The sequence below is a fragment of the Notolepis coatsorum genome (genome assembly GCF_963971535.1).
Source record: "Notolepis coatsorum genome assembly, chromosome: 1".
NCBI lineage: Eukaryota > Metazoa > Chordata > Actinopteri > Aulopiformes > Paralepididae > Notolepis > Notolepis coatsorum.
The window spans coordinates 309,274,740-309,346,828 of record NC_140165.1 but is presented as its reverse complement, the minus strand read 5'-3'; the positions used below and the strand labels follow the sequence as shown (position 1 = coordinate 309,346,828).

Here is a 72,089-nt window from a genome sequence, read left to right as displayed (position 1 = left end):
CTGGGGATCAAACCATATTGTCAATGGTCTTAATGTGAAAGCCTTAAAATATTGTAAAAAATCTGGAACTGCCATGCCACCGTCTGCTTTATTTCTCTGTGCGGTGGATCTTTTTATGCGAGGTGGTTTGTTATTCCAAATAAATTTGTATGTGGAGGAGTGTAATCTTTTCCAGTAGCCCTCTGGAGGGGGTAACGGTAGCATTGAGCTGATGAAGTTGATTCTTGGTAATACAGCCATCTTAACTATTGATACCCTTGCCTGTACTGAGTTTTTAAGTTTTGCCCACCTGTCCAGGTCGTCTTTGATTTTGTTCTGTATTTTTGTGTAATTGTGCTTCACCGTTTGTCTTATGGTGGGAAATATTTCCACACCCAAGCATCTAAAATGTTTTACCATGGGTATCGCACCTGGGAGGGTTGTGTCTTTTTTTGCATGGATGTTAAGTGGAAGGAAAGCCGACTTCGGCCAATTTATTTTAAATCCCGATAAATCACCAAAGTTCTCTATCAACTTGAGTAAATGCGGCAATGTGGTGTTGGGGTTTTGCATGAACAATATTACGTTGTCCGCATATAAACAAATTTTATGTTGTGTGCCCTTGATTACGATTGGTTCTATGTATTGGGATTGTCTTATATATTGTGCTAAAGGCTCTAATGATAGATCGAATAGTCCGGGACTAAGAGGGCAACCCTGTCTGGCTGAGCGTGATACCGGAAATATTTCGGAGATGAATGTGCCTGTTGTAATCATGGCCGATGGGTCCTTGTATAATACTTTAATCATATCAATGAATCCTTTTCCTAACCCCATCCTTTCTAATACTGTCCATAGAAACGACCATTCCAGCCTGTCAAATGCTTTCATAGCATCCAGGGATAGCATCGCCTTAGGTGTGGTGTCCTCTTTGTCTGCATCTAGTACGTGCAGTATTCGTCTTATGTTATCATTGATCAGGCGACCTCTTATGAAGCCAGTTTGGTCCGGATGAACTAAAGACGTCATATGCTTTTGCAATCTGATGGCTAATACCTTAGCAGAGTACAGTTTGACATCGGTTCCGAGGAGGCTTAAAGGTCTGTAACTACCGCACTCGGTGGGGTCTGTCTTTTTTGAGAAGGACTGAAATGAGTGCGATATTGTGGTGTTTATGGAAGCTCCCCTCCTTGACTGAGTATAAGATCATATTTAGTAATAAGGGTCCAAATATGTCCCAACAAGAAAGGTACATTTCTGATGGGATACCGTCTCTTCCCGGAGCCTTACCATTTTTCATTCCGGATATGGCCTTCTTGAGTTCTTCTAATGTGATCGGTGCTTCTAACTGTTTAGCGTAGTCCTCCGAAAGTTTAGGGAGAATAATTTGATTAAGATATGTGTCCAATTTGTTTTGATCAAAGGTTGTTTCTGAATTATACAAGTCGGAGTAGAATTCTTTGAATGTATCGTTTATTATTTTGGGGTCTGTTACAAGTACTTGTTGTTTTCTAATGGCAGTTATATCTGCAAATTTTGCATTAATTCTTAATCGCATGGCTAATAGGTGACTAGGTTTAGAACCTTGGAAATACTGCTGTTGTCTTGTGCTGCGTATTTGCATTTCCGATTTTTGTCTGTATATTGCATTGATCTCTGTTTTTAGAATGTTAACTTGATTTTCTAGTCTAGTTGAGTTGTTGTATTTTAAAGAATTAAATAACGTTGAGTAAAGCGTTTCCATTTCAGACAGTTTTGTGCATTGATTTTTGCGCAATATGGAGGAAAATCTATCCGTGAAATCCTTGATCATACCCTTTACCGACATCCATATTATTCTGGGGTCTTGCACCGCGTTTGCATTCTCCCGTAGGAATACTGTGAGAGCTTCTTTGAGTTGTGTAATGAATTCCTTGTTGTTAAGCAGCATAGTATTAAAACGCCATCTTGGGGCCCGGGAAGATAGTATACCAAATGTTGCTTTTAGGATTAAATAACAGTGATCTGAAAGCGCATTGGGTATCATTTCCACTTCATATTTATCAAATAGTCTCGGGGATGCAAAGACGTAATCAATTCTGGATAATGTGTTGTGTCTCGCCGATCAACAGGAGTACTTTCGGGTTGTGGGATTAAGTGAACGCCATAAATCAATTACCCCTGTAGTCTTTGACCAATCTTTTAATGCTTTAGATGAATTTTTTTGTTCGCTGGAAAAGGCAAGGTAAGATTTGTCCATCCTTGGATTCCAAATGGCATTAAAATCTGCACCTATTATAAATGAGTACTCGGGATGGTTTAACATTTCATCGGTTAGTGAAGTGAAGAAACCCAGTTCGTACAAATTTGGGGCATATACCGCTGCCAACGCTATTTTCCTGTTATTATGTACAATCCTAGCTATAGTTATACGCCCCTCAGCATCCGACCATACCCCTTTTAATTCGATATTTAATTTACGTCTGACGACTATGGCTACACCTCGAGTTCTTGTACCAAAAGAAGAGTGACTAATATTATGGTATATGTTATCCGCTAACGTATCTATGTCTTCCTCTAAAATGTGCGTTTCGAGCTTAAAAACATATATATATACAAATAAAAATCCCCTATTTTCCCCTCGCCCAGAGAGTCGTACAGGCCTGTGTTCCAAAAACACATCCTCCGCGTATGACTTTCTCCCTTAGTCCACCGGATTGCCCAAATTGAGCATTGTAATCCTAATCTTCCTATGCTGATTGCCATAGGATCTAACATTTTCATTCTAATACAATAGAATGTCGCTTTTGGTCTTGCACCTTCCCTTACTGTAATGAAATATTGTGAAAAATGAAAAAAAAAGAGAATAAACTTTCATCGACATATTCATTTGAACCCTCTACTAACATGTAGGAAAGTCAGGAAAAAGGAAAAGATTGTAGAGAAATATTGACACCTTAATGTGAAGAACAATGGAAAAGAACAATGTAAGTTAAAAGAAAGAGAGAAAAAATAGAATAATAAAAAAAAAAAAAAAAGATAAGGAGTGAGAGATAGAATAATACTCAACGTGGAGAAGCCACTAGAACCGAATTAAGTGATTAGATAAAATAGAAAAACAGAGCCTTTTAGAGCTTCAATGTGCCAGTCTCTTCATCAGTGGAGTGATTACTTAAATTGTTAGAATAACCTTGTTGTGTTCATACGTTTAGGTGTGGTTGATTTTTAAAGTATTATTAAGGACTGATTGAACTTCAGTCAATTGATTATATGCTATGTTTATACATACCGGATGTTTAATGTTAGAGTTGCAGGCCTTCGTTGTCATGGTGCATTATATTCTAGAAGGTTGTAGAATACACTAGTACTAATAGACTGTTGTTGTGTTCCAGAATGATCTAAGAGACCCAGGGCAGTCGAGCGATAAACCCAGAATATTCCAGATTGATCTTATTGCCAATGATATGTTCTTGTCTCCCCGGAGACCAGAGGTCTGAAATTATAATGTATTACGAATCGTATTATACACAATACGCATTGGTATAGACGGCCTGCATATCATCTGCTACTTTGATGAACACAATAAAAGTCATTCTAATACTGATATACACAGAGAAAGAGGGAGATGAATCGGCTTATCTGTTTTCAGACAATGTCGTTCTGCCTTGGGGTATCTGCTCCATATCGATTCCAATAATCCTCAGCCTCTTTAGGTGTGTGTAATCCAATCCTGCGGCCGTCCCTGCCCACGATCGATAACAGCGCCGGGTATGTTAGCCTTGGCCTGTGGCCAGACTTGAACAATTTTTGCATCACCTCCTTGTATGGTAGACGTCGAGCGATGGCGTCTTTGCTTAGATCTTCGTAGATAAATATTGAATGATCACCATGTTTCAGCTTCCCACGTTGGATGCGAGCAATTTTGATGATGTCATCTCTTATTGATGTCTTCCGCAGAGTAACAATGATGACTCTTGGCCCGTTGTTTCTTTGCTCCCGAGAACCGATTCTGTAAACTTGGTCCACTTTCGGCACTGTGTTTGGAAAGTTGTTACCCAAAATCACTGATAGCACTGTTGGAAAGTTGTCGTCTGTGCAATTGACTGCTTCATCAAGCCCTACAATGCGGATGTTATTTCGCCTGTGGTAGCGTTGGGATTCGAGTAGCCTCTCCATCGCTTCTTCTTTAACCTCTTGTATTTCCCTCCGGCATGCTTCTTTCACACTTTCTATCTCTTTTGCCATCTCTGTCATGCCAATGCAGATGGTGTTTTCGTTCACTTTGACTGCCTGTGTAATATCTGTCACCGTATTCTCCACTGTCGTGATTCGCTCGGACTGTGCAGCGACCGATTTCTTAACTTCTTCTAATTTAGCATCGATGTGATCGAATTTAGCATCGACGTGAGCTCCTCGATGTGTGTAATCTGTTCTTTCATCAGGTTAGTCAGTGAGTTGAAATCGGGTGGTATGGTTGTACTGCTTGTGTCAGTTGGTGGTATAGGTGCAGTGACGATGACGATGGATTTGTCTGCTATTATCTTCTCAAGATCAGCTGCTATATCTCTCACGGAGCTTGTTCCTGTCGCTCCTGTTATGTTGACAACTATTGTCTCTCTGTTGGGGACAATAGTCGATGGTCCCGGTGTATTTTCCTCTTTATTCTCCTCGTCGGGGCTTGTCGCCAACGGATCTGTACCCGCGTCGCCTTGAACGTTTCTTCTTGATCGTGTTTCGCTCTGCGCAGAGGGGTCGAATATCTTAGACTTTAGCTTATCGTTGTTTCCTTCTATATCCTCGAATCTATCAGTGAAATTAATCAAGCAGGCTTCCACTACTTCTAGACGTTCGGTCTGTGCACCAACTGTTTCCCATAGCTTCCCGATTTTGGGTTCGATAGATTCTTTGATAGCGTCAACATTGATGGTTAGGGAGCATAAATCTTCCGTTATGGTCTTCTCCATTATCTTAATGGTGCCTTCGAGCTTAAGCTGGGATTCTGTGAGCTTGACCCTGGATCCTTTGTTGAGGTCGAGGTCTGGTCCTATTGTCCTCAAGATCTCGGCGGGCCACTGTTGTTGTTTGGCGAGCTGATCCAGAGAGCAATCCAGTTGGTAAATTCCCCGTAATCCAATGTCTATGAGTGACTGACGGTCATACACATTAAATGCACCTACAGTTGGTACCACTGTGGGGAAGTCCTTGAGACTCTGTTGGGTTCGCTCCGTGCCGTAAGCGCCCACGGCTCCCTTGCCCTTACGAACCTTCACCTCAATGGGGTTAATAATACCTTGAGCATTCTTGCCCAGGCCTTTGCCTGGCTGGTAGCCCATCTTCTGTAGCAGCTTCTGTCCGATGCCCCTCGTGTGTTTCTCCCAGGTGCCTATGTCTTGTCCCGACCGGATACCAGCCGCAAACCTCATGGATTGACTGGGACGGAAATGTTCACCCTTTTGGAGTTTCTTGGATGAGGTGGCGCGCGGAGGAGGAGGCGGCAGGGGAGCGGGAGCTTCGTCTTCATCCGAGTCGTCAGAACTTCCCTCCCCTTTCTCCCCTTTCTGCTGCTGCTTCTCCTCCGCTGCCGTCTTACCGAAACCTGCACTAACGAATCTCACTGGAGCCATAGCCCTCTTCCCCTTGAAACTGGGCCTCTCATCTGTTCAGTACTGTTCAGTACTGTTTCAAGATGCAGACCGCTGCTCTGAGAGAATTGTTGACTACCGGTATATATAGATACCCAAATGTTCTAGAATGTTTGGTTATGACATCATACAGTGACATCACAAAGGTTCTAGTGTTTACTTGCTCATTATGCTTATATTCAGAGTTAATTATATGCTCATTTTTATCTTACGTGTCCACAAGACAGTCAATTACAAGGCTTGGCTAGATGTGGTTCAACCATAGCTGAACACATTGCTGTCCCTTCTCATTGAATGAATGAATGAAAACTTTATTTAAAAGATTGCAGAATGGGTACAACAATACAGTACGGCTCAATATACACAATTGTGTGAAGGCGATGCAGACCAGAGAAAGACGTTTGTCTTGTTTACATCAGGGTCCCCCATTTTCAATTCATAGTGAACTCATCTGCCAAGTCCAATGCTGTGGACTTGGCAGTCCAGGGCTGTTCTAGCAGGGGGCATATCAGGAGGCGCTGCAAGCTGCATGGTCTGTGTTTCAGTGCCACAATCACACACAACGTCCCCATCATTTGTGTGTATATATCATGTGTGTGATATAACATAAGTGTATGTGTGTGTGTGATGTTGTGTGATATAACGTTATAAGTGTCCAGTATGTGTGTACACGTGTGTGATGTGTGATATAACATTATAAGTGTATGTGTGTGTGATGTGTATAACGTTATCAGTGTATGTTTGTACATGTGTGTGATGTTGTGTGATATAATGTGATAAGAGTATGTGTGTACATGTGTGTGATATAACGTTATAAGTGTATACGTGTGTGTGATGTTGTGTGATATAATGTTATAACAAGGCTTCGTCCACATTGCAGCCGGCTTGTGGGAGGCATGGCCTAACAGCGTTCGAGACAGGGGATGGTAGAATTGGACAATACAAAATTGAGGAACGGGAGAAAAATAGAAAAATGGGGAGAAAAAGTAGATAAAAAAAAGGAATCTATTTGACCAGTCTTGGGGTAATCAGAGTTTTTTTCACAGATATATCAACGTGTCCCATATGTGTGTGTGTGTGTGTGTGTGTGTGTGTGTGTGTGTGTGTGTGTGTGTGTGTGTGTCTGTGTGTGCGCGCTGATCAGGAAATGAGAAAATCGATATTTCAGCCCGCTTCTATAGCGTGCATAAGTACACATATACTATCGATAATCTAGCGTTTATTTGAAAACGATTCATAAATAGGCCGAAAAATGACAACGTTTTTGTGTATGCCAGAATATTCCAGTAAATGCCGTTTATCACGGAATCTATATATTTTCCTGAAAAACGAGGGCTTTTCAAAATGCTATCAAACGGAAATTAACCGATTAAAAAAACAATCCGTTTCGACAATGTTGACTGCAAACAAGTCATTGATAAGCGACAGGCAGATTAGACACATAATTTAAGACAGAGATTATGCGTTCACAACGCTATCATTGAAGTGGGTGCTGGCATTTAACCACGTTTTACCATGTTCACCAGTGGTAATCAAAGTGTTAAGGGGATGCAGACCAGAGAAAGACTTTCGTCTTGTTTACATCAGGGTCCCCCATTTTCAATTCATCATAACATATATGACATACATGACATACAGATAGACAGTACTGCTACATCTTGTTTAAGAAGCACAGTGAAGTTACCTACTAAAATGTTCAATCAATCAATCAAACCGGTTGTTATTTGATTGATTGATTGATTGATTGATTGATTGATTGAACATTTTATTACCAGATTGCAGAATGGGTACAATACAGTACGGCTCAATGCACACAATTGTTAAAGGGATGCAGACCAGAGAAAGACTTGTCTTGTTTACATCAGGGTCCCCCATTTTCAATTCATCATAACATATATGACATACATGATGAGATACAGATAGACAGTACTGCTACATCTTGTTTAAGAAGCACAGTGAAGTTACCTAGTAACATTTTCAATCAATCAATCAATCAAACCGGTTGTTATGTGATTGATTGATTGATTGATTGATTGATTGATTGATTGATTGATTGATTGATTGATTGATTGATTGAAAATTGTATTACCAGATTGCAGAATGGGTACAATATGGCTCAATACACACAAGTGTTAAGGGGATGCAGACCAGAGAAAGACTTTTGTCTTGTTTACATCAGTGTCCCCCATTTTCAATTCATCATAACATATATGACATACATGACATACAGATAGACATTACTGCTACATCTTGTTTAAGAAGCACAGTGAAGTTACCTAGTAAAATGTTCAATCAATCAATCAATCAAACCGGTTGTTATTTGATTGATTGATTGATTGATTGATTGATTGATTGATTAATTGATTGATTGATTGAAAATTGTATTACCAGATTGCAGAATGGGTACAATACAGTACGGCTCAATACACACAATTGTTAAGGGGATGCAGACCAGAGAAAGACTTGTCTTGTTTACATCAGGGTCCCCCATTTTCAATGCATCATAACATATATGACATATAGATAGACAGTACTACATCTTGTTTAAGAAGCACAGTGAAGTTACCGGTTGTTATTTGATTGATTGATTAATTGATTGATTGATTGATTGATTGATTGATTGATTGATTGATTGATTGATTGATTGATTGAAAATTGTATTACCAGATTGCAGAATGGGTACAATACAGTACGGCTCAATACTTAAGGGGATGCAGACCAGTGAAAGACTTTCGTCTTGTTTACATCAGGGTCCCCCATTTTCAATTCATCATAACATATATGACATATAGATAGACAGTACTACATCTTGTTTAAGAAGCACAGTGAAGTTACCGGTTGTTATTTGATTGATTGATCGATTGATTGATTGATTGATTGATTGATTTATTGATTGATTGATTGATTGATTGATTGATTGATTGAAAATTGTATTACCAGATTGCAGAATGGGTACAATACAGTACGGCTCAATACTTAAGGGGATGCAGACCAGAGAAAGACTTTAGTCTTGTTTACATCAGGGTCCCTCATTTTCAATGCATCATAACATATATGACATATACATGACATACAGATAGACAGTACTGCTACACCAGAGGGAGCTCCACAAACCATGTTAAAACCAGATAGACAGTACTGCTACATCTATACATTTATGACATACCAGATTTACAAATACAGTACTGTTTTTGTAGGGTGATTATGGTTTATTTACATTGAGGTTCTGGGGTCACGTGGAGTGTGTTATACAAAATACCCCCTCCACCCCACCTACCAATCTCCTACCTACCAACCTCCTCCAATGTACAGTTTCTTCATCAAACGTATATACTCTCTTTTTTAGACTCTTCTTGTATCACAAACAGTACTCAAGTTCAAGTTCAAGTTCTTTAATAGTTGTCATACAGAAGTACAGAATACTTTCATACAAAATGCTTCTTACTGTTACGCTCCAGAGACTGTGCTAGACAAGATAGTATCAAATAACATAATAACATAATATAGCATGAATTTAGAAGAAGAGAATGAGGTCACAGTGTTCGGTATAGACATATGTACAATGTTCTGAGTTACCATATAATATACAATACACAATACTATGCAGTGTACTAATGTACAGTACTATCTAGTGCAAAGCAGAAATGGGATGAGGTACAATTTTAGGTACAATTTACAGTAAGGTGTACGAGTTGTAGTGCAATCCTTCGTCCATAAATATAAAGTGTGGGGAGTGGGTGCTACAGTGTGTTTGTTTAAAGTGGGTGTGTGCTATAAAGTGTGTGGAGTGGGTGCTACAGTGTGTTTGTTTAAAGTGAGTGTGTGCGTGTGGATGTGTGTGCTATGTGCGTTTGGTGGTTGTTGTTGTGTAGTGTTCATTCATTGTTCGTTTAGCAGCCTGATGGCCTGGGGATAGAAGCTACTTCTGAGTCTTTCTGTGCTCGCCTTGAGACTCCGGTATCGCTTGCCTGACCGCAGCAGTTCAAAGAGGCAGTTGTTCGGGTGACTGGAGTCTTTAATGATTCTCTTAGCCTTGCCCTTGCAACGCTTGTAGTAAATGTTCTGGAGGGTGGGGAGCCCCCCTCCAATTGTGCGTTCGGCTGCACGTGTCACTCTTTGTAGTCTGCTTCGGTCTTTTGCAGTGCTATTCCCAAACCAGGAGGTGATGTTGCCGGTCAAGATGCTCTCTATTGTACATGAGTAGAAGTTCTTAAGGATCTTCTGGCTGACTTGGAACTTCCTTAGGCGCCTGAGGAAGTAGAGGCGTTGTCGTGCCTTCTTCACCACACTGTTAATGTGTGTGGTCCATGTCAAGTCCTCGGATATGTAGGCTCCGAGGTACTTGAAGCTGTTGACTCTCTCAACCGGTGCCCCGTCGATGCTGAGGGGGCTGTAGTCCTTGACCCCCGACCTCCTGAAGTCCACAATCATCTCCTTTGTTTTGCTGACGTTCAGGGAGAGGCTGTTTTCCTGGCACCATCCCGCCAGGACCTTGACCTCTTCCAGGTAGGCCCTCTCGTCGTTGGCAGAGATCAGGCCCACCACCACTGTGTCGTCAGCAAATTTGACGATTGTATTGCTACTCCGCTGAGCCACACAGTCGTGTGTGTACAGGGAGTAGAGGAGGGGACTCAGAACACAGCCCTGGGGGGCCCCTATGTTGAGGGTGATGGATGAGGAGGTGCAGTTGCCTGCTCTCACCACCTGGGGTCTGCCAGTCAGGAAGTCCAAGACCCACTGGCAGAGGTCATAGCCCAAGCCCAGGTCCCTGAGCTTGGCTATGAGTATACTGTATTTGTAAACCTGGTATGTCATAAATGTATAGATGTAGCAGTACTGTCTATCTGGTTTTAACATGGTTTGTGGAGCTCCCTCTGGTGTCTAGTGGATCTACTATTGGATCTACTTTCTCTGTGGATGGTTTTGTGAATAAATCTCCATTATGCTTCAATTACTGTGTGTTTATTCTATAGCAATGAGGTTGGGTGAATTCGGCCATTGTATAAACGACATTACACCACTTGTAGTCGTGTGTTATAGGAATTAGATCATGCCTAGGGGGGTCTAATGACCCTCCACTGCGCGTCGGGCCTAACAACCACCCCTAGGCATGATCTAATTCCTATAACACACTCCTGCACGTGATGTAATGCTTAAGTATTTACTGCTGTCGAGCGACTCAAGTTTTTTTCTCTTTGTACTATAAGTAAAAATATATTATATAATGTATTATACTAAATTATGTTATATCAAGTTCAATTTAATGGAAGAATTTTTTTTAATGTAAGGGGGTAGGGATCAATAAGCTTAGCTTCCCTCTACTCCTTTTTTAAACATGTCAACTAACTAACTACATTGCTCTTGACTTTTTGTTTATAATTTCTTTTTCATTATGATTGTTCTGTATGACGGAGCTCGATATTTGTTTGGAGGAATATGGAGATATTCATTCATTCATTCATTCATTCATTCATTCATTCATTCATTCATTCAATCCACGTAAGGTGAAGCTTGTCTGAGGACAGTATGCATTCAGTAGTGTATGTGTGTGTGTGTGTGTGTGTGGGTGACTGGCAGTGTTGGCCTAGTTACTTTTAAAAAGTAACTAGTTACAGTTACTAAATTACTTACTCAGTTACAAATTATAAAAGTAACTAGTTACTTCAGAAAGTAACTATTGCGTTACTTTCAATATTATTTTTTTACATAAACAACATACACAAATCTAAACTATTTTAATGTTGCTGTGGGACAAAGTGAGACTAGCCTCCAATCAAATGCCATGTATGTAGATATTATAATTACTATGTTTATATAGTGGATCATACAAATACAATAGATGTTTTGGAACTTTTTATATGTATTGCCCCTCAACAGGCCACAACTGGGCAACATTAAATTATGCACTATACCAAAAATAAATAACAAATATATACTGATTGATTGAACATTTTAATTAAAAGATTGCAGAGTGGGTACAACAATACAGTACGGCTCAATACACACAATTGTTAAGGGGATGCAGATCAGAGAAAGACTTTCGTCTTGTTTACATCAGGGTCCCCCATTTTCAATTCATGACAATGACATACACAACATACAGATATAAGAATCTAATCGAATCATTCTAAACCAGGGGTCTCAAACTCAATTTACCTGGGGGCCGCTGGAGGTAGAGTCTGGGTGAGGCTGGGCCGCATCAAATATTCCACAAAAAAAGGGTTTAAAGTATTCCAAAAAAATGTACAACTGATCCAATCTTCTCACAAACAAACTCACTAAAACCTCACAAACACCAGCAACTGAGTATTCTCAGTGGTGTCAGTGGACTCATCCACAGCTATGGAAATGCATGTGCATTTTTTTAACAATAATTCTGCTTGCAGCTTGATATGATTTCATTCCATTTATTTTTGTGGTTCTTAGCACTGAATTCTGAGGAAAGGCTGCATCAAAATAACTGTGTTTTGTTTCATAGCAATTGCACTCTTCACAAGAGCTACCGTTTCTTGGTGCTGGGAGGATGCATGCACGCATGTTTTAGTCCATGCAGCTTTGAATTGCAGCGATTTTCACTGTCGACTTTTCTTTTACTTTCTTTGAACATGCCACATTTTTCTACTAACTGCATGCTGGCGAAACTAGGCTACTAGCTACATTTATCTCACGGGGATACAACTGGGAATGAGGTTACTAGCTACAGTACACGCAGATTAGACTACCTGTCGATGCCCTGTCAACTCGCTCTGACTCGGCCCCTCTGAAAGACAACATGCATTCCGTGAAGACCCGCCCTACTCTGCTCTGATTCGCAGAATGTGGGTGGGGGGGAGACACGCTGACGGGAAGCTGAATGTGATTGGACCAGAGTAGACAGACACACACAGTGGAGCAGTGCTTGCAGAGGAGATGAGTGGAGAATTTGCGCACTAAACAAGGAAGAACATATTGCCCCTCAGCGCAGATATCTGTCTAAAGAAACAGGTTCATTCATAGTAACGCGCCGCATTTATTTGCAGTAACGGTAATGGCGTTATTGAGATTGGAAGAGTAATCCGTTAGATTACTAGTTACTGAAAAAACTAATGCCGTTAGTAACGTCATTACTTATAGCGCCGTTATTCCCATCACTGGTGACTGGTAATGTGGGTGTGTGAATCCGTGCAATACTTCGCAAACTATATGGCCATTCAGCCTGCATGTGGGAATATGTTTTACATGTAGCAACAGGAAGTATTTTTGGGGAATTCATTTCCAGCATTCGCCAATGACTTTCATATAGTCCTTTGTGTAGTTGTGGTTGTGGTACACCTTTTTACCACCAGAGGGCAACAACAATGGCTTCAAATGCTGCCACTGAGACTACTGCAAGGTGCTGTAGATATTGTAGCGACAGTGAATGTAACAAATCTGCTCTACCCTGTTGTTTAAACTCTTAAGCATCGGTCACGCACTTTCGATCGTCACCTCACTCAACCTATTGCGTGATTCCATTCGATTCGATTCCATCGAGTTACAAGACGAAACATCCGGCGAGTGTCAGTTGACAAGCCGTTCTGATGAATGTCCACGTCCGGTTGTGAGTGGTCCTGAACTGACCAGTCACCGCTGATGGCGATGACCACCGTTGTAGCCAAGGAGCAACTGGCCCCAGTCTACATTGAGGAACTCAAGCGATACCGGAGTCTCATGGCCAGTACAGAGAGACTCAGAAGGAGCTTCTATCCCCAGGCCATCAGGATGCTCAATGCCAATAACACTATGTAACAAACCAATACACTCACAGCACACACATCCACACGTACACACTCACTTTAAATAAACAACTCACTGTAGCACCCACTTTACCCACTTTAGACACTTTAACACACTATATTTATTGGTAAAGAGATTTGCACTACAACTCATACCTCATTGCAACTTACCCTAAATTGTACCTCATCCCATTTCTGCATTGTACTGTATATTGTATTGTAACACAGTTACTAATTTTTTCTACTCTGTATTGTATATTGTATATATGTATATTGAACACTTTTGTGTACGTCTGACTTGTATCTATTTTTTATCTAGCACACTATCTAGCAAAACAGAAAAAAGCATTTCATATAAAGGTATTCTGTATTTTTGTATGACAACTAATAAAGAAACTTGAAACTTGAACTTGGTCCAACCCGTCAGCTCCAGGTCCGTCAGATCGAATGACCAACTGTGTCTGAGGGTCCCGTGGGTCAAACTGGTGACAAAGGGTTACCGGGCTTTTGCAGTTATGGTGCCGACACTGTGGAATAAGCTCCCTTTCAACATCAAGTCTGCCAACACCTAGAGACTTTTAAGGCCTTGCTTAAAACTAGGGATGCTCGATATTGGCTTTTTTACCGATTGCGATATACCGATATTGTCCAACTCTTAATTTCCGATACCTATATCAACCGATACCTATACATGCAGGGTCCCCCCCCCCCCCCCAAAAATGGAATAATTTCAGGTAATTAACATTACATATCTCTTGTTGTGGAATTAACACAACATTATGCATACTTTTGACAATAAATAAAATCTGAATTTGTTCTTACTCTTGCTTGCCTGGGTAAATAAAGTTTATAGAAATGTAATTTTTTTTTTTTTTTTTTATTATTTTTTTTTTGAAAACCGATACCGATATTTTCCGATATCCCATTTTAATGCCGATATCGGCCGATAATATCGGTAGGCCGATAATATCGGACATCCCTACTTAAAACCCACCTTTTCGCTCTAGAGGATCACTGAGTTACTTTGCTGTTGTGTTGTGTGTCTGAGGTGTACTTATGCTCTGTCTGTCCGTCTGCCTCGTTCCCTGTCTCCAATGTCCTGTCTATTAATTTCTTCTTTTTCCCCGGGCTGCGCCCCGTACCAATGTAAAAATTGCCTAGGGGGGGGGGCAATATAAATGAAAATATAATATCACATATCATCAGCAGCCATCAGCTCAGCCGATGACACTGCCATACTCTTCTTCTTCCAGGTGAAAGAGAGCACCCTCTGGCTCTCGTCCCTGAACTCTCTCCTCGACCCTCTCATCTACTTCTTCCTCTGCAAGTCCTTCAGGACCACCCTGTTCAGGACCTTACGGCTGCCCCCCGGCACCTGCAGCTGGCTGACGGGGAGAGCGTCCGGCCCGACCACGGGCAGCACTCCTCCGGGAGACTCCTCTGTCTGTAGGTAGAGAGCAACCGGATGTGATACAGTGTGGATACATGAAGCATGTGTGCTAATTCTCTTGCCAGTCATGGTGGAAATTAGGGGTGGGGGGAAAATCGATATGTAGTAGTATCGCAATACTTTGCGTGGCGATACTGTATCGATACAGGGACGCCAAGTATCGATATTTAATTATTACTAAAAAAGAAAATATATATATATATATATTTTTTTTTGTATAAGGAAGTTGCATTGTTCATTTCAATACCTGTAATAGTACAGTAGTCCACACACACACACACACACGCGTGCACGCGCACACACACACACGACTAATAGGGGTCAGCCCTACAGTGTTTACATCTGTCTGCTTGAGAAAATACCATGTTCTGCAATAAAAATGATTGAAGTGAGATGAACAGACTGAACTTTATTTTATTAGATAAAACATGTTGACAAAGTTTTACTTTGCAGTTGAAAAAAGGTAATAAATCGCAATATATCGCAATATTAATATCGCAATAGTCAGCATATCGCAATATATTTAGTATCGCAATACTATCGTATCGTGACTCAAGTATCGTGATAGTATCGTGAGGCCTCTGGTGATTCCCACCCCTAGTGGAAATGTTTCCCATGATTATACTGCCCATACTGTAGAGAATGAGCTGTGGCTTCAACCCTTAATTCCTTGGACTCTGTCTATCACTCTGCCCTCAGATTCATCATTAATGATGAATAAATAATAAAAAATAAATAAACAATGATAGATACGACACTCATCACTGTGTCTTTTATAGGAAGGTTGGTTCGTCCTCACTGATGGAGAGGCGCAACAAACACTGGAATATGTTCATTTTTAAGGCCCTTATTGGTAAGCTACGTCCTTATACTACATCATTATTGGAATGGAATTTTTGGACCCTATGGAACCTGTTCTAGTGACTGGCTGGTCCTTAAGGTCCCCTGAGTTTGCTCTGAACAGGGTAAATCTGCATTTTGCTATGATGCCCCTCTAGCTCATGGAATGAACTCCAACAGTCCTTAAAGCTTGAGATTCTCCCCTCTGTTGCAGAGTTTAAAACCTTGATCTCCAAAATGTCTCAATCAAGTTGTACATGTTTTAATTGATTCCTTACTTTTTTCTCGCCTTGTTGTTATGATTTTATATGCTGTGTGATTGTATATGCCTTTATTTTGCTTATTTCTGTATGTACACTCGACGTGACTGTAAATGAGGGAAACCTCAGTTGCCATTCGAGTTTAAATAAAGGTTTGAAATTAAATGAAAAAGTATGTTTAATTGTTATATCTACAGGACAACCTGAGAAACCACCCTATTGCCTGCTAAGTAGACCCTTACTTACTCGTACCTTTCTATACTTACAGACATTAGTACATGGTAGTCCATATCGCAATGCACTGCTCTGTTGTTCTATAAAGTCATTTAGAACTGAACTTTGTAAAGAAACTCAAAGTGTTAACTCTGTTGTGCCGCCTAGACTCATTCCATCAACACTGATTATTCTATTGTAAATGAGGGCTATTTTATTGAACTATTTTATTGCACTGCACTATTGCATAATTTTACTCTGTCTATTCTATTTTACTGTATTTTAAAATTGCCATAGAATCAAACCATAAACAAAGAGGCCTATTGGGATGTTAGATCCTAATGTGAAAAACTACATGATTTGCCTTACCTTGTCCATTTTGCTGCTATCTATTTTATGCTCCTTTTATGTCTAAACTGTATGCATTGATCTGCCAATTTGTGTAAAAAATTTGTACTGCTGTGAAGCACTTCAATTATTGTATGAAAGGTGCTATACAATTAACGTTTATTATAATTATTATAATTATTATTATTATTATACATTTTACAAGTACACACTCACTTTAATAAACAACTCACTGTAGCACCCACTTTACCCACTTTGGACACTTGACACACTTTATATTGATTGGTATACTGGTATATTATTTCCCCTCATTGCACCTCACCACCACAAGGTGGCGCCACAAGCTAAGCTAAGTTGTACCTCATCACATTCCTGCATTGTACTGTATGGGAACTCAGTTACCTTTCTCTACTCTGCACTGTATATTGTATATTGTATTATGTATATTGAACATTTTTGTTTTGTTTACACTTGTTTACGTACTTGACTTTCTATTGATCTATTCTATACTTATATTATACTTTTTATACTCATCCTTTTATATAGCACACTCTCAGGAGCAAAACGGAAAGAAGCATTTCATAAAAGTATTCTGTATTTCTATATGACAACTAATAAAGAAACTTGAACTTGAACTTGAACAAGAGCGGCAAAGTGCCATGCAGGCTGTGTAGCAGTGCATGACATCCAGGAGACTGTCTGGAGCAGTGTTCATTCTTGTCAGAAGTGGGATGAACTGATTAGCCTGTAGTTTCCTGTGCATGGCATCCATTCCCACTGTCACGGTTTAGTACTGAACCCAATATGCAGACGGAGACAGCTCTTGTAAAAACTCAATATGGGTAATATATTTAATGAAGAACGGAAGAGGTCAAGTGTCCAGACAGGAAGGTCGATAACGGAGAGGCACTCGTACAGTCCGGGGGCGTGTGCGGGAGCGAGTGAGTCAGACGAGCGGGGGGGTCAGAGCAGGTGTAGGGTATAGTCAGCCAGGCAGGCAGGGGTCGAGACGGGTACAGGTCCTCCCAGGGGCGTAGCTGGGGGGGGTAGCTTAGGATGATTCCAAGGGCCCAGCACTGGGGGGGGGGGGGGGGGGGGGGCAAAAAAAAGTTTTTTTTTTTTTATTTTTTTTTTATACTAGACATCACTCAGGTGTATTATTGATGCTCTCATTGATACTATGTTTGTTTCTGAAGTGTGTGTGTGTGTGTGTGTGTGTGTGTGTGTGTGTGTGTGTGTGTGTGTGTGTGTGTGTGTGTGTGTGTGTGTGTGTGTGTGTGTGAGATATATAGAGAGAGAGGGGGGGCTTTGGTAGACTATTGCATTGGTCCATTCATTGAAGATGAACGCAATGCGACATTCTTTACTAGGCTCACCCACCAACGGTGCAGGTGCTGAACTGCTGATCCGAATGTATAGGTAAAAACCATATTATGCGTTTTCAGCAATAAAAAAATTGGCCAAAAAAAACTGGGGGCCTACAAATACATTCTTTCATGGGGCCCAGAATCTGGAGCTACACCCCTGGGTCCTCCTCCGCTAGGGTTCAGAGCAGGTCCTTGTTTTGCAAGCAAGTGTTTCCAGATACTTCGCCAAGCAGGCTGTGGAGAGAGGACGAGAGTACAGAGTTAGGCGAGTGTATAGCTGAGGTGCCGCGTGTCTCTCCACAGTCACGATGGACAGTGTAGTGAAGTGACTGTGGACGTTAAGCGGTACTGCACGTAAAAGTCACTCCCCAGAGGCATCCAGACCCATTACCAGGAGGTGAATTCACCTCTTGGTACAGTGGTCTGTGATGCCGCCCGCGGCGCGGGAGACCAAGGTTCAACTCCCACTCAGGGCGATCCCTTAACAGGGGTCGAATCGAAACACAACGCAGAGCAATACGACACACCGGTCACACAAGGTCAGAGAACTTGAGGTCCAGGCATCCAGAACAAGAGGCATCAGAATATAGAACACGAGAGCAAAGTAACACGACTAACTGATAAATAAGAGGTTACGATCTGGCAGCCTCCTGACATCTGGGGCGGGGTTGGCCCACAGACGTCAGATCAGCTGCCACGCTGACGGCACCACACCTGAACATAATGAGAGAGCGGGAGTGGGGGAAAGAGAGAGAGAGGGAGAGGGAGAGAGCACCGCCAGGCAGGAACCATGACACCCTCTTCTTCTCCCACCCAGGACCATGTGACCTGGGAGTAGTGGCGGGAATTACGGCTCTTTTTAGAGAGTCGGCTCTTTTGGCTCTCAAGCGGCTCCTCAGATTGCTTTTTTGTTGCTTAAATTAACTTTAATCGCCGGGAACGCCGTAACTCGTCTTTCCCCGCCATGCTCATTCTGCCGAAGACGCCGTAACACGTCTTTGATATCAATAATTCAAAAATCTGAAATCATATTTCTCCCCCGGGGACCTGAGATCTCCTGTTGATCTCCTCTCAACTCTCCGACTGTTCAAGAGCGCCATCTGGTGGCCGATCGGCAGATCGCCCAAACAGCAAACCGGAAACAGAAAGTGGTGCTCATCCAAATTCGGTCCGACCACTCGCTATAGCTCCCGGGACTCCATCTTGACACACTGGATAATCGATTGCTCGCCCTAACTCGATAAACAACGTTATTTGGACGTATATAGTATTATACAACCTGGAAATGGTTCATCTAGATCAACATCCCATAATAGCAAAATGTCTACTCCAAGCTGATCGCCCAACGCCATGAGGAAGGTACGGTAAGTTTCAGCGTTTATTATTACCGTGTTCAATACAAACTGCTCTGATGATCATATGACCCACCCTAGATGAATGATATAACGTTGCCCACGGAATTATAAACGACCCCCCGCCCATCCGGTCAACATCAGATGATACGTAGTAACTTCTAGAAGTACCTCCAGTTGAAATTTTTTATCTGGCACCGATCGCTATCAAACTGTATTTCATCATCAATATAATGCATTTGGGGCTATAAATCAAGTTCTGGAGAAAGCTGCAGAAAACGATAAAAACATACTTATACTTTAGACCGTATTTTAGTATGAATATGTTAATGAAAAAGTATAACGTTGCTACACCCTGAACAATTGATATAGGACATTGAATGGGCCATAATAATGTCAATTTAGCAATACAATTTCAAAAGTTATAGCCCTGCAAAGAAGGGGAACTTCTCCATAGACAAATAGAGCTGGCTAGGGATGGTAAATTATGAATTTAACCATGGCGATCAAAGTGTTAATTTATTACCAAAGATAATGTAGAATTATGTATACAATTAATTACTAATGTAAGAAAAACATACATTATATCAAATGTTTATTATTTATATAGCTTTATTTACATACTCAACATACTACAACATGGAGCAGAGTGCTACAAAAAAAAACGAAAACTAATCGGCTCCTAATTGCTCCTGAGTCCTGATGAGCAGGTCGGCACCTTGCGTGGTCGCCTCCGCCGTCGGCGTGTGAATGTGTGAGTGAACAGGTGAATGTGAGGAACAAAATTGTAAAGCCCTTGGATAAAAGCGCTGTATAAATGCACCATTCACCATTTACCATTCGATTTACTTTTACCAAGCTTCTGTAAAGCGGCCTATTTGCCAGCACTGAAAATTCAGAGAAGTCGTGTCACAACCAGTCATGGCATGGATGAATAACAACTGGGAGCCCATGTCATGTCCAAGGATGATTGATCATACACTTTAACACCGCCATCAGCTTTTACACTTTTCTGATCTGAAATAAAGTTCCTTGCTACCTTCCTTTACATAGTAAAGCAGTACGACAAGGAGATCAAACAAACAGCATAGTGGTTTGTAGAAGGATTGCCTCCACTGCAGTCTCGACCAGCTCCCCAGAACCATTGACCACACTGCAGTCTCTACCATGTCTACACCAGCCTCACCAGAACCATTGACCACACTGCAGTCTCTACCATGTCTACACCAGCCTCACCAGAACCATTGACCACACTGCAGTCTCTACCATGTCTACACCAGCCTCACCAGAACCATTGACCACAGTGCAGTCTCTACCATGTCTACACCAGCCTCACCAGAACCATTGACCACAGTGCAGTCTCTACCATGTCTACATCAGCTCCCCAGATGCATTGACCACAGTGCAGTCTCTACCATGTCTACACCAGCCTCACCAGAACCATTGACCACAGTGCAGTCTCTACCATGTCTACATCAGCTCCCCAGATGCATTGACCACAGTGCAGTCTCTACCATGTCTACACCAGCCTCACCAGAACCATTGACCACACTGCAGTCTCTACCATGTCTACACCAGCCTCACCAGAACCATTGACCACAGTGCAGTCTCTACCATGTCTACATCAGCTCCCCAGATGTATTGACCACAGTGCAGTCTCTACCATGTCTACATCAGCTCCCCAGATGCATTGACCACAGTGCAGTCTCTACCATGTCTACACCAGCCTCACCAGAACCATTGACCACAGTGCAGTCTCTACCATGTCTACATCAGCTCCCCAGATGCATTGACCACAGTGCAGTCTCTACCATGTCTACACCAGCCTCACCAGAACCATTGACCACAGTGCAGTCTCTACCATGTCTACACCAGCCTCACCAGAACCATTGACCACAGTGCAGTCTCTACCATGTCTACATCAGCTGCCCAGATGCATTGACCACAGTGCAGTCTCTACCATGTCTACATCAGCTGCCCAGATGCATTGACCACAGTGCAGTCTCTACCATGTCTACATCAGCTCCCCAGATGCATTGACCACAGTGCAGTCTCTACCATGTCTACACCAGCCTCACCAGAACCATTGACAAAATTGTCCAAAAACATTATTACCGCCAAAGCCTCTTTCTTTCACCATAAGATTGAAGCCTCTGCTAATAACCTCCGCAAACTGCACGCCACCATGCCCCCCCGCCCTCCCGCACACACTCTCCCCTCCCCTCTCTCTGCAGAGGACTTGCCACCTTCTTTGAAAACAACCACAGTTGCTTTTCCCAACCACCACCCACTTCCTCATCTTTCTCTCACATTACAGACACTGAAGCATTGACACCGATAACATCGAACCGTCCCACTAAATGCCAGATGGACCCGGTACCCTCTACAGACCATTCCTCCCATTCCTGCAAACCATCAACTCCTCTCTCAACTCTGGGCTGGTGACAACAGGGGGTGGGCTGGATTACGAAGTTCCCACTGTTCTTACAGAACCAACCAGTACTGTATGTGCTGTTCTCCTGTTCTTACTGTATTGTTACCCAGTAAAAACAAACGATCACTGGGCGGCTGGGTATAGTGAGGTGTAAGCACTCGCCTACATGTTTTGCTGTCACAGAGAAAATACATTCCAGAGGTGTGAAAACAAATGGCAACTATAACTAACACTAGCTAACACCAACACAAGCTACGTTAGCCGTTTTTGCTGTGTGACAGTTAACCAGACCACAAGTTACTTCTGCATTTAATATTCTGCACTGGGGTCAGAACCTATGGGTAGAAAGTTCAGTTGTATCTACAGTATGGGTATTAATCTTCAGGTCACATGTTCCCACTATCAGAACTCATGTTCCCACCGTCAGAACTCATGTTCCCACATGTTTTTCGTCCTCAGATGAGAGTACAAGCCTTCCATAGCTGTGCACATTTGCTTTCTACTCCAGCCTACCTGTTATGATGTTTCAGTGCTGGATGAACATGCCTGTTATGATGCTGCAGTGCTGGATGAACACATGTCTGTTATGAGCAAATTTTATATTAGTATATTAGTGTGCCAAATTGTTTTGTCACAAATGCCATGAGCAAGGGGCACTTCATCCATAAACATCGAACCATCCCACTAAATGCCAGATGGACCCGGTACCCTCTACAGACCATTCCTCCCATTCCTGCAACCTACTGATTCATGTGCGGTTACACGCTAAGTTCTGGGAAATGACACAGTAAATGTCAAGAAGTTACACTCAACAATCTCCTATTGTTACTCCATTCATACAAGAAAGTTACACCACACGTTCTGGGAAATTACACTGTACAATGCGGGCTGTATTATGAAGTGTTAACCCATATTTCTGAAGCCAAAGGTCAAGTTCATTATTGGTCTGTGTGTTGTTGGAATACGGTTCTGTGAGATTTTTGCTTACATTAATGAATGAATTTAGCATTATAGTGATACAACTATTCAAACTGTACATTCACGTGACATCACTGCAGCATACATATTCTTTAGCCCAGTTTGTCCTGGAAACAAAGATGTATATAACATGATTGGGTATTACAGGCATGATGTTATACATGTATTATTTATTACACAATTACACTATGACAAACCAAAAATAGATGGAGAAATGGTTTAGACCTGAGAGGGTTTTTACCACTAAGAAAACATTGCAAAGTTATCTTGATTATCATTGCAAGATAAGCGACCACAACTTCCTACCTTCCTCCTCTCCGAGATTACATGGAGTGCAGGATTCCAACGAAACACAATGTTGAAATACTTGAAACACCTGCTAGAAGGTTCTGATAGTTGCTATGGCAACTGTAATTGACTCACTATAACTGTTGTTAAAAGTAGCAATAGTGGGACTTCAGTGTAACGTGGACATGTGATCTGTAGGAATGCAGATATCACAGACGTGTATATATGATGATTTCTGTGATCGCAAGTCCCTTGGCTTTTTACACATTAACATTCGCAGCCTATTACCCAAACTTGACCTGCTAAAATCCGGGGTTCACACTGTCACTCCTGATGTTTTAGCTATCTCTGAATCGTGGCTTAAGAATAGCGTTTCTAGCCTAAACATCTCCATACCAGGTTACAATGTCTTTCGCCAAGACAGAGCCACTAAAGGAGGCGGTGTAGCTATTTTCGTTAAAGACCACTTGCAATGCTCTATTTCACTGTCAATATCTGTTCCTAAGCAATTTGAACTGTTAGTGTTAAAACTCAAACTGTCCGCTAACTTCTCTCTCTCTGTTGCGGCCTGCTATACACCACCCTCTGCCCCAGCCTGTACTCTAACTGCACTCAGTGAACTCCTGGCCCCTTACATCTCCTCCGAGTTTGTCCTCCATGGGAGATCTAACTTGGGACATGACTAACCCTCCAGACACAGTCACACAGCAATTTGACGCTTTAAACCTCTCTCAAATAATATCTGAGCCCACCAAACACAATTTGAAAGTCCCTTCATCTGCTACTTTGCTCGATGTTATCCTTACTAATGCTCCATCTAACTATAAATCCGGTGTCTTCAGTCAAGATCTGAGTGATCACTGCGCCATTGCCTGCATCCGTTCAGGCTCCTCAGTCAAACGACCACCAGTGACCGTAACCAAGCGTTCCCTGAAGAAGTTTGTTACGGAAGCCTTTCTCCATGACGTTGCTGCTGAGAACTGGGACAGAATGAATTCTATCACCACTATTGATGCTGTCTGGTCATACTTTAAAAATACTTTTAGCCAGATCATTAAAGGGGAACTATCTTATAAATGGCCTTTTTCAGTGTTTAGCATTGTTTCATAGCTATGTTGAATTATATTAATATGATCTATGTCTCTAATTCTCATATTGGCGCATTCTTCCAATTCTCCTCTCACAATATTCACCCTCACTGAACTGAGTCATCTGAAAATGTGATGATCTGTGATGTCAGAGAGACTCAGCTGCATGATAATGTGGCAGATGCCACCAGGCCACACAGTGGTTTAGGAGCCCAGGCTCAAAACGGCTCGAGATCTTGAGGTAGAAAAATGCTTTTTTTGAGGACTTGATTAAAAATACAAAACAATGAATAAAAAAAAAATATAATAACAGAGGTGTTCCATAAACTCACAGGAATTGTGTAAAAGTGCCAAAATAGTGAAAGAAATAGTAAAATAGTTCCCCTTTAATAAACATGCCCCACTTAAAACATTACGGATAAAGGATCGCTTCAGCCCCTGGTTCTCCCATGATTTGGCTGTTTTAATCTGTCATAAAAACACCTTATGGCGGAAAGCCCGTTCCTCTCAGTCCCCTGTCGACTGGCTTGCCTTTAGGCAGTGTAGAAACAAATCTACCCAGGCTGGATATCAGGAAAGCCAAAATCAATTATTTCTTGGATACATTTTTCTTCCTGCAGGTCTGATGCCAAGATGTTTTGGAAAACTGTAAAATCCATGGAGAATAAGCTTGCTTCTCCTCACCTTCCCAACGTGATGACTTTCGATGACACTGTTGTCACTGATAAATTTTGCATGGCATCACTTTTCAATCATCATTTTGTCAACTCTGCCGATGTCTTCTCTGCTATGCCCCCCATCACTGCCTCACCTCAGCCTCCTTCCTCTCCCAGCTCTGGCGTTTTTTCCTTTAAGCCCTTCCTGAGCTCTGAGGTTTTTGAGGAGCTCACCAAGCTGGATTCAAACAAGTCTGCTGGCTCTGATGGTCTCGAACCTACATGTATGTTTTTAAAAGCTGCTGCCCATATCATTGCCGCCCCCATCACGCGGCTATTCAACTTGTCTTTTGAGCTATCTGTCTTTCCTCCTGATTGGAAAACTCGAGATACTCCATCATTCCGCCATCAGTTTTGCCACTAGTGCACCCTTCACCACTCACCACTGTGACCTTTATAACCTGGTGGACTGGACATCTCTTCACACCAGAAGGCTTCTTCACTGGCTTCAAATAATTTACAAAACCATACTTGGTAAAACACTTCTCTACCTCTCCTCCACTTCTAACTACAGCCTAAGGTCCAGCAACTTCATCAAACTCACCATCCCCAAAGCCTGCACGGTTTCTGGATGCAACGCCTTCCGATTTGCTGCTGCATCTGACTGGAACACCTTACAAAACACCCTTAAACTCACTGCCCTCACATCGCTCAGTGCTTTTAAACAAAATCTGCAACAGATCATAACCAACTGTTGCACCTGCTGACTGCCTCCCAATCGCACGCATAGCCCTCAGCCTCTTCTCTCCTCCCCCTAAGCCCCCTCACCTACCTCTCTCCTTCTCCCCCTTTCTTCTCTCTCTCTCCCTCTGGTTCTCGCTCTCCCTCTCTCTTACTCTTCCTTTCTCTTTTTCCCTTTCTCTTTTTCCTTCTCTCCCTTTCATTCTCTCCCTTATTTATTGTTGTCCTTGTATACTATTGCTACTGTCATTTTGTATTTTATTTACTTGTATGCTTGTACATAACCTTGTTTTTGTTACAGCCTCCCACCCCCCCTTCCCACAAAAGGCCTTTGCTTTTTGGACAGGCTGCTTTTGTATATAAGAATTTGTTCTTAGGTAATTGCTTGCCTGGATAAATAAAGGTTAAGTAAAAAAAAATATATATATATATATATATATAGCAGGATAGTACAGTACCATGAGCATAAACCATGCAGTGGCGGACTGGCCATCGGGACGTTCGGGACGAATCCCGATGGGCCGGAACCAAAGTGGGCTGGTCCAAAAAAATATATATGGGCCAGTATGTGGGCCGGTGTGTGGGCCGGTGTGTGGGCCAGTATGTGGGCCATTGTGTGGGCCGGCAATAAAACAATAAACAAGTTGCATAAACTAAATCAGATTAAAAATGATCACAGTTCTGGTTTGCCTTAAGATGCAGTTTAAGATGGGTCTTGAACATGGAGTATGTAGGGCACTCTCTAATCACAACTGGTAGGCTATTCCAGTAGTTACCACATTTAACAGAGAACACAGTTTTTGCAAAGGTAGTATACCGAAAAGGCACCTTACAGTCCCCTCTACTGATGGCCCTGGTGGTAATGCCAGTGTCTGCTTTCTGTTGGATGAACTTATTCAATGGGGGAGGGGCAAGTCCATGCAGAACCTTGTTGCATGTTATGTTTTTCTAAAACATTACAGTGATGAAATGAAATTGGTTTCCTATCAAATACTTTTATGGCTTTTTTGTAGAGTAATTCTATTGGTGTAAGAGTAGTGACATATGAAAGAGACCAGTTGATAAAACAGTACTCGATGTGTGATAAAATCATTGAATGCAGAAACATCCTTGCAGCATTAACTGGCAGGCAGGGCCTGATCTGCCTGAAGTTTTCGATGTTAAACTTGACTGTTTGTCACTTTCTTCACATGACTTTTTGAAGGTCAATGTAGAGTCCAATGTGACCCCAAGATACTTGAATTAATGGGATCATCCTTATGTTCCCCGGGTCCTATGTTCCTCGGGTCCTATGTTCCCCGCTTGATTGATTAATAGATTGACATTTTTATAAATTTTTATTATTTTATTAATTATGAATGTCCGCCTTGTTTCGAACTGGTTAAGCTTAGGCCCTCTTTCGAACTGGTTACGGTTAGAGTTTGGAATCAGGGCTGGTGGTCTAAAAATTTCAATCAATCAAAGCGGGGAACATAGAACCCGGGGAACATAGGACCCGGGGAAAATAGGACCCGGGGAACATAGACATGCTCCCGAATTAATGTACAATGTCCAGCTCCGCCTCTCCCAGAAACACATTAGAGTGAGTGACCTCTACTGGTGACTTTGTGAACATCATAGACACTGTTTTCTTGGTGTTAAGTGAAAGACATGCTTTTGTTTTTGTCTTGAATGAGACATGAGACATCAGTGAATGAGATTCACGTTTCCTCCCAACCGCGAGTAGGCCTAGAAGCGCAGAAATGGAGAACGGAAAAAAAAAAGTGGAGCTGAAAAAGCTAGAATAAAAAAACAAAAATTGCTATAGTAAAAGACGCAGAACAATGTTCTAAAATTACAGACATGTTTAGTAGAGGAAGGGCTCTTGTTAGAGTAGCTGCTGCTGCTAATAATGATGAAGTTCAAGTGGAAGGAACCAACAGTAACATGACAGGTGCGTGCAGTAGCCTAGTGCATATTCTACTGTTGGTGTCTGCCGGTTCATGAGGGCTAGCTAGCCTATACTAGCTCTTGCAGTGATTTCAGTCATTCTATTACAAGACAATGTGCTTTCCGTATTCCTGATTCCTTACAGCACGTGGACATAAATAGTCGTGACTCGTGAAGTTTTTTCTCTGACTAAAAGTTTAGTTAGCAATGTTAGGACTAGTGCCCACCACAGCATCAGAAGCTAAAGTGCTAACCTAGAGAGCCAATCAGAACCTAGGACGGGCTGCAAATTAATCGGCTACTAATATTATAATAGTAAATACTAAAATAAAATACTATTATGTTCCCTTCCAAATTTTCATGTTGATATAATATTGGTAATCTAATTGATTGAATTGATTAGTTGCCATTTTACATGCTTAAATAAGATGTACCTTAGAATTCCCAACTGTTAGCCATGTTCTCGATATGATTAGTCTCATCTACATGTTTGTAAATAACCACAGCTAACTAGCTTAAGCTAACAACTCGGTCAACTACTACCCCGTAGTTAAACAAATGTGATTGCATATAACAGCTAACTGCTACAGCTAAGTTGGTAGTTAGCCTATTCCATTAATGTTGAATGTATTTATGAAGGTTGTTGATGGTGGTTGGCGCTGAATAGCAGACATGATTCCGTCAGTCTGCCACAGGGCAGCTGTGTTTGCTGATGCTGCTCATGACCACCAGTAGCGTGTGTGAGTGTGAATGCAGAGAGAGAGAGAGAGAGAGAGAGAGAGAGAGAGAGAGAGAGAGAGAGAGAGAGAGAGAGAGAGAGAGAGAGAGAGAGAGAAAGCAGCCATGATGAAGTTGAGCTTAATCCAGTAGAATGAAAACGTTTATAAAAGACACCTAGATCATGACATTACTTTTCAAATTGTGTATTATAATGTGTATATTTTAGTGATGTCCGATATTATCGGCCTACCGATATTGGCATTAAAATGTGATATCGGAAATGATCGGTATCTGTTTTCAAAAAAAGAAAAATTTAATATTTTAATTTTTTATATTTATTTAACCTTTATTTACCCAGGCAAGCAAGTAAGAACAAAATCTGATTTTATTTATTGTCAAAAGTATGCATAATGTTGTGTTAATTCCACAACAAGAGATATGTAATGTTAATTACCTGAAATTATTAGTTTTTTGGGGGGGAAACCCTGCATATATTGGTATCGGTTGATATCGGTATCGGAAATTTAAGTGTTGGACTATATCGGATATCGGTAAAAAAGCCAATATCGAACATCCCTAGTATATTTGTATCTTCTTCCTTACTGCCCCCACTACTGGGTCCATCACTACTAGCACAGATTTCAACTTTATTTTCAATTCTAGTGAAGATAACATGTTTTTCTCTATTGGATGAAATGGTGCAGCGATAAAAACATTGTATTCAAACATTTTATTCAATAAAGCCTCAACAAAGTGTTGGAACAGCATACAGAATATAGATGTGATGTCAGTCTGAATCAGAGCATTCTCTGCCTCATTGAATTCTGAATAATCAGATTCCAATGAACCCTTAAATTCTGAAAATGGGAGTAGTCACCACTCACCAACTTCCCCATCTTCTCTAGTCACCCCCACACCTTCTATTTGACCCATGACTTCTCAGCAGAGCCCAGACAAAACTTCCCTTTTCCTATCAACTCTGCTAATACTGAGTCACTATTGAGAGAGAGAGAGAGAGAGAGAGAGAGAGAGAGAGAGAGAGAGAGAGAGAGAGAGAGACTGAGAGAGACTGAGAGAGACTGAGAGAGACTGAGAGACTGAGAGACTGAGAGAGACTGAGAGACTGAGAGAGACTGAGAGAGACTGAGAGAGACTGAGACTCTTGGAATGGGTGTCTGGGAGGAAGTGGGGGGTCTTTCGATGTTGATTAAACGGCAAGCAACTAATGTCATGAGTGCCAAATTAAAGGAAAATAAATCCAATCTAACTGAAATTGTGTAGCACAGACCTTTCTATGGATCAAAACCTCAATATTATTATGGTGTAGTTAATACTTCATGTATCCTTAATCCCTAGGCTAATGAGGCACTAAGATGTTACTAAAAAGTAAAAAGCCAAAGTAACGGTATATGTATGTGTGTGTGTGTGTGTGTGTGTGTGTGTGTGTGTGTGCACTGTGCACGAGTGCACATCTAGGGGCGGGGTGTAGATTTGGTCTCCCTGATGTTGACTCCTTAGCCACAGCCTTGGGTTGTTTAATACTGGACAAGTGTTTCATAACGGCCGTTGTGTGGGTCGGTTTCGGGGCCGGTGTGTGGGCTGGTGCGTCTGAATGTCCCGGGCTGAATTTGTGTCCCAGTCCGCCACTGGCATAAACAGTCAAATAATATACATACATATAATTATAATTTGTATTATTTTTATTTTCAATATTAATACCACCACACAAGCACACTTACTACACACACACACACACGCACGCACGCACGCACGCACACACACACACACACACACACACACACACACACACACACACACACACACACACACACACACACACACACACACACACACACACACACACACACACACACACACACACACACACACACACACACACACACACTGCTGCTATTTACACTGTAGAATCTTTTTTTTTTTATCCTCTGTTTTCTTACCTTGTGAAAAAACATGCATTGTATAGTTTTTTAATAGATCGGTGTGTATCTACTACGGTCGGGGAGCCGGGAATAACATGTACTGAATGTACATTTAAATGGTGCCTTTATCTAGCAGCTTTTATCCAAAGTGCTTTACAACTTGTTCCTCACATTCACCCGTTCACTCACACATTCACACACCAATGGCGGAGGCGACCATACAAGGTGCCGACCTGCTCATCGGGAGCAATCCCGTGAACTGTTTGTCATAGAGCCTTTTTTATTTTTATTTTTTATTTATCCTTTATTTATCCAGGAATGTCCCATTGAGATACAAGATCTCTTCTTCCAGGGAGTCCTGACCAACACGGCACACAGCAAGTTTCAACATAGAAACAAGGGCATTAAACAAAAAACATACAAATCAAATACAAATACAGAAGGCCATTTGTGCAGTGGCAAGAAGCATAATCAGATCAGCAATAGCATCAGTTAAAACAGTTACATGTTTCATGAAGGGCTAATTGTAGCATACCTTTAAGCATTCACAGTAGGAAGTGCCTCTAGACAAAGTTTCACTTGCAGCGTATTCCATAAAAAGGTAGCATAGTGGACGAATGCAGCTTTACCAAGCTCTGACTGCATCAAAGGAACATTTAAAAGCATCCCATTTGCTGCTCGGCTGGTATTAAAAAAGAAAGTATAAAAGGACAGAAGTCTGGAGATATAAGGGCAGCTTACCTAGCAATGACTTCAGGATAAAAATCAACATGTGTGATTGTTTTCTTTGATACAGAGAGGACCATCTTAAAGACAAAGTGCAGTGGTGGGTGCGAGAGCCTGCACCCGTTACAAAACGTATAGCAGTATGGTACGCAGAATCCAGCCTTTCTAGTTTAGTCTGCGCTGGTGCCTTGTGGGCTATAAGATTTGGGAGCTGATTCCAGTGCGAACATCTCGTACAGTTTCTTCCTAAACGCACTACAGAGAAATAAGTAGATGAGAGGGTCCAGACACACATTGGTGGCTGAAAGCCACAAGGTAAACACTTTAGCTACATTAAGTCCAGCCCTCTTGCAATAATATCCTTCAGAAATCTGAAGTAGCGTGTAGGGGATACGTATCACATGGTAGGGGGCAAAGCACAGCAAGAACACCACCAAGATTAGAAACACTCGAGTGTTAGTCTTACGTCTCACATTATCGTTGTTGCTTCCGGATTTTGTGTATGACTGATAGACCGTCCTGGCAATGCAGATGTAACAGAAGGCATTGATAATACTTGCAACCCAGAAGATCACGTTGTTAGTGATGGCCACACCCGCATGAAGACTCAATCCTGATTCGCTCTTCATTTTCATACAGAATTCCTTTTTGCTGCTGTTCAGACGACTCTCATTGGTCAGTATTATTGTGGGGAAGGTAATCGTGCACAGATAGATGCCCCACACCGACGGCGATATTACTCTCCCGAGGAGCACGTTCTGACCCAACATCCTGCCACCGGGTCGGACGATCTTGAAGAAACGGTCCACACTTATGAGGCAGAGGAAGATGATGCTCATGTACATGCAGGTGTAGAAGATCACACCCGAATATTGACAATGGATTGCTTTCAAAACAACAGAGCTGTTGGGCAAAAAGTGGGCAGCTTGTAGAGGTAGTGTCAGCGTCATGAGGAAGTCAGCAGCTATCAGGTTCTTCAGATACACCATGAAGGGGGACTTGGAGGGCAGGCGAAGAGAGACCCAGGCTGCCATTCCATTGAGGAAGAGGGCAGGGATGAAGAGTAGGAAGTAAAGGATGGATGCAGCCAGATCTACAGCATCTTTATCAAAGCCACAGTCCAGTGAGTCCATGGTGGGGAGTTTAGATTAATCTAAAGAAGAGGTTTGCAGCACACAAAGTTAATGTTTACATGTTAACTCTGAATGTCATGATAATAATGATAATAATAATAATAATAATAATAATAATAATAATAATAATAATAATAATAATAATAATAATAATAATAATAATAATAATAATAATAATAATAATAATAATAATAATAATAATAATAATAATAATATTATTAAATAATAATAATAATAATAATAATAATAATAATAATAATAATAATAATAATAATAATAATAATAATAATAATAATAATAATAATAATAATAATAATAATAATAATAAAAAACTTTATTAGTATATGACCTTTCATACAAGAATTGCAGCCCAAAGTGCTTCACAGCAGTAATGTAGACATAATGAACATAAAATAGACATAGGCATAAAAACCGCATAAAATTGGCATAAATATATAAGCATAAAATGAGCAGATAATTTACATAAAATGAGGAGATAATTGACTAAATAAAAGCAATGCAGACATAAAATGTGTATAAAATAGCATAAAATGTGTATAAAATAGACAATAAACAGAGTAAAAGCAATGCAGACATACAATTGGTAAAAAAAAAAAAAAAAAAGACAATAATCAGAATAAAAGCTAAGCATGCAGGCATTAAAAAAAGAAAAAAAGAGAGACAATAATCTAAGTGGCAGAGTGCAGGATGCAGACATTATTGTCAAACATAAATACAATAAACTCACCAGCGTTGCTGCTGTTGCTGTGTCTTAGTCGAGTGACGGGTGGTACAGCCGGGTGGTGCAGCCTCTTCTGATAACTATCTGACCACATGACACGGACAGGAAACCACGCGTCTGTACGTTTGCAGAGCTCAGTCACTCGACGAAGACTAATGAAAATGAATGAAACTGGCCCCTGTAAATGTCCAAACCACCCCTCCCACACACCCACCCACCACCTCCTAATGTACAGTTTCCTCCCCCTCGTATGTATATTTCTGTTAGGATCTCCGTTTAACAGTACTGCCATGTAACTTATAAATTTTGTTTAAAGAACGAGAGGTGACGTATAATTTAAGAAGAACACTCAATTTGAAACAGCCTAGAGCTCGAACCACACTTAAAAGTATGTCTGTGTCTGTGTCTGGAACAATATACCGGATGAAATAAAAAACAGCAGGAGTATTTTTAAGTTTAAAAAGATGTTTAAAAACAGGGTTCTAGAATCTTATAGTAAAATTTTACCTACAATCTTTTTTTCTTTTCTTTTTTTTCTACCATGAAACTCTGGTATTGCAGATGGATTTTTGATTTTTCCTATGTTGGCTTATGTTCTTTTCAGGAACGTTTTTCTTTGTTGATTGTTGATTTTTTGTTTTTTTGTTTGTTTTATCTCGCAAACTTTAACTTTTTTTGTTCTTTTCTGGATCGTTTGTTGATTTTTGATTGTTGGTTTTTTTTTTTGTTATATTTTGAAACCTAACTTTTTTTAATTTGTTTTTTTTTTTAATTAGGGGTAGGTTGCTCTATAAGCCTTCGGCTTCAAACCTATCCTTTTCGTTTGTTTATTTGTGAAAATGTTCGAAAAATTATTTGTTTGTTTATTTATTTGTAAACATTCGAAATAAAATAATTAATTCATTCATTGTGTGTCACAAATGTAACAGTACTGTATATCTGTATGATAATGTCATGTATGTCATAAATATCATGATATATATCTGTATATCTGTATGTCATGTATGTCATAAATGTTATTATGAATTGAAAATGGGGGACCCTGATGTAAACAAGACGAAAGTCTTTCTCTGGTCTGCATCCCCTTAACAATTGTGTGTATTGAGCCGTACTGTATTGTGCCCATTCTGCAATCTGTTACAGTTTTCAATCAATCAATCAATCAATCAATCACATCACACAACAGTCTAATCATTAGACTATTGTGTGATGTCATTATTCAGTCTCATTCTTAACCATCAATATTTGTTCATTTTCTTACTGACCTCTGATATATAATGCCATATTTACTTATTTGCATTTTGCATCTGATAAAATACAACAATTTAATTTGAAAAATTAGACCAAATTTATGAACTTTTTTTTAATCTACTTTTTCTCCCATTTTTCTATTTTTCTCCCATCCCAATTTCGTATTGTCCAATTCTACCCCCTGTCTCGAACGCTGTTAGGCCATGCCTCCCACAGGCCGGCTGCAATGTGGACAAAGCCTTGCATCATGTGTCCCCTCCGGTACACGAGGAGGCAGCCGTCGCATTTTTTCACCTGCACAGCGTGATCTCTCAGCGGCGAGGGTCTGCGTGGGAGGGTCACGCCGCCTCTTGCTTCCTGATTCTGCTGCGCAGGCGCACCAACCGACCTGTAGGAGTCGCTGTCCACTAGGGCTGCAACTAATGACTATTTTGGTAGTCGACTAATCTGTCGATTATTTTTTCGATTAGTCGACTAATCGAAAACCAATTATATAAACAAACAAAAAAATATATATATATCATTTTTTTTTAACTACCTATCTTTGTGAAAGTGGCTTCTCATCTCTGGTCCAGCTGAAGACAGAGCAGAGGAACAGATTGGACATTGAGCATGACCTCAGAGTTTCTTTGAGACTCTTGTCAGGACCAAACAACATCCCCAGTTATCCCATTAGTTCCCCCAAACTTACTGTCGGTCTGTTATGTTAAGCTAAGAAGTCTTCAGCTGGCTGGACCAGAGCTGAGAAGCCACTTTCACAAAGATAGGTAGTGCAAAAAAAATTAAAAAAATAATAATATTTTTTTTTAATGACTAATCGACGCAACAATATCTTGTCTGCGATTTTTCATAATCGACAATGACTAATCGTTGCAGCCCTACTGTCCACAACGTCCGATCCCCACCCACCAGCTTCCCACCCCTAACACTGCCAATTGTTAGTATGAACGACCAGCCAAGCTGGTAGCAATGTCGAGAGCTGGGCTCGAACCCAGCATCTCCTGCATTAGTGGCGAGCGCCTTGCCCATTGCGCCACTTAGCCGCCCCCAAATTTATGAACTTGAATTAACATTTATTTGTCTCTGCACTTATAAATCAAAAACTAACAAAAAAATCGAATGGAAAATAAATAGTTGTATGGCACTTAACAGCAGCATTTACCTCCATTTACCTCCTTGGCAAATAACTAGCTGTATTTAGTTTTCCATAAGGTCCACTGACTCGGTCCCCAGCATTGTGGTGGTTGAGCAGCAGCCAGGTCTAGTGGAGACTCGGGTCTGGCAGTGGCTAACACTACTAGCAGTGTCAACTTCAGTAGTGCTGCTAGCTGCTGCGCTAACAGCATTAGTCTTTGGCCTTTTTATAAAGACGACGCTGTCCAGCCTTGTACAGCCTTGTGGCGGGTTAAGCCTTTTTTTCGGCGGCATGTGGTGTATACTGTTTACTTTTTACTTGAGTCACAGTTGCAGGACATGAGGACCAGGAACATCACGTTAAGCTTGCTGCTTCTTCTTCACCAAATTGGTTGGAGTAGCATTAGATACGCTCATGGGCGACACATAGTGGCTTGGAGGTGAAACGCAGCCTATTCCAATAATTAACATTCGGTTATTTTAAAAACTGAAAAGAAAAATATGATCTATTAACAATTTATTTAGGTAACATAAATAATACTAATTCGTACATTGAAAAAATAATAATATATAAAAAATAATTTAATATACATTTTTTGAGAGACCCCCACAGGGTTTGTTGACTATGGGGGCTCAGACTCTATCTATGGGGGCTGAGCCCCCATTGGCCCCCACATAATTCGAACACTGGTCATCACTAACACCGTGATCTTCTGGGTTGCAAGTATTATCAATTCCTTCTGTTACATCTGCATTGCCAGGACGGTCTATCAGTCATACACAAAATCCGGAAGCAACAACGATAATGTGAGCCGTAAGACTAACACTCGAGTGTTTCTAATCTTGGTGGTGTTCTTGCTGTGCTTTGCCCCCTACCATGTGATACGTATCCCCTACACGCTACTTCAGATTTCTGAAGGATATGATTGCAAGAGGGCTGGACTTAATGTAGCTAAAGTGTTTACCTTGTGGCTTTCAGCCACCAATGTGTGTCTGGACCCTCTCATCTACTTCTTTCTGTGTAGTGCGTTTAGGAACAAACTGTACGAGATGTTCGCACTGGAATCAGCTCCCAAATAAATCTCATAGCTCACAAGGACCCATCGCAGACTAAACTAGAAAGGCATATATGTCTCTATGACAAACAGTTCACGGGATTGCTCCCGATGAGCAGGTCGGCACCTTGTATGGTCGCCTCCGCCATTGGTGTGTGAATGTGTGAGTGAACGGGTGAATGTGAGGAACAAATTGTAAAGCACTTTGGATAAAAGCTGCTATATAAATGCACCATTTACTACATACATTCAGAAATACTGGTTGCTATTGCTACCCAAATGTAGGCACATGTAGAAAACAAGAGAACAAGGAACGAGGGAGTAACAATAGGAGATTGTTGAGTGTAACTTCTTGACATTTACTGTGTCATTTCCCAGAACTTAGGGTGTAACCGCACATGAATCAGTAGGCTATATACTGTATGTATATGGATGAAGTGCCCCTTGCTCATGGCATTTGTGACAATAATATTCTGGCACACTAATCTATACTTAGAAAATTTGCTCATAACAGACATGTTCATCCAGCACTGACACATCATAACAGACATGTTCATCCAGCACTGCAGCATCATAACAGACATGTTCATCCAGCACTGACACATCATAACAGGCATGTTCATCCAGCACTGCAGCATCATAACAGACATGTTCATCCAGCACTGACACATCATAACAGACATGTTCATCCAGCACTGACACATCATAACAGACATGTTCATCCAGCACTGCAGCATCATAACAGACATGTTCATCCAGCACTGACACATCATAACAGGCATGTTCATCCAGCACTGCAGCATCATACTGTAACAGGTAGGCTGGAGTAGAAAGCAAATGTGCACAGCTATGGAAGGCTTGTACTCTCATCTGAGGACGAAAAACATGTGGGAACATGAGTTCTGATGGTGGGAACATGAGTTCTGATAGTGGGAACATGTGACCTGAAGATTCATACCCATACTGTAGATACAACTGAACTTTCTACCCATAGGTTCTGACCCCAGTGCATAATATTAAATGCAGAAGTAACTTGTGGTCTGGTTAACTGTCACACAGCAAAAACGGCTAACGTAGCTTGTGTTAGTGTTAGCTAGTGTTAGTTATAGTTGCCATTTGTTTTCACACCTCTGGAATGTATTTTCTCTGTGACAGCAAAACATGTACACACACACACACACACACACACACACACACACACACACACACACACACACACACACACACACACACACACACACACACACACACACACACACACACACACACACACACACACACACACACACACACACACACACACACACACACACACACACACACTGCAGCTATTTACACTGTAGAATCTTTTTTTTTATCCTCTGTTTTCTTACCTTGTGAAAAAACATGCATTGTATAGTTTTTATAGATCGGTGTGTATTGTGTTTACAAATCTACTACGGTCGGGGAGCCGGGAAGAACAGGTTTTTCTGAATGTACATTTAAATGGTGCCTTTATTTAGCAGCTTTTATCCAAAGTGCTTTACAACTTGTTCCTCACATTCACCCGTTCACTCACACATTCACATATTTTTTATTTATCCTTTATTTATCCAGGAATGTCCCATTGAGATACAAGAGTCCTGACCAACACGGCACACAGCAAGTTTCAACATAAAAACAAGGGCATTAAACAAAAAACATACAAATCAAATACAAATACAGAAGGCCATTTGTGCAGTGGCAAGAAGCATAATCAGATCAGCAATAGCATCAGTTAAAACAGTTACATGTTTCATGAAGCGCTAATTGTAGCATACCTTTAAGCATTCACAGTAGGAAGTGCCTCTAGACAAAGTTTCACTTGCAGCGTATTCCATAAAAAGGTAGCATAGTGGATGAATGCAGCTTTACCAAGCTCTGACTGCATCAAAGGAACATTTAAAAGCATCCCATTTGCTGCTCGGCTGGTATTAAAAAAGAAAGTATAAAAGGACAGAAGTCTGGAGATATAAGGGCAGCTTACCTAGCAATGACTTCAGGATAAAAATCAACATGTGTGATTGTTTTCTTTGATACAGAGAGGACCATCTTAAAGACAAAGTGCAGTGGTGGGTGCGAGAGCCTGCACCCGTTACAAAACGTATAGCAGTATGGTACGCAGAATCCAGCCTTTCTAGTTTAGTCTGCGCTGGTGCCTTGTGGGCTATAAGATTTGGGAGCTGATTCCAGTGCGAACATCTCGTACAGTTTCTTCCTAAACGCACTACAGAGAAATAAGTAGATGAGAGGGTCCAGACACACATTGGTGGCTGAAAGCCACAAGGTAAACACTTTAGCTACATTAAGTCCAGCCCTCTTGCAATAATATCCTTCAGAAATCTGAAGTAGCGTGTAGGGGATACGTATCACATGGTAGGGGGCAAAGCACAGCAAGAACACCACCAAAATTAGAAACACTCGAGTGTTAGTCTTACGTCTCACATTATCGTTGTTGCTTCCGGATTTTGTGTATGACTGATAGACCGTCCTGGCAATGCAGATGTAACAGAAGGAATTGATAATACTTGCAACCCAGAAGATCACAGTGTTAGTGATGGCCACACCCGCATGAAGACTCAATCCTGATTCGCTCTTCATTTTCATACAGAATTCCTTTTTGCTGCTGTTCAGATGACTCTCATTGGTCAGTATTATTGTGGGGAAGGTAATCGTGCACAGATAGATGCCCCACACCGACGGCGATATTACTCTCCCGAGGAGCACGTTCTGACCCAACATCCTGCCACCGGGTCGGACGATCTTGAAGAAATGGTCCACACTTATGAGGCAGAGGAAGATGATGCTCATGTACATGCAGGTGTGAATGAATGAAATGAATGAAAACTTTATTTAACAGATTGCAGAATGGGTACAATACAGTACGGCTCAATACATACAATTGTTAAGGGGATGCAGACCTGAGAAAGACGTTTGTCTTGTTTCCATCAGGGTCCCCCATTTTCAATTCATATAGACATTTATGACATACACAACATACATGACATTTATGGCATAGGGACATATAGGTATTTAGTACTGATACATTTGTGACATAAACGGTATTCAAATATACAGTACTGTTACCCCTAGATCCTGACAGAGTATATACATATGATGGGGAGGGGACTGTACATTAGGAGGGGGTGGGTGGGTGGGAGAGAAATATACATACGGTGGGGAGGGAATATATACATGCGGTGGGGAGGAGACTGTCTATTAGGAGGTGGTGGGGGTTTTGGGCATTTACGGTGGCCAGTTTCGAATTGCAGCCTCCCGTAGGTGCTCTTTAAGAGCGGTTTTGAAATTGGGCAGGGATTCACATTCCTTTACAGCTTTGGGTAGGGCGTTCCACATTGTTGTGGCATAATTGCGAAACGTGTTTAGTCCCTTGTTTGAGCCGAATCTGGGTTTAACATGATTTGTTGAGCTTCCTCTGGTGTAGTGGTTGTGGTATTCACTGACCTTTGGGAAGTATTTTGACATGTACATGGGCACCCCGGTCGTATAGAGTATCTTGTAGACCAGGCCCATTGCAAGTTGCTGTACTCTGTCGTCTACTCTAAGCCATCCTAGGTTGTCAAAGTGGGCAGGGGTGAGGTGGGTTCTGGGGTTCAGGTCAAGTAGTAGTCTGACCAGTTTGTTTTGTGATGTTTGTAATTTTGTTTTAAGCGCCTTTGAGGTGCTTTGGTACCATGAGGTGCATGCATAGTCATAGTACCCTTGCATGAGTGCTCCTGCCAGAGTCTTCAGGGTATTCTTGTTTACCAGAGAGGAGATCCGGTACAAGAATCTAGTTCGTTGGTTGACTTTTTTTTTTATTACATTGGATGCCATTTTCTCACAGGAAAGATTTGCCTCTAGGATGGAACCCAGGTAGGTAATTTCGTCTTTCCTTGTGACAATATTGTCACCCACTGTAACTGAGAAGCCGTCGGTCTTGCTGAGTTTGTTATTTGAACCGAAGAGAATGGACTCTGTTTTGCCCATGTGTAATGATAGTTTGTTATCAGCGAGCCATATGCAGATTTTGCCTAGTTCCGAGCTGAGGGTTTTCTCAACCTGCAACTTGTTCTTGTCAGAGACCAGCAGGGCTGAGTCGTCCGCAAACAGGAACAAGTTGCAGTCACAGGCTGACGACATGTCATTTGCATAAATTAGGAAGAGTAGCGGTCCTAGTATGCTTCCTTGTGGAACACCACAGCTCACTGTGAGGGGGGGGGATAGAGTACCGTTTACCTCTACCATCTGTTCTCTCCCCTCCAGGTAGGATTGCATCCAGCTCACTGATAAGCTATCAAAACCAATTGCTTTTAGCTTGTCCATAAGAATGGAGTGATTGACAGTGTCGAAGGCCTTTTGTAGGTCCAGCATGACCATGCCGCAGTATTTGCCCGCGTCCACCTCTTGTTTGATGTGGTCGTTCAAATAGAGAAGGCATGTGTCAGTGAAGTGGGACGTTCTGAAGCCAGATTGGAATTCGTAGATTAGATTTTTTTCCGCCAGGTACTTTTCGACCTGTTCCTAGACTATTTTCTCCATGACTTTCGAGATGGAGGTAAGAATAGAAACAGGGCGGTAGTTGCCTGGGTCTAATTTGCTGCCCTTTTTGTGCAGAGGGGTCACTCTCGCAATTTTGAAGTCCTTGGGGACGTGCCCCTGTTTTATAGAGAGGTTTATTATGTGTGTGATGACTGGGGTGATGGCGGCTGCTGCGTCTCTGAGGAATTTGGAGGGGATGTTGTCATGGCCAGTGGCCTTGTTAGGTTGGAGGGCGCTCAATTTTTTGAGTACCTCATCGGTTGTTACCATTTCAAGTTTGAAGTCATCTTTGTGGACCCCTAGGTTTTTGTAGTATGCTACTATGTGTTCTACCCAATAATGCCCTGAGTGGGAGGGTAGTTTGTTTACCAGTGTTGTGGCTATGTTTGTGAAGAAGATGTTTAAGTAATTGGCTACATCCAGCTTGTCTGTGATGAGCGTGTTGTCCGTCTTTATGTTTATGTTTGAGAATCTGGTTTTAAGTTTTTTACTGCAGCCTAGTTGATTATTGAGTAATTTCCAAAGTTCACGGGGTTTGTTTTTGTTTTCCTCAGTTTTGTCGTTGATGAAATTTCTTTTTGCGGTTCTGATCATGGTGTTTACGTCATTTCTTAGTCTGTTTCTTTGAATTTTTTGTTCAACCACGTGGGCTTGGAGTTCACTGTTTGAGCTTTTGGAAAGCTTTGTCTGACTTTTATGAAGTTCATAGCATTTTTTGTCTCTGGTTTTCATAGCGGCCAGTATTTCAGTGTGCATCCATGGTTCAGCGCGATTTTTAACCCTGGTGGTTCTTATGGGTGCCATGTTGTTGAGTATTGCTGTGAATTTGGTTTTGAATCCAAGCCATGTTTCTTCAACCTGTGTACCACTGAGTTCATCTGACCAGTCCAAGCTCCCCAGTTCTAGGTTAAAGGCCTCTCTAGAGTAAGTTTTGAGGTCTCTAGATGTGACTGTTTTGTGACAGCCGGCCTTCTGTTTTAGCTTTTTGCGGGTACAGAAAATCATATAATGATCACTTAACCCGCATGCTATCACCCCTAGAAGATCACACCCGAATATTGACAATGGATTGCTTTCAAAACAACAGAGCTGTTGGGCAAAAAGTGGGCAGCTTGTAGAGGTAGTGTCAGCGTCATGAGGAAGTCAGCAGCTATCAGGTTCTTCAGATACACCATGAAGGGGGACTTGGATCGCAGGTGAAGAGAGACCCAGGCTGCCATTCCATTGAGGAAGAGGGCAGGGATGAAGACTCAGTGTCAAATGCATCACTGCTTATGTAGTGTACAACGAGGATGAACATCCCGACGGATTAAGTAACTCAACTTGTTGTTACTTTAATTTCAATTAATTCGTTCATTCACCACAAATCTCACAAATTCCAATCCCACAATTTGAGTACTATTGTCTACAACATTTAATCTAAGGGACAAGCCAGTGAAAAGTTTGGGTAGGTGGTATAATGAGGAGTTGAATGATTGTGAACAGATAGGGCAATTTAGGAAAGATGTTGTAAAGGGGATAGGAAGGATATAGCGAAGCCAGGGCTTCGAGGCAAGTTGCAGTGTGTTATGGTGTTTGCAGTTTGGTTTATTCCCTAAATTGATGTGGCCATTATCAATATATGAAGTGCCAAAATCAAAAGGTAGAAAGGCTTGAGAGATTGGTTAATTCCTCTATTAGGAAATGGCTACGAGTTCCTCTCTGTATTAGTAGTGTGGCATTGTACAGGAAAGCATTCTCCAGCTACCAGTAACAAGTCTAACAGAGGCGTTTAAGTCTGTGAAGGTGATACCAGCGTTATCAGGGAGCAAAGTAGTTTGTCATTTTGTCCCAAATCCAACTAGAGTGAGGAAATTGAACCTAAGACAGGCAGTACAGGAAGCAGAGGCTTAGAGCTCTTAGGCACACAGACATTGTAGGTAAGGTGCAACAAGGCCAGGGGGTGGGGGGCTGGGACTCTGCTCAGGGACACCAGTATGGAGTAAAGCAGGTCCCACGGAAAGGAGGACGCTGGTAGTGGAGCAGGTAAGGCAAAAAGTGGAAGTAGTGAGGTGTACAAAGGCTGTGGCCAGTGGCGGACTGGGACACAAATTCAGCCCGGGACATTCAGACACACCAGCCCACACACCGGCCCACGCACCGGCCCCGAAACCGGGCCCACACAACAGGGGCGTTATGAAACACTTGTCCAGTATTAAACAACCCAAGGCTGTGGCTAAGGAGTCAACATCAGGGAGACCAAATCTACACACCGCCCCTAGATGTGCACTCATGCACAGTGCACACACACACACACACAGACACACACATACATATACCGTTACTTCCCGTCATTGGCATATGTTTTTTTTTTTACTAACATCTTAGTGCCTCATTAGCCTAGGGATTAAGGATACATGAAGTATTAACTACACCATAATAATATTGAGGTTTTGATCCATAGAAAGTAGGGATGTCCGATATTATCGGCCTACCGATATTATCGGCCGATATCGGCATTAAAATGTGATATCGAAAAATATCGGTATTGGTTTTTAAAAAATAATATTTTATTTACATTTCTATAACCTTTATTTACCCAGGCAAGCAAGTAAGAACCAATTCTGATTTTATTTATTGTCAAAAGTATGCATAATGTTGTGTTAATTCCACAACAAGAGATATGTAATGTTAATTACCTGAAATTATTCCATTTCTTGGGGCGGGAAACCCTGCATATATCGGTATCGGTTGATATCGGTATCGGAAATTAAGAGTTGGACAATATCGGTATATCGGTATCGGTAAAAAAGCCAATATCGAGCATCCCTAATAGAAAGGTCTGTGCTACACAATTTCAGTTAGATTGGATTTATTGTCCTTTAATTTGGCACTCATGACATTAGTTGCTTGCCGTTTAATCAACATTGAAAGACCCCCCACTTCCTCCCAGACACCCATTCCAAGAGCCTGTTTTCTCTCTCTCTCTCTCTCTCTCTCTCTCTCTCTCTCTCTCTCTCTCTCTCTCTCTCTCTCTCTCTCTCTCTCTCTCTCTCTCTCTCTCTATCTCTCTCTGTGTATGTGTCTCTCTGTGTGTGTGTCTCTCTCTCTCTGTTTCTCCCTCTCTCTGTGTGTCTCTCTCTGTGTCTCTCTCTCTGTGTCTCTCTCTGTGTCTCTCTCTCTCTGTGTGTCTCTCTCTGTGTCTCTCTCTCTGTGTCTCTCTCACTGTGTCTCTCTCTCTCTGTCTCTCTCTCTGTGTCTCTCTCTCTCTGTCTCTCTCTCTGTGTGTCTGTCTCTCTGTCTCTCTCTCTGTCTGTCTGTCTGTCTGTCTGGACTGGGCTCTCTCTCTCCCCTCAGGGTCAGCTGTGCTGGACTGGGCGCTCTCTCTCCCCTCAGGGTCAGCTGTGCTGGACTGGGCGCTCTCTCTTTCCTCAGAGTCAACTGCATAAGAAGAACATCAGCAATCAATAATAATGGCTTGAATTCATACAGCGTTTTTCAGCCTTTTGAAAACACCCAAAGTAGTAGTAGTAGTAGTAGTAGTAGTAGTAGTAGTAGTAGTAGTAGTAGTAGTAGTAGTCTATTCAGTCATCATCTCACACAATACAATATACCCCATCATTTAACAATATTTGATTTTACAGTGACTGAAAAGGTACAGACTGAAGCATAATGCTTATATATGCCTGTCCTATATTATTAACAAAAATTAAAAAAAAATGGCGGCTACGTGGCGTAGTGGGCAAGGCGCTCGCCACAAATACTGGAGACGCTAGGCTCGCCTGTTCGAGCCCAGCGCTCCACATTGCTTTCAGTTTAGCTGGTCGTTCATACTAATACACATTGGCCGTATTAGGGGGTGGGAAACTGATGGGTGGGGATCGGGCGTTGTGGACAGCGACTCCTACAGGTCGGTTGGTGCGCCTGCGCAGTAGAATCAGGAAGTGTCGGGGGCAGCGTGAGCCTCCCACGCGTTACTCCTCGCCACTGAGAGATCGAGCTGCGCAGGTGAAAAGATGCGACTGCTGTTACCTCAAGTACCGGAGGGGACTTGTGCTATGTATGACATAGTCCACATTGCAGCCGGCTTGTGGGAGGCAAGAAACAGCGTTCGTGACAGGGGAGGGTTGAATTGGATGATACGAAATTGGGATGGGAGAAAATGTAGAAAATGGGAGAAAAAGTGGATAAAAAAAAACAAATTAAAAAAATTAAGACTCCAAAACAGTATTCTAAAAGAAAATAGCAAAAGAAAACAGTATTATTCACCCTTGTAGTTTTCAAAAATAGCTTTACAAACCATTTTCTTAAAAACCAAAAGCGAATTACTCATTCTTAACTGTATATCAGCATTGTTCCACAAAGCGCTTCACAGAAACCATCAAGCATTCATACTCACACAGTCATACACTACTGGTGGTTGTGAGCAGCATCAGCAAACACAGCTGCCCTGTGGCAGACTGACGGAATCATGTCTGCTAATCAGCGCCAACCACCATCAACAACCTTCATAAATACATTCAACATTAATGGAATAGGCTAACTACCAACTTAGCTGTAGCAGTTAGCTGTTATATGCAATCACATTTGTTTAACTACGAGTAGCACATTTAGTATAGTATTGCAGTTTATCATAACAGAATATAGCAAAGCATTACAGTATAGTAATATAGTAGTATATATATATATATATATATATATATATATATATATATATATATATATATATATATATATATATATATTCTTTCATTTATTTGCATTTATTTTAAATGTGTTGGACCTTATGGTGTTCTTGTTCTGTTCTTGACTTATTGTTATGTTTCTTCTTGACTTGTTTAAAGAAGACATGTACGGCCCATGGGGACATTAACGTGTGTTGTCGGGCCTTACAAATAAATTTGATTTGATTTGATTTATATATATTATAGAATAATAATATATTAAAATAACAGTATATAAAATAATATTGTATATTACTGTATACCAATATAATATAGTCTAGTTACTTTAGTATAATATAGTATAATTTAGTTATAGTATAATCAAATAAAAATAATACAATTATATAGAATAATACATGATATAATAGAACAGTGTACTATAAATATATAGATACATGTGTGTGTGTCTGTGTGTATAAATGAATGAACCTCAGTAAATATGTAATTTAACTGATATACACAACATTTATTTATTTATGTTAATTTAATTGTGTTTATGTTTTAATTTCTGCAAAATAAGTATGTACATTTTGTTTGGTTTGGTAAACATTGCGCTATGAACAGTCTATCAGTGTACTGTATGTGTGTAGGGGCAGGTACAATATTGAGCCTTCTTCTTCCTGTTCCTTTCGGCCATGGAGTTTAGTGGATCATATTAAGTCAATATGTACTGAAGACACTGTTGGACTGTAACAATTCCATGTACAAATAAATAAAAATTAAATTAAATGAAAATGAAAAATAGCTTGATCATTGATTGATGGAGTAATATGGGGTTCTTAACCTGATAAATCAAAAGGATTTATCTTAAAATAACGTATATTTTTACATCTATGCAAATGCATATTGTGGTGGAATTTTAGCAAAAAATTACCCAGTTGGAACTGTGAACGAATGCTTACTTGAATCAAGGATAGAAGCTGATAAGCTAAATGTATTATCTGTGTACAGAGTCTCACTTCAGTTTACAAGGTGTAGCTGAAAAGAGTTTAAATGCAGAGACAGGATACCGCATACCGGGGGTGGGGGGCAAAAATGCAAACCTGCCATTTCTAACTGGAAACAAGCTTCCTGTGTTGCCCTGGCAACGGGCAGTTTTATCATTATATTTGACGTAGCAGGATGTGTAGGGGACTGGAAGTAACACCTGTGTATCTCCTTGCATCTTTACGAAGAAATATAGAGCAGAAAAACGTAGGCAATTTCCACAGAAGTGCATTGTAGACATTTTCTGAGCAGGGTTAAAGAGCAAATACAATTTTTTCCTATCACAATATGTAATATTTGTAACTTGAAGTAATAGAATAGAAGTAATGAATACAGAAACAGTTATTTAACAATATGTAAAGGAGTAGTTGCATTTATTTTACATTACATTATATTTACATTTATACTTTGGCCCTTTGAGGGCTACCATGCTGATGTGGCCCTCTGTGAAATATAGTTTGACACCCCTGCCCTAACCCTATCAAAACAGCAGTCAAAGTGTATATTTTCAGCAATGTTTGTTTACCAATGGATTTTAAAATCTTCACGCGATGTACCGGTAAACGGACGTTTTAGACGTGAGGACAGGAAGCCGCCATGAAATCACTGTAGTCGTATTAACGTATTAACTAAATCATTTGAACAAAATAAAAAGCAGCAGCACTATTGCATAACTGAGTCATGTGTGCTATGGGGGGGGGGGGGGCGGCAGTATCGGATGGGTATCGCGGTATTGTGCCATCCCTGGAACTGATACAACTGTGTTGTAGTTGTTTATTGTTGGATTGTTTCATCCATGCAACTATGTTGGTGGTTATAGTCACCGGGGTAGTAGTTGACCTAGTTGTTAGCTTAAGCTAGTTAGCTGTGGTTATTTACAAACATGTAGATGAGACTAATCATATACAGATCGAGAACATCGCTAACAGTTGGGAATTCTAAGGTACATCTTATTTAAGCATGTAAAATGGCAACTAATCAATTCAATCAATTAGATTACCAATATTATATCAACATGAAAATTTGGAAGGGAACATAATAGTATTTTATTTTAGTATTTACTATTATAATATTAGTAGCCGATTAATTTGCAGCCCGTCCTAGGTTCTGATTGGCTCTCTAGGTTAGCACTTTAGCTTCTGATGCTGTGGTGGGCACTAGTCCTAACATTGCTAACTAAACTTTTAGTCAGAGAAAAAACGTCACGACGAGTCACAACTATTTACGTCCACGTGCTGTAAGGAATCAGGAATACGGAAAGCACATTGTCTTGTAATAGAATGACTGAAATCACTGCAAGAGCTAGTATAGGCTAGCTAGCCCTCATGAACCGGCAGACACCAACAGTAGAATATGCACTAGGCTACTGCATGCACCTGTCATGTTACTGTTGGTTCCTTCCACTTGAACTTCATCATCATTAGCAGCAGCAGCGGGTAAACATGTCTGTAATTTTAGAACATTGTTCTGCGTCTTTTACTAGCAATTTTAGTTTTTTAATTCTAGCTTTTTCAGCTCCACCCTTTCTTTTTTTGCATTCTCCATTTCTGCGCTTCTAGGCCTACTCGCGGTTGGGAGGAAACGTGAATCTCATTCACTGATGTCTCATGTCTCATTCAAGACTGGCTAACAAAAGCATGTCTTTCACTTAACACCAAGAAAACAGTGTGTATGATGTTCACAAAGTCACCAGTAGAGGTCACTCACTCTAATGTGTTTCTGGGAGAGGCGGAGCTGGACATTGTACATTAATTCAAGTATCTTGGGGTCACATTGGACTCTACATTGACCTTCAAAAAGTCATGTGAAGAAAGTGACAAACACAGTCAAGTTTAACATCGAAAACTTCAGGCAGATCAGGCCCTGCCTGCCAGTTAATGCTGCAAGGATGTTTCTGCATTCAATGATTTTATCACACATCAAGTAGGCCTATTGTTTTATCAACTGGTCTCTTTAATATGTCACTACTCTTACACCAATATAATTACTCTACAAAAAAGCCATAAAAGTATTTGATAGGAAACCAATTTCATTTCATCACTGTAATGTTTTAGAAAAACATAACATGCTAAGTTTCGAGAATTTCCAAGTTTTCAAATATACTTGCTTCATGTACAAGGTTCTGCATGGACTTGCCCCTCCCCCATTGAATGAGTTCATCCAACAGAAAGCGGACACTGGCATTACCACCAGGGCCATCAGTAGAGGGGACTGTAAGGTGCCTTTTTGGTATACTACCATTGCAAAAACTGTGTTCTCTGTTAAAAGTGGTAACTACTGGAATAGCCTACCAGTTGTGATTAGAGAGTGACCTACATACTCCATGTTCAAGACCCATCTTAAACTGCATCTTAAGGCAAACCAGAACTGTGATCATTTTTAATCTGATTTAGTTTATGCAACTTGTTTATTGTTTTATTGCCGGCCCACACACTGGCCCACACACCGGCCCACATAATGGCCCACACACCGGCCCACATACGGCCCACACACTGGCCCACACACTACACCGGCCCACACACTACACCGGCCCACATTAGTGGCCCACACACTGGCCCACACACTGGCCCACACACTGGCCCACACACTGGCCCACATACTGGCCCACACACCGGCCCACACACTGGCCCACATACTGGCCCACACACCGGCCCACACACCGGCCCACATACTGGCCCACACACCGGCCCACACACTGGCCCACATTAGTGGCCCACACACCGACTCACACACTGGCCCACACACCGGCCCACACACTGGCCCACATTAGTGGCCCACACACCGACTCACACACTGGCCCACACACTGGCCCACACACCGGCCCACATTAGTGGCCCACACACTGGCCCACACACTGGCAAAAAAAAAAAAGGAAAAAGGAAAAAAAAAGGAAAAAAAAAAGGAAATTTTTTTTTTTTTTTTTTGACCAGCCCACTTTGGTCCCGGCCCATCGGGATTCGTCCCGAACGTCCCGATGGCCAGTCCGCCACTGGCTGTGGCCCAGGCTAAGCACTGTAAGCAGGGACAGTGGATGAACTGGGAGAGTGTAGAGGAGAGGAAGCTTAGCTGGAGGGACCTGTGGAGTATGGAGGGAAATGGTATAACATGCTTGATAGAAGCTAGATGTGCTGCCATCACCACATAACCAGAAGACAGTGGGTAGATGGTGGACACGTCATTTCCACTGTGTCCAGGGACTGCAACTTTCAGGCATATTATGTCAGGCTGTAAGTGTTTCTCAAGGCCATGCAGTATACATGGCGACATAACCAGGTTTTGAACAGCTTAACGGTAGGAATTGAAAGTAGGAGACAAGGTGAGTTGAGGATGTAATCGGATGGAGGGTGCAGCCATTCAATTTGTCTGTGAGGGAGAGACATGTAGAGGAGGTAGGTTTTTAGGCAGGACACCTAAATGGAGCTACTTTTGATTTGATTTTTAATTTGTCTCGAACATAGAAACATAAAACAAGTTTAAAAAACAAAAAGGTAAATAGATACATTTCCATACAATGTTCGAGAAGGAACAGGGGGAAGTAAAACAACTTACAATATTTGACATTATAATTTAATACAAATAATATAACAAATAATGAAAAATAAAATAAAAGTACAGTTTTTTATATATCCAAATATCCAAATGAGAAATAAATATGTATCAGTCACATTACTGCTCAAGCTCCTCTCTCTTATGTGTCCATACGTGCTTGTTTATAGCTACCTTTAAATTGATTGATATGTTTGCTTAATTTTATACTCGCATCCAGACCAATCCAGAGTGATACCCCACAAACTGCAATGCACATACTTTTAAGAGTTGTACGTACCGTATTGCTTTAAAGCTAATGTCCCTCTAAAATTATAAACACTCTCTCTAGCCATGCAATTTTTTTTAATGTTTCTTGGTAATTTGTTTTTTTATTGCCAGAAACATAATTTGTGCAGATTTGAATTTGATTAAGTCCATGAATTTTAATGTTTGACTCTTTACAAACAGACTATTTGTGTGATCTAAATATCTATGATGTACTATCCGTATGGCTCTTTTTTGCAGTGTGCATATCTTTTGTAAGTTGCTTTTATAAGTATTTCCCCAGGTTTCAACACAATATGATAGATATGGTACAATGAGTGTGCAATATAATGTAAGAGTTTTCTGATTCAGGATATATCTAGTCTTGCCCAGTATACCAATACTTCTCGCTAACTTTGAACACAAATATTTTATATGGGGTTTCCAGCAGAGGTTGTGGTCTATTAAAACCCCTAGAAACTTGTTTGTATATACTCTCTCAATTTTTACATTATCAATTTTCAGCTGAGGATCAGTGTTAATTTTACAATTTCCAAATATCATGAAGTTGTTTTTTTTCAAATTGAGTGATAACTTATTTGTGTCGAACCAACCTTTTAATTTGTCCATTTCTTTGTTTGCCACTTCTAAAAGCTGCTGAAGGTCATCCCCCGAACATAAAACGTTTGTGTCATCCGCAAAGACAAAGTTTCAGTATGTCAGATACTTTACATATATCATTTATGTATAAAATGAACAATTTGGGTCCCAATACTGACCCCTGTGGAACACCACAGGTAATGTTTAAGCATTGTGACTTATGCTGACCCATCAGAACAAATTGTTGCATGTTACTAATATAGCTTTTCAGCCACTCTAGAGCAACCGCTCTGACACCAAACCTGTCCATCTTTTTCAGTAAAATCTCATGAAGTACATTAGGATCCAGAGGATTTATTGCATGATCGACCTCATCATTATTGGGAGAGTTGGGGGGATTCCTGGGCAGAGTTTGTGAGAAGTGGTAAATGAGATGTCAGAAGAAGCATTTAAATGCAGTCAGTGGATTTGGTTGAGAAGAAATGTCAGCTGGGGACCAAAGTAAACAAAGAGTAATTCCTTTTCTTCTCTGTTGTTGCCGTCTCGTGTTCTATTTTTGACATAGGATAACATAAGGAAGTTTGGTGTGTGGATATCATGGGAAAAGGGAGTGCTAGCATAGAAGGAGGTGGTTCTGGGATGCTGGAACTAACTGTTGAGCCTTCCCGAGGTGTCGTGGGCCTAACTTGACGAAACACCAGTGAAAGGAGACACACGAGACGGTGTCTTAGCTGTTGGTTGTCGAGGCTATGTACGCCATTCTGTGACCGTGGACCAGCTGTGACATCTACAGATGAGTCGACATCGTCATGGAAGTATCCATGGCGCCCTTTGGGAGGGGCTTGCGGCTGAGTGTCGCCGTCAGCCGCCTTCGGAACACCTTGCACAGGAACACGTAGATGAGGGGATCCAGGCAAACGTTTGTGGTCGCCAACCAGAGAGTCGTCTCCTTGGCGATGTACAACGCGTTGTGCGCCTGGCAGTATGACCCGAACCTGGTCTGGGTCAGCGTGTAGGGCACACGGGCAAAGTGGAATGGGGCAAAGCAGATGAAGAATACCACCACCACCACAAAGACCTTGGCCTTGGTCCGACGGCTGGAGGCTTTGGAGCTGCTCCCGGAGGCTCTGTACGACTCGTACACTTTCTTGCTGATGAAGGTGTAGCACACTGCCATCAGAGCCATCGTGCCCCAGAACACCACCTGAAAAACATACCATTACTATTAGGTTTCCTGAAAGCATGTGAGCACCTTTTCATACACATACCATCATAGAATCATTTGATTATTTAGGGTTAGATGATGTCAAGTTCTTACATGATGATATGATATTTAGTTTAGTTTAGTTCATTAACACATCAAGTGCCGTTCAGCAGGGGGCACTGTGGGCCGTCAGTGCCAGCGCTCTGTTCAATTGGGGATAATGCTGTGTTTGCACTAAAACTATTAAATATTATAGCTATGGATCTAATAACGTTGTCGATTGTCAGCGAGTTTCTTCCGGTCAACATGCACAAAACAGATCATTTTATTTTTTCATCCGTACATTTCCGTTTTATACCGTGGTGAATATGAGCATAGTTTGAGTGATTCTGAGTAATCCCAGGAAAAGATGCGAAAACAGCGTTTTAGTGGAATTCACGAAACACGTTGCCATTCCTCACTTGGATCAACAATCAATCTGAAATCAACGCTAGATTATCGGTATTATCTTTCATCATGCAAGCATGAAAGGGGGTTTGGAGCGGGGCGCCCCTCCGTGCTGTGATTACTACCAACGGGACACACCACACACACATACCACACAGACACGCTGCAATTGCGGCGAAAAATAATAATAATCCAATTATCTGATCACCATTCCAAATATTCATCGCGATTGTTTGTCCGACGTTATCCAGCATTCCAGATGATCTGGCGGGCGGGGACCCTCGTCGAGGGAACTGTGGTGACCGCTTGTCTTGCCGGAGTGTTCAGACCCCGCCCCCACGCCGAGCTCGGCCAAGAAAACAAACCACATTGTTTCAAATGGAGTGCAATAGCAGCCGTGAGGCGTTAGGTGGCGGTATTGGCCGTTTGCAATCTCAGACACATTCAGGACAGTCTGCACAAGGTGCCTCGATGGATTATGAATGGCACTAGCTAATAAAAGAAATTTAACTAAACAGAAACTTAGATCTACGTTTCTGGCACTCAACCGCTGGGCCACAGAAACATAGATCATACGTTAACGGCACCCAATGTGTTAAGACAATCTTATGACATGCACGTATCATTGTCAAGGTAACACAATAAAGTCACCCACTTCCTTGTTAAAATGCCAAAGATTGAGTCATGGTGGCTACAGTAGATACACCATGACTTGATAGTGCAAAGTTACTCAGTATATCAGTCTCACCTGACAGAAGTAGTTGAATCCCTCATGCCAGAGCCTGCCAGCTTTGCCTTTCATCGACATGCACTTCAGTCTACCGCCTATGATCTGTGGCATCTGGTCGCTCAGAATGACGTTGGGCAGCGCTAGAGAAAACATCACCGCCCAGACAGACGCACTGAGGATCTGTCCGACCCTGACCTGCAGCAGAGGGCACTTCCCGAAGGGCCGGACTATCTTCAGGTAGCGGTCCAGGCTGATGAGGCCCAGTAACAGGATGCTGATGTACATGGATATGTAGAAGAGGACAGCGGAGTATCTGCAGTGGAAGGCGCGCAGACGCCAGGAGCCCACGCCCGCATCGCTGAGGACTTTGACGGGGATGGTAAGAGTCATCAGTAGGTCTGCCACCACCTGTTGACAAAGGAACAGGTTATCGACCACACGGAAGTCCCTTCCCCCACAATGACAATCAATGATGGCAATTGGCAAATCAATGATGATAAAACCTTAGATGTCTCACCACATTCTTCAGGTAGACCATGAATGTGGAGGTACTGCGGATGTTGAGGAAGATCCATGCGGCCAGGATGTTCAGTACCAGGGCCACCACAAAGAGGAGGCTGTACAGACAGGGGAACACCAGAGCCGTCACGCTGGTGTCCCGGACACACTTTATGGTGGTATTGGACTGGGTGCTGTTCATCCTCTCGACCTCTGTGGACCCTGGGAGGGGGAAGAGAGTTGAGAGACGATGGAATGAGAGAGAGAAAGAGAATCTTTCTAAATAGGTCACTGTGTTCTTTGTATACATGACCACATGGACTACATTTTACGTGGCTGGTTTGAGCAGCCACCCCCACATCATCTTATTTATTTATTTATTTGGAGCATATTAATGGACACTACAAATAAATGCAGTGTAAATACACCAGATTTAGCAAGGATGCTAGTTTTCATCCGCAGTCGCCACACAAAACATAAAAACAAAACAGGCAGGCAGTGAAGCATATCATGCTACGAGGCAAAGCATAAAAACATACAAAAAACAAAGTACAAGGTATAAAGTTGTAGGACTTTGTGTTCAAGGTGCACTACTAGACTATTAGACTACACATGGTCACAGGTTTGGTTGTCAAGTAACTTTTCTTTTTTATTGAACTTAAAGGATGCAAATTATATATAATTTCTTATGGTCAAAGGTAGATCATTCCAGATTAAACAACCCTGGACTGAGAGGATGTTTTTACCGAAGGTGGTTTGCCGGCCGGGCACTTCGCAATCCCCTCTAGTGGTTGCTCTAGTGCTGATTCCTCTATTGGGGCTTCCTTTCTATGAATTCCCTCAGAGGGGGCGGGCACAGACATTGTTGTATATAACAATAGCCTGTTTAAAAACTTTAAAATTGGCAAAACTCAAAAAAGTGTCCCTCTGAAGAATGTGACAGTGGTGACATGAGTGAGGTTTCTTATCGAACACTTTAAGTGCACTCTTGTATAGCTGTTATATTTCGTAATATCTCCCGCTCTGCTCTATGGGGAATCCCCTGTAGCATAGAGCTACTTGAAAGAATTTAGCTATAATGCACCTGCACCTGTCCGGCCATGCCCACTCTCACCCATGCACTTAAGAGAGGGGTGCGACCGTACTTCCGCTCTTCCCTAATCTTTCACAACGGTGTTGTGTGTTGTTGCTACAGGCACACGTCAGCTCAGCAGTGATAGTTAGTGTATTTTAGTTTAGGTTCTTGTGTTGCTATTTTTGTCAAAATGGCATCACCACCGCCTGGGAAACGCCAGCGGTCACCGTCACAACCTCCTCCATACGCCACGGGGCTCCCTAATCCCATGCTTGTGGCGAGGTGGTGAGCTCTACCAAGGCTCCGCCTACCAAGTGGGTTGGCCCCCGACCACAAGAGTTGCGAGCATGGACGGTAGAGGAGGCTCTCGTCCTGAGCTCATGGCGGCAGCAGCACACCAGGGAGAGAGAGACGGGCAGCTGGACGCATCTCGAGCGATACACGCCATCAGGTAGGGGGGGCAGGCTGTGAGCCGTATTCCCCTTTTAATTCCTTATCTCTTCCTCTGGTGTTTTCAGCTCATATGCCTAAAAACCTCCATATTAGAATGCAACTACGTTTCCTTCAATGTAGAGACCCTCGTAGGGTGTGTTTTATTGAAGCAATGTGTAAAACCTTTCACTGAATGTGTTAGGGATGTCCCGATCCAATCAGGTGATTTTCAGAAGATCGGGATAAAAAATAAATAAATCTGGATTTTATTTGTATTTTTTATTTTTTACTTTTTTAACTTTTTATTCAACAAACATGACCATGTTCACGTCTTAAACTCATACTGAAGAGTAGGAAGTAAAGGATGGATGCAGCCAGATCTACAGCATCTTTATCAAAGCCACAGTCCAGTGATTCCATGGTGGGGAGTTTAGATTAATCTAAAGAAGAGGTTTGCAGCACACAAAGTTAATGTTTACATGTTAACTCTGAATGTCATGATAATAATGATAATGATAATGATAATAATAATAATAATAATAATAATAATAATAATAATAATAATAATAATAATAATAATAATAATAATAATAATAATAATAATAATAATAATAATAATAATAATAATAATAATAATAATAATAATAATAATAATAATAATAATAATAATAATAATAATAATAATAATAATAATAATAATAATAATAATAATAATAATAATAATAATAATAATAATAATAATAATAATAATAATAATAATAATTATTATTATTATTATTATTATTATTATTATTATTATTATTATTATTATTATTATTATTATTATTATTATTATAATAATAATAATAAAAATAATAAAAATAATAATAATAATAATAATAATAATAATAATAATAATAATAATAATAATAATAATAATAATAATAATAATAATAATAATAATAATAATAATAATAATAATAATAATAATAATAATAATAATAATAATAATAATAATAATAATAATAATACACTTTATTGGTATATGACCTTTCATACAAGAATTGCAGCCCAAAGTGCTTCACAGCAGTAATGTAGACATAATGAACATAAAATAGACATTGGCATAAAAACCGCATAAAATTGGCATAAATATAGACAGGCATAAAATGAGCAGATAATTTACATAAAATGGGGAGATAATTGACTAAATAAAAGCAATGCAGACATAAAATGTGTATAAAAAAGCATAAAATGTGTATAAAATAGACAATAATCAGAATAAAAGCAATGCAGACATAACATTTGTAAAAAAAAAAAAAGACAATAATCAGAATAAAAGCTAAGCATAAAGTGCAGGCATTAAAAAAAGAAAAAAAGAGAGACAATTAATAATCTAAGTGGCAGAGTGCAGGATGCAGACATTATTGTCAAACATAAATACAATAAACTCACCAGCGTTGCTGCTGTTGCTGTGTCTTAGTCGAGTGATGCAGACGGGTGGTGCAGCCTCTTCTGATAACTATCTGACCACATGACACGGACAGGAAACCACGCGTCTGTACGTTTGCAGAGCTCAGTCACTCGACTAAGACACAGCAACATTTACATTTACATTTACATTTAGTCATTTAGCTGACGCTTTTATCCAAAGCGACTTACAAGTTCTGTACGACAAGCCATCAGGAAGGGCACAACTCTATCAGCTGAGTAACAATGTTCATCAAAGTGTTGAGTGCTACAGTGTAGGTTAGTTTATTAGGACAAGTGCATGGCAGTAAGGTTAGTTAGGGTTAGATATTTTTTTCTTTTTTTCTTTTTTTAATTCAGATAATGGTTGAAGAAGTGTGTCTTTAGTCGACGGCGAAAGATTGGACGTGTTTCGGCTGTCCTAACTGGGGTGGGTAGTTCATTCCACCATTGTGGGGCAAGGACTGAGAATAGGCGACTTCTCTTTGAGCTTGGATAGGAGTAGGTCTGAGGCGGCCAGAAGATGCAGAGCGTAGGGGTCTTGAGGGTGTGTAGTTAGAGACCATTGACCGGAGGTCAAAGCAACAGCAGCAACGCTGGTGAGTTTATTGTATTTATGTTTGACAATAATGTCTGCATCCTGCACTCTGCCACTTAGATTATTGTCTCTCTTATTTTTTTTTTTTTTTTTATGTCTGCACTTTATGCTTTGCTTTTATTCTGATTATTGTCTATTTTATACAAATTGTATGTCTGCATTGCTTTTATTCTGATTATTGTCTATTTTATAAAAAATGTATGTCTGCATTGCTTTTATTCTGATTATTGTCTATACACATGTTATGCTATTTTATACACATTGTATGTCTGCATTGCTTTTATTTAGTCAATTATATGCTCATTTTATGTAAATTCTCTGCTCATCTTATGCCTGTCTATATTTATGCCAATTATATGCAGTTTTTATGCCTATGTCTATTTTATGTTTATTATGTCTACATTACTGCTGTGAAGCACTTTGGGCTGCAATTCTTGTATGCCAGGTGCTATACTACTAATACAGTTTATTATTATTATTATTATTATTATTATTATTATTATTATTATTATTATTATTATTATTATTATTATTATTATTATTATTATTATTATTATTATTATTATTATTATTATTATTATTATTATTATTATTATTATTATTATTATTATTATTATTATTATTATTATTATTATTATTATTATTATTATTATTATTATTATTATTATTATTATCATTATTATCATGACATTCAGAGTTAACATGTAAACATTAACTTTGTGTGCTGCAAACCTCTTCTTTAGATTAATCTAAACTCCCCACCATGGACTCACTGGACTGTGGCTTTGATAAAGATGCTGAAGATCTGGCTGCATCCATCCTTTACTTCCTACTCTTCATCCCTGCCCTCTTCCTCAATGGAATGGCAGCCTGGGTCTCTCTCCACCTGCCCTCCAAGTCCCCCTTCATGGTGTATCTGAAGAACCTGATAGCTGCTGACTTCCTCATGACGCTGATACTACCTCTACAAGCTGCCCACTTTTTGCCCAACAGCTCTGTTGTTTTGAAAGCAATCCACTGTCAATATTCTGGTGTGATCTTCTACACCTGTATGTACATGAGCATCATCTTCCTCTGCCTCATAAGTGTGGACCGTTTCTTCAAGATCGTCCGACCCGGTGGCAGGATGTTGGGTCAGAACGTGCTCCTCGGGAGAGTAATATCGGCGTCGGTGTGGGGCATCTATCTGTGCACGATTACCTTCCCCACAATAATACTGACCAATGAGAGTCGTCCGAACAGCAGCAAAAGGGAATTCTGTATGGAAATGAAGAGCGAATCAGGATTAAGTCTTCATGCGGGTGTGGCCATCACTAACAACGTGATCTTCTGGGTTGCAAGTATTATCAATTCCTTCTGTTACATCTGCATTGCCAGGACGGTCTATCAGTCATACACAAAATCCGGAAGCAACAACGATAATGTGAGCCGTAAGACTAACACTCGAGTGTTTCTAATCTTGGTGGTGTTCTTGCTGTGCTTTGCCCCCTACCATGTGATACGTATCCCCTACACGCTACTTCAGATTTCTGAAGGATATTATTGCAAGAGGGCTGGACTTAATGTAGCTAAAGTGTTTACCTTGTGGCTTTCAGCCACCAATGTGTGTCTGGACCCTCTCATCTACTTCTTTCTGTGTAGTGCGTTTAGGAACAAACTGTACGAGATGTTCGCACTGGAATCAGCTCCCAAATAAATCTCATAGCTCACAAGGACCCATCGCAGACTAAACTAGAAAGGCATATGTCTCTATGACAAACAACTCGTACACCTTACTGTAAATTGTACCTAAATTGTACCTCATCCCATTTCTGCTTTGCACTATATAGTACTGTACATTAGTACACTGCATAGTATTGTATATTATATGGTAACTCAGTTACGTCTATTCTGCATCGAACATTGTACATATGTCTATACTGAACACTGTGACCTCATTTTCTACTTCTAAATTACATGCTATACTATGTTATTTGATACTATCTTGTCTAGCACAGTCTCTGGAGCGTAACAGTAAGAAGCATTTTGTATGAAAGTATTCTGTACTTCTGTATGACAACTATTAAAGAAACTTGAAACAGTTCACGGGATTGCTCCCGATGAGCAGGTCGGCACCTTGTATGGTCGCCTCCGCCATTGATGTGTGAATGTGTGAGTGAACGGGTGAATGTGAGGAACAAGTTGTAAAGCACTTTGGATAAAAGCTGCTAGATAAATGCACCATTTACTACATACATTCAGAAATACTGGTTGCTATTGCTACCCAAATGTAGGCACATGTAGAAAACAAGAGAACAAGGAACGAGGGAGTAACAATAGGAGATTGTTGAGTGTAACTTCTTGACATTTACTGTGTCATTTCCCAGAACTTAGGGTGTAACCGCACATGAATCAGTAGGCTATATACTGTATGTATATATGGATGAAGTGCCCCTTGCTCATGGCATTTGTGACAATAATATTCTGGCACACTAATCTATACTTAGAAAATTTGCTCATAACAGACATGTTCATCCAGCACTGCAGCATCATAACAGACATGTTCATCCAGCACTGACACATCATAACAGACATGTTCATCCAGCACTGCAGCATCATAACAGACATGTTCATCCAGCACTGACACATCATAACAGACATGTTCATCCAGCACTGCAGGATCATAACAGACATGTTCATCCAGCACTGCAGGATCATAACAGACATGTTCATCCAGCACTGCAGCATCATAACAGACATGTTCATCCAGCACTGACACATCATAACAGGCATGTTCATCCAGCACTGCAGCATCATAACAGACATGTTCATCCAGCACTGACACATCATAACAGACATGTTCATCCAGCACTGCAGCATCATACTGTAACAGGTAGGCTGGAGTAGAAAGCAAATGTGCACAGCTATGGAAGGCTTGTACTCTCATCTGAGGACGAAAAACATGTGGGAACATGAGTTCTGACGGTGGGAACATGAGTTCTGATAGTGGGAACATGTGACCTGAAGATTCATACCCATACTGTAGATACAACTGAACTTTCTACCCATAGGTTCTGACCCCAGTGCAGAATATTAAATGCAGAAGTAACTTGTGGTCTGGTTAACTGTCACACAGCAAAAACGGCTAACGTAGCTTGTGTTAGTGTTAGCTAGTGTTAATTATAGTTGCCATTTGTTTTCACACCTCTGGAATGTATTTTCTCTGTGACAGCAAAACATGTAGGCGAGTGCTTACACCTCACTATACCCAGCCGCCCAGTGATCGTTTGTTTTTACTGGGTAACAATACAGTAAGAACAGGAGAACAGCACATACAGTACCGCGTTGGGGAACTTCATAATCCAGGCCGAGGTTTCAGGCTCGTCTTTAGAGAGAGGCTACAGCCAAGATGTTGCATGTAAACTCTCCAAAAAATGTATCAACAAAGTAATTTTTGCAATAATGTAGAAGTACACTAGTGAAACTAATATGACATGGCAAGACAACATTAATACAAAACTATTTACTGATTTACTTCTATTCCTTTCTCTATTCCTTCTTCTATTCCTTCCTCTATTCCTTCTTCTATTCATTATTCTATTCATTCTTCTATTCCTTTTTTGAATATGTAATATATGTACGTATTTGTATATATGTAAATACCTCACTATATTACTTATTTGGATCTAAGGTTGGATCTAAAATTGTAAGGTTTTAAATTAGTACATTCATTTGAGTAGTGGAAAAGGGGTAGGATTAAATAAGTGTATACTTCTTCCTACTCCTTTTCGAACATGTAAATTGAGTTATGTTTCTTTTTAATTTTTTTTTTTTTTATTTAATTTCTAAAGATCAATGATTTGTTTTTGTTTTATATTGTTTGTATTTACATGTTCAAAATAAAGATTTAAAATCAAATCAAATACAAATATTTGTAAATATGTAGATATATTACTTATGGTTCATAACATACAATATTTACCTTTTTCCTATGGTTAATAAGCACTTTATTTACATATTGTATGCAAGATCGGGCTGCATAGTACTACTATCACTCTCTCTCCTTCAGAATCAGAATCAGAAAGGTCTATATTTGCCAAGTAGTTTTCACATACAAGGAATTTGCTTTGGATGTTATCGGTGCGACATTAGCGAACAGACACTAACAGACAGACAATACAATAAAGAGGTGGAGTAAAATAAAATGAAATATGAGCCAAGCACAATAGAATAATATAATTATGAAATAAAATATAGGCCAGAGCTGTACAACTGTAAATAAGAGGTTGAATAAAATGAGATGGGATATAAACTAAATTAAATATAGCACAATAGAATATAGTACAATTTTAAGTAAAGATTAAATAGGAATATAGGCCAGGGCTGTACAACTGCAGATGTGGTCAATTATCATCTATTATCTAATTATACTAATTAGGATGAGGTAACAATACGATGGGCAAGTATATAGTCCAGTGGGGGGGGGGGGGGGTAATGTAACATGAATGAATCAATCTGGTTCATCTCCTATACTACAACTATCTCAGCATAGCTTTGCCGACCCGATCCCTTTTTACCTTTTCTTTTTAATCTTTTCCTCAGTTTGGCTAAAGTACTTCCAAAATCTTGCCTACATACCCCACCTCACGCCTTGACCCGCCATCCACTTGTTTGCACACTGTATCATACTGTCTAAGATAAGATAAAATAAGATATTCCTTTATTAATCCCCTTGGGGAAATTCAGGTGTCATAGCAGCATGGGGAGGGGGGGGGGGTACAGGTATGGGCAGGGTAATAGTAGAAAGACATAAATATAGGCAATACAATTATAGTAAAGATAGAAATAAGCATTGTAAACAATATACTACTACTTTGTTCGTGTTTCGTAATTTATCTTTCATAAATGTTTTTTTTTTACATTCAAAACCTCCCACTCCGCTCAAAGTGACATGTCCCTGCTACGGGGAGCAAGGAGGGACACACAATTTTGCACCCTGTGTCTGCGTTGTAGAGTGGAAGATACCATTTATAGATGTATTTTAGTATTGAGAATATTTAAGCATGTTCTGATATTGTAACGTAACCACCCTGGGATTTGGGTGGTTGGTCAGTCGAGCTGCCACTCTGCACTCTACCAACCTGGGGCTGCCTGGCAGGCAAACGCTATTGGTCGCGCAGGCCCTAGATTGGTAAAGGGGAGGGGGCAGGTGCTGACCTGCAAGGCTATAAGAGGGTGTGGCACCAGGGGCGTATTTAGACCAAGCACTGTAGTGGGGCACAGGGGGGCACCTACATTTTTTTTGCCGATTTTGCCCAGGTTTTGGGCGAAAATGGGCAGATTTTGTAACTATTTTATTTTTTTACTTTATTTCGGTTTTAGGGTTAGGGTTAGGTTAGATGCATCCATCTGTATGGAGAATGGGAGGGGTTTGTCTGATGTTAAGGCCTTGAGAACATCACCCACTGCCTTTGGAGCAAGGACCAGAGCCTCTGCCTTTGTTCTTCCTAAAGTCATTTTCTTCACTATTTTGGAATCATGTAGAATCTTTTGATTGAGCTTGTTTTTTTTTAAGAAAACATTTATCATTTAGATGCCTTTATTTCATATTCGACGCAGACAGTAGGCTATATATAGCACATTTTGTTTTGTTTTCAGTTTTCAATCCATAATAAGTTAACAGAAAAAATAAGTACACAACCACATTATTTCAACCTAATAAAACTATGTTTATTGTCATTGTTTTAAGAGCACAAGGTGACTTGGTAAAAAGAATCCCACTGGTCACAATGGTGACCGTGACCGTAATAATGGTTTTGTTATAAGGCTCTGAAAATGTTACTGAATGATGTATCAATGTATTTCCAGCTAAATTGAAATAATAAAGGGTCTCAATTAAATATGTGTAGTGTCACATGACCAGAACACAGCTCAGTCGTCGCAAGGTTTAACTGAGGCACACCCTCCTCCAATCCCTCCACCGGAGCAAGGCCAGAGAGAGAGAGAGGAGAGAGAGAGAGAGAGAGAGAGAGAGAGAGAGAGAGAGAGAGAGAGAGAGAGAGAGAGAGAGAGAGAGAGAGAGAGAGAGAGAGAGAGAGAGAGAGAGAGGAGAGGAGAGGAGAGGAGGGAGAGAGAGAGAGAGAGAGAGAGAGAGAGAGAGAGAGAGAGAGAGAGAGAGAGAGAGAGAGAGAGAGAGAGAGAGAGAGAGAGAGAGAGAGAGAAAGACGTTCAAGTTAACACCTGAGATCCCTGGCACTGTTTTGCTTTACTGATCTCTGTTATCTGGGGGCTGTGTTGGTTGGTCCCTTTAAGCTGCACACCGGAGCATCTTTTAATCCAGCTGTTTGCTGTTCTCTGATATTTTCAGACATTTCGTTGATGCGTCGCTCGACACTTTGAGCTGACATGGGGATATCTTTTATCCTTGATTTGATTGTCTCTTTGTTTGGCAAGCCTTCAACATAAGTACACACAGCAGGGTCCTTCTGACACACAAACCCGTAGTAGTCTGTCCACGAGGGCTGGAATGTATATGCATACAGTATATGCATGTATGTACTGTGTGTATGTATGTTTGTATTAACACAAATCTTTTAATGTATTCTGGTATTTTATAATATGCATATTTTTGTATTTTTGTATTTTTGTATGTTTGATTTTATAAAACAGGGGACGTTCTTGATAAGGCTCTAGGCTTCTAACTTCTCCTTCACAATCGTTATAACTTATTATGTATTGTTTTTTTTACTTCTGTTTAACTGTGTTAATAAACAAACAAACAAACAAACTGAGTCTGGGAACTATCAACCTGCCTCGAGAGTCGTGAATAACGTGCTGCTAAACAGTTTTTAGAAACGTTACAATATTTACGGTATTATTTTAATGTATTTTTAATGTAGTTTCAACCTTTATTTATACAGGGACGATTTACAGAGGCCTGTGGCATCTGGGAAGAGATCCCACTGAATGGATACTTAGTAGCCACCAGATGGCGGTAGAGCTACTAACTTTCCTTGTCTCTACACACATAAAGGCCAAAGATAGGGAGGCTTGACGGGAACTCCTGGAACAAACTGCATGGAAACTGAAACCTCCCCAAAAAAATTGGCTTGGGGAAACTGAGAGCTACCAGGCTTATTTGGTTTTGTATTTTGGGGATCTGTAAAATAAAGAAGTTTGGATTGACAATAAAGCTTTGAGGCACTTGAGGGACCTACACCGGAAGGCTGTTTTCCACCATGACATCATATCTGGGCCCCAGGTAGTTCAGAATCAGTATCAAACTGAAAAAAAGACAAACAACTCTAAAGTTAAGATTAGATTAGATTGGATTCAAATGGATTGTCAATTAAACAGGACAAGTACAGTAGGCCTACAACAAAAATCTGTTTGGCGTCCAACCAGAGTGCAAATGTAGCAGTAAAGTGTAACACCAATATACAATGTACTATACAGGTGACTAAACTGGGTACAAAATATACAAATGAATAAGGATAGATATATGTGCGGTGAGAATAAATACTGTAAATAAATATATATATATATATATATATATGTTATATACAGCACTATTAAGCATACATTACAGTTTTTCTCAATTGCTTTGGTGCATTTCTCTGATCAGAATTAAAGTTCTCATAACTGTTAGTTCAACCTCCACAACATTTTGTAATTTGTGCACATCATAGTAGCAGTTTCTCATTCCTCCGAACAAATTGCAAATGCTTTTGGACATGCATCAATTGCTTTCATACAATTCTCTGCTGTTTTATAACATTATCATTTGCTTAGGTCATGTCAGTCAAAATGAACTATACTTATGACTGCTGAATAGTCATTCCCTATAAAACTAATAGTCCTCATTTCATTGCTTGAGTCATTACATACAAATATGTTGAACTAGTTGTCAAAATCTGTCAAGCAAATTTTATACATTTCTTTATAATTTTTCCCCTGAATGGAGCTGGATGCCAGGGAATTGCTGCACACATTCATATATGTTGATGAGGCGGGTTTCAATCTGGCAAAAGGTAGAAGGCGTGGAAGGAATCGCATTGGACAGAGAGCAACCACTGATGTCCCAGGCCAACGAGGAGGGAATATTACAATGTGTGCAGCCATCTCAGAAAACGGCGTCCTCACCCATATGCCCCGCATTGGTGCATACAACACACAACATCTGCTGACTTTTTTAGACTCTTTACAGGGACATAATCCCTGAGAATGAGAGGGGTCTAAATGGCGACTGTTACAAAGGGTCAGATTAAACCGAATATATATATTTATTGCCTGAGATCCCATGTATAATATCTGTATATCGTTTGATATCCCTTGTATATTCTTTGTACAATATGCACGGAATATCCCTTTAGTCTAGCAGGACAGACCATAATATTCATTCCCCTATTGGAAGCGATCCCCTAGCGCCAGGTACCGAGTAAAGCCTTGCCCCCTCGAGCTGACTTGAAAGGTACCGACGAGATATGTCTGAACATGCCCGCTTTTCGCCCACGGCTACGAGACCTAGAGGCGACAGAAATGAGATAGGCACTATTTGTCCACCGTGGATATAAATATGGCGCAAGAATACAGAACTCCGCTTGCAGTTCCTCTTCAGTTCGCCTTCAGTTCAGTCTGGTTCAGTTACCAAGTAAAGCCTTACCCACTACGTAACGTGAGGTATAGCAGGGCTCGTATCGCCCAAGATAGAATCGTGTTATCCTAAATACGTCTGTTTGTCGTATCGTTCTCCATATATTAGTAAACCTTCATTACGAGTCAAAGACCACGTGAAGTGGGTAATTGTGTGTCTATAATAGAGCACTTATTGCCGCGTGCTAATAGTACAGTAACGTCAAGTTCAGCCGTGCACTACCGCACCGGAGAGGATATCTACACCGGAGCAGCAGCACCACGGAGGACTTACACCCCACCGGCAGTGCCACTCTCCGGGCAAGGATTATTCTTCTTCATTGCTTTGACCAAGCTGCTGGAACAGAGAACCGCCTACCCCACTGCTACTGTGGGATTTACACCTGCCCGTGAGACCATCACTCAAGCCTGTCTCTGTCGTAACAGAGGCTCGACGGCTCTCACCTACACGGCGCGCATCCTGGGACCAGGTTGCCTATCCCCACTGCTCCAGGGGTGATATTGCCCCCGTGAACCATTGACTTGCATAGAGCTTTGGCCCCCTCTGCTGGCTTACAACCGGTAGTACACCCTTTCCCAGAAGACCCCCTAGATAATTACTTAATATGCACTATTGATTTACCTGCACATTCTATTTGCCTTATAAGCGCATCTAAAGTGACAAAGTAATGTAATCTAATATTCCCCTTTGTGTAATAAATATTGTAAACGAGTATTTTGAGTGGAAAACCTGTTATTGTGCGAGTGTCGTCATCTAGAATACCTTTGTACGGTGTTGGCCAGCAATGTACAAGTCGGTAGTGATTCAATGATATCAGTACTTGATTAATACAGTCAGGGAATTGTACCCCTCAGTTAAAATTGGTCCTTCGATAGCCGAGATAATAATTAGCGTAATATTAATATAATATTAATATGGAATTGGCCGATGACGAACACTCCACAAACGGTTCTCCTAAGCTAGATCGCCCGCAGCGCAGACGACAGCCACCCCCCTACCTAGAGGCATACTCTGTCAGTCCAATACCTAGCTTTAAAGGGAAGTTAAACGCGGAAAAAGTAGAAAGTAAAATTATGTCCGACCCTAACAACCAGGCTACCCCGCCAACAGAGGCCCTAGTGGGTGCTAATGTAACTGACCAAGCTCACGGTGGGGACCAGGAGGGAACTGACACGACTTTACCCCCAGACAATACCCAAGAAGTAGTCCCCGACCAGCCCCGGGAGGAAGACAACCCTAGAGAGACGCGCACCCAGGAGACGGATCTCCTCGGTACGCAACCGGAGAATGGATCTCCAACCAGTACTGCCGGGAGCCGATCGCCCCGAACGGCGTCTTCCCCCAGCGAGGCGGACAAGATGCTGGCGCAAGCACTCATCGCCACCCTGGCAGCCTCCACCGAACGCGATCGACTTCAAGCGCAACAGACGTGCGAGCGCGAACATTATGCAGGCGAGCGAGAGCGCTTCCAGGCGCAACAAAGGAGCGAGGACGACCAAATAAGACTGGAGACCAGACGCCTCCAGACAGAAGAGAACATCGAGAGAAGCCGCGCCGACGCCGCCCATGCCAGCGCCAATGCCCAGCGCGACGTCGAGAGAAGCCGCGCCGACGCCGCAAATGCACAGCTCCACGCCGCCCATGTCAGCGCAAATGCCCAGCGCGACGTCGCCAACGCACAGCGCGACGCTGCCCAGGCCAGCGCCAATGCGCAGCGCGACGCCGCCAATGCCCAGCGCGAAGCAGCGCGCGACGCAGCCCATGCCCGGCGCGAGGAAGAGCGCCGGGCTGCAGGCGGAGCTGATGGACAAACTGGTTGCCATGGCGACACCCCCTCACTCCGCACGGAGCTCTCAGAGGTCGTCCAGACATGGGTCTAGGACACATTCCCCTACCCGACGAAGCGACCCGGGACCCCGCCTACAGGAGGATCCTGTCCACGTCTCCGAACCCCCTCCCCAGCCGGTCCATACGAGACCTAGCAACCGGGTAACGGAACCGGACCACGCCGAGAGACTGAGCAGACGACTCCAGGTCCTAGCAGAGGAAGAGGAGGAGGAAGAGGAGGGGTGTCAAGCCGACCAGCAGCAACGTGCTCTGGCCCAGGAGGCCCAGTACAGCCCCGACCCGCAGCCACGTACTCAGGACCAGGAGGTCCAGTACAGCCCAGAAGTCAGCCCCGAGGCCCTGCGCTACAAACCCCCGACTCAACTCACGGGTGAGTTTGACGCACCGCCAGCCCCGAGGAACAGCACCTGGGTACCCGACCTTCGGTACCCACCAAGTACCAGCCCAAGACGACACGCCAGAGGAGACTCGCCTAGGAGGCCTCTCCCCCAACGCTCACCGATGTATCAGTCACCCACAGCGTCATACATTGCCACGCCGTCAATCCCAGACTTCGTCTATGAGAATCGAGCACAGTACACGGAGCTCCGGATGTGCCTAGAGACAATGATGGTGGATGTCGCTGATGAACGCCACAAGTATGCAATATTACTGAAGCACCTGAAAGTACCGCGAGCGCACAATATAGCGCTGGCCTACGCCTCCTCTTCGACACCATACACAGCGGCCCTTGCAGCGCTGGACCAGAGATATGGACGTATATGGGATTACGTGATAGAAGAGATAAGGCATATTGACCGCCTACCCCCAGCCACAGACAATCGAGCACTGGACGACCTGTCCATCAGAGTGCAGTCCCTGGTAGGGATGCTGGGAGCGCAGAAGGAAAAGGGTAGGCATGAACTATACGCCAACTCAAATGTAGAAAGGATCTTGGAGAAGCTACCGCCCGCCCGACAGGAGCGCTTTAGGCGGCAGAGAGACCACCGAGACCCTAATGGCCCCGAACCGAACCTCCTCGATCTAGCCGACTTCCTGGCGAGAGAAGTCAGCAGCTTACGGCTAGATACATTCGGACGGAGCACCCCTGGCTCCAGAGAGGGACCCAGGAGAATAAATGATGGAAGAAGATCGGTGACTGTCATGCACCAATCAGAGTCAGTACTGCAGCACTCCAACCACAACACCCCCTCGACGAAAGAGGACCAGTGGAAGATTGAGTGCCAGTACTGTGAGGGAGAACATCGGCTCCATCAGTGCGAGGAATTCAAGAAGCTGACCACGGAGGATGTGAGCCAGTGGGTCAAGGACCACCGCCGCTGCTTCCGCTGCGCGCGCAGCCACCTAGCAGCTGAGTGCCACCTGAAGAAAAAGTGCAGCAGGTGCGGTGGCACCCACCTGGAAGTCCTGCACGACATCAACAAGCGTCACCCAGGACAACAGAGTGGGCCCGTCGCGGTCATGTACCACGCCGAGGCGGTGGCACCAGAACCAAAGTCCCACCAGACCGCTCCCTACTGTACCTACTGCGACGGCGGACACTGGCTGGCACAGTGCGCCGAATATAAGACACTGAACCCCGTCCAAGTGAACCAGTGGCGCCAGGCGGCCCAGACGGGCGCCGTTTACCGCGCAGCACGGTGCGGAGCCCACCAGAAGGTCCAAGACAACCAACTAGCAGGAGTGCTCCACATTGACCAGCACAGCGGGACCCCCCGTGTGCTCCTCAAAGTGGTCAGAGTGCTCCTGAGCCACGGGGACAAAGTCATGGACACTTACGCCGTCCTTGATGACGGGTCAGAGAAGACCCTTCTGCTCGTGTCCGCTGCGGCCCAGCTGGGACTGCGGGGGAGCGAGAACCAAATGACGATTCGGACAATAAGGAGAGATTTAAAGATGATAAAGGGCGAGAATGTCTCCTTCACTATCGCAGCAAGCGGGCAGCCAGAGCGACGGTACAAGATCACAAATGCTTTCACCAGCCAAGAAATAGGACTCTCGCAGTACACCTACCCTGTCACCAAGTTGATGGATAAATATGTGCACCTGCGCCAATTACCTATCCCGCTCATGGACGGCGCTACCCCGACCCTGTTGATAGGCTCCGACTCATAGTCCCGATAGACCGGGTCCATACAGGACCCAGAGGTTGTCCTGCAGCAGTCGAGACCCGCCTAGGATGGACATTACAAGGGCCCCTCGCTAAATCTCCCAACCGAACAGCAGCCACTAGTTGCCTCCACTCCAGAGAGACAGAAGAAGACACCGGCCTCTCCCCCATACAGCAGAGGCTATTGACATTAAGCGAGAGGCCCGTGAGAGAACCGTGGGTACCAGAGGGAGTTCGGAACTCCACCCCCCTCAGCTGCGCTTCAGACGTAGCTGACCTCGAACCCAGCACCCCAAGCGACTCCTTGACGGGGCGGCCGGGACCGGCCCCTCCTCACACGGGGTACAGAGCGAACAAGAGAAACAGACGGAGGAGGAGAAAGCACAGCCAAGCCAAGATCAAAGCAGTCTCAGGCCCGCTTCCTCCTAAGCCCCCCTTCATCCCGTCCAGCCGTCATGACCATAGACCAGTCACCACCCCGAGCTGCGTGGCCGGCCGGCCGCGTAAGCAAAGTGACCACTGGTACCGACGGAAAGGTCAGAGTGGCAGAAGTGCTCGGCCAAGGGCGGATCTACAACCGACCCGTGGCGAGGCTGATCGAGCCGCCAAGGCTCCCCGACTTGCCTAATGACGACCATGACCCCTGACTTTGTGAACTGACCGACCCCTCACAGACATTGAGTAGTGGACAGTGCGGTTAATCTGCCCCTGCTTAGCTAATTAGGTGGGACTAATTAGGGGGCGGCTGTTACAAAGGGTCAGATTAAACCGAATATATATATTTATTGCCTGAGATCCCATGTATAATATCTGTATATCGTTTGATATCCCTTGTATATTCTTTGTACAATATGCACGGAATATCCCTTTAGTCTAGCAGGACAGACCATAATATTCATTCCCCTATTGGAAGCGATCCCCTAGCGCCAGGTACCGAGTAAAGCCTTGTCCCCTCGAGCTGACTTGAAAGGTACCGACGAGATATGTCTGAACATGCCCGCTTTTCGCCCACGGCTACGAGACCTAGAGGCGACAGAAATGAGATAGGCACTATTTGTCCACCGTGGATATAAATATGGCGCAAGAATACAGAACTCCGCTTGCAGTTCCTCTTCAGTTCGCCTTCAGTTCAGTCTGGTTCAGTTACCAAGTAAAGCCTTACCCACTACGTAACGTGAGGTATAGCAGGGCTCGTATCGCCCAAGATAGAATCGTGTTATCCTAAATACGTCTGTTTGTCGTATCGTTCTCCATATATTAGTAAACCTTCATTACGAGTCAAAGACCACGTGAAGTGGGTAATTGTGTGTCTATAATAGAGCACTTATTGCCGCGTGCTAATAGTACAGTAACGTCAAGTTCAGCCGTGCACTACCGCACCGGAGAGGATATCTACACCGGAGCAGCAGCACCATGGAGGACTTACACCCCACCGGCAGTGCCACTCTCCGGGCAAGGATTATTCTTCTTCATTGCTTTGACCAAGCTGCTGGAACAGAGAACCGCCTACCCCACTGCTACTGTGGGATTTACACCTGCCCGTGAGACCATCACTCAAGCCTGTCTCTGTCGTAACAGAGGCTCGACGGCTCTCACCTACACGGCGCGCATCCTGGGACCAGGTTGCCTATCCCCACTGCTCCAGGGGTGATATTGCCCCCGTGAACCATTGACTTGCATAGAGCTTTGGCCCCCTCTGCTGGCTTACAACCGGTAGTACACCCTTTCCCAGAAGACCCCCTAGATAATTACTTAATATGCACTATTGATTTACCTGCACATTCTATTTGCCTTATAAGCGCATCTAAAGTGACAAAGTAATGTAATCTAATATTCCCCTTTGTGTAATAAATATTGTAAACGAGTATTTTGAGTGGAAAACCTGTTATTGTGCGAGTGTCGTCATCTAGAATACCTTTGTACGGTGTTGGCCAGCAATGTACAAGTCGGTAGTGATTCAATGATATCAGTACTTGATTAATACAGTCAGGGAATTGTACCCCTCAGTTACAGCGACCATCTGACCAAGTACGTTGTTGTATGGGATAGTGTGCGTTTTCACCACGCAATTCTGGTCACACAGTGGTTTGCAGCACATGAAAGGATGCTGGTGGAATATCTCCCTCCCTACTCCCCATTCCTGAATCCAATAGCCAGACAGACAGGAACGTCTGGATGTGAATGAATGATTTACAGTACTGTGTATGTTGTATGTTCCAATTCAGTTCCAATATGTACTGCAATATTGTTTACAGTTGTGCACAGCTCTACCCAAAGGCCAAAGGGTGTTTCTTATGTTTGTTGTAAATTAGTTTGTATTTTTCTTTTGCACAATGCTGTGAAAAAATGTAAATTGCAAAGAGCATATGCAGTAAAAATGTGAAACATACGTGTCTTGTACTCATTTACCTCACTAAATACAGCA

The 72,089-nt window shown here is 41.9% G+C and overlaps 3 protein-coding genes across 3 annotated transcripts; 1 reads left to right on the top strand and 2 right to left on the bottom strand.

The window, feature by feature from the left end:
- Positions 1 to 32,589: 32,589 nt before the first annotated feature.
- LOC311225917 (G-protein coupled receptor 87-like) lies at positions 32,590 to 46,312 on the bottom strand (the record flags this gene model as incomplete). The annotated part of the gene is made up of 4 exons (XM_084311308.1): positions 32,590 to 32,643; positions 38,730 to 38,823; positions 41,658 to 41,808; positions 46,306 to 46,312. 4 exons carry the CDS (start codon positions 46,310 to 46,312, stop codon positions 32,590 to 32,592), a joined length of 306 nt encoding a protein of 101 aa, XP_084167434.1.
- Positions 46,313 to 51,428: 5,116 nt separating this feature from the next.
- On the bottom strand, positions 51,429 to 53,722 carry LOC311225906 (P2Y purinoceptor 13-like; the record flags this gene model as incomplete). Its single annotated transcript, XM_084311297.1, has 3 exons — positions 51,429 to 51,845; positions 53,041 to 53,430; positions 53,540 to 53,722. The coding sequence occupies 3 exons, from the start codon at positions 53,720 to 53,722 to the stop codon at positions 51,429 to 51,431; spliced, it is 990 nt and encodes a 329-aa protein (XP_084167423.1).
- Positions 53,723 to 57,837: 4,115 nt separating this feature from the next.
- On the top strand, positions 57,838 to 58,770 carry LOC311225895 (P2Y purinoceptor 14-like; the record flags this gene model as incomplete). Its single annotated transcript, XM_084311286.1, has 1 exon — positions 57,838 to 58,770. The coding sequence occupies one exon, from the start codon at positions 57,838 to 57,840 to the stop codon at positions 58,768 to 58,770; it is 933 nt and encodes a 310-aa protein (XP_084167412.1).
- Positions 58,771 to 72,089: the final 13,319 nt, after the last annotated feature.